At 38.2% G+C, this 72,089-nt stretch overlaps 2 protein-coding genes and 3 long non-coding RNA genes across 5 annotated transcripts; all 5 read left to right on the plus strand.

Annotated features, from left to right (window-relative positions):
• Positions 1-5,685: 5,685 nt before the first annotated feature.
• On the plus strand, positions 5,686-18,178 carry LOC128377604 (cysteine-rich protein 2-like). Its single transcript, XM_053337569.1, has 8 exons — positions 5,686-5,758; positions 13,415-13,509; positions 14,851-14,908; positions 15,000-15,131; positions 15,487-15,555; positions 15,687-15,781; positions 15,887-15,944; positions 17,909-18,178. Exons 1-8 carry the CDS (start codon positions 5,716-5,718, stop codon positions 17,971-17,973), a joined length of 615 nt encoding a protein of 204 aa, XP_053193544.1. The 5' UTR covers positions 5,686-5,715; the 3' UTR covers positions 17,974-18,178.
• A 2,350-nt stretch (positions 18,179-20,528) lies between these two features.
• pnrc1 (proline-rich nuclear receptor coactivator 1) lies at positions 20,529-25,919 on the plus strand. The gene is made up of 2 exons (XM_053337565.1): positions 20,529-21,116; positions 24,650-25,919. Exons 1-2 carry the CDS (start codon positions 20,823-20,825, stop codon positions 25,100-25,102), a joined length of 747 nt encoding a protein of 248 aa, XP_053193540.1. The 5' UTR covers positions 20,529-20,822; the 3' UTR covers positions 25,103-25,919.
• Positions 25,920-36,641: 10,722 nt separating this feature from the next.
• On the plus strand, positions 36,642-37,296 carry LOC128377612 (uncharacterized). The gene is made up of 4 exons (XR_008323324.1): positions 36,642-36,665; positions 36,751-36,782; positions 36,868-36,924; positions 37,178-37,296. It is a non-coding gene; the product is annotated as an uncharacterized LOC128377612 (long non-coding RNA).
• A 3,232-nt stretch (positions 37,297-40,528) lies between these two features.
• Positions 40,529-41,076, plus strand: LOC128377614 (uncharacterized). Its single transcript, XR_008323326.1, has 3 exons — positions 40,529-40,562; positions 40,648-40,704; positions 40,958-41,076. It is a non-coding gene; the product is annotated as an uncharacterized LOC128377614 (long non-coding RNA).
• An 11,627-nt stretch (positions 41,077-52,703) lies between these two features.
• On the plus strand, positions 52,704-53,170 carry LOC128377615 (uncharacterized). The gene is made up of 3 exons (XR_008323327.1): positions 52,704-52,717; positions 52,803-52,882; positions 53,059-53,170. It is a non-coding gene; the product is annotated as an uncharacterized LOC128377615 (long non-coding RNA).
• Positions 53,171-72,089: the final 18,919 nt, after the last annotated feature.

The raw sequence follows: 72,089 nt of genomic DNA on the forward strand, positions 1-72,089 counted from the left end.
ATTAACAGTTTGCAAAATAGGGTCAAGTCCAATTCATAGTAATATGCAGTAATATTTGTGAATTTGTGACGAATCAGCCGTTTGGTAAGGAAACCAGTTAAATTGGAAACTAGTTGGGACATAACATCGGGGCCAGGGCCAGTGAAAAAATTCCCGGTGGATTTCAAGACGTGTGTGTGTGTGTGTGTGTGTGTGTGTGTGTGTGTGTGTGTGTGTGTTCAGAGTAATGGAGGAACATGTCTCAGGGCTCACTGATGTGTTTTAATAGCTTTTGGACAACAATGGGGCCAATTGGTAGAAAGGAATAAAGTACATCAGGTTTTTAGACACACAGACCATATGTTAGTGACTCCATTATAACTTTCAAACATTCCTCTGATTTATTCATTTTGAGTTCTTGAGCACTTCCTGTAATCAGCTGGTCAAGACAGACAAATGTAAAAGACAAAAATGCTTTTAGGCAGATATGAGACAGAAGCTGTTTTGGGAGCGGACCCTCCCTACGCCCCTAACAACCAGTCACTGTTGGTGTGTGTGAGCCAGAATGACAGACAGACACAATCTGGAGGTGTTTATTTTAAGTTTAGTGCATTCCCAGGGCCCACATGGCTCTTGACCAAGTGCACTAACTGTGGAAAAAATTGCCACTGTTTCCATCTTTGCTGAATATGTTTACACGTGTTTATCTCATAGAAAGAATACAGCGTGTGGATGTTGGACTGAGAGACTTTATAGATATGAAGAAAGTTCCCCTGGCACAACATCCACTACTCAACGTCTCCATCCTACTACGAGCTGCTCACGTCTGGTTCACAACTGAGAATAAGAAGAGCGTGATATCTGTTAACCTTCCTGTCGTCCTCCCGTCTGTTTTGACTGTTCCTTCCTTCCTCCCTTCCTTCCTTTTTTTTTATTTTTGCCTTCCCTCTTCCTTGCTTCTTTCCTTCCTTCCTTCCTCTCTTCCTTCCTTCTCCCTGCCTTCCTTCCTTCTTCCTCCCTCCCTTCTTTCCTTCCTTCCTTCCTTCCTCCCTCCTTTCTTTCCTTCTCCCTGCCTCCCTTACTCTCTCCCTCCCTTCCTTCCTCTCTTCACTTCCTTCCCCCATTCCTTCCTTCCTCCCTCCTTTCCTTCCTTCCTCCCTTCCTTCCTTTTTCTTTATTTTTGCCTTCCCTCTTCCTTGCTTCTTTCCTTCCTTCCTTCCTTCCTCTCTTCCTTCCTTCTCCCTGCCTTCCTTCCTTCTTCCTTCCTCCCTTCTTTCCTTCCTTCCTTCCTTCCTTCCTTCCTTCCTCCCTCCCTCCCTTCCTCCCTCCTTTCCTTCCTTCTCCCTGCCTTCCTTCCTTCTTCCTCCCTTACTCTCCCTCCCTTCCTTCCTCTCTTCACTTCCTTCCCCATTCCTTCCTTCCTCCCTCCTTTCCTTCCTTCTCCCTTCCGTCCTTCTTCCTCCCTTCCTTCCTCCCTCCCTTCCTTCCTTTTTCCTCCCTCCCTTCCTTGACTCAAGGACAACAGGAGGGTTAACAACACCTCGACATTTGCATAGACTCTTTTTTTCCAGTGGGTTTTGTTTTTGCTGAAACTGTACAAAGAAACATTTTTTCCAGGTATTTATTTGGCATATTATCTTGGGTTTGGGAAATTCCATTTTTTAAAAATATTAATCTCTTTTGTCTTATAAAACTTTTTGCAGCATTTGTGGCTCTTTTGAAGCTTAAGTTAAGGATAAGAGAAGGGGAATTTTAACCCAGTGTCACATTTGCTGTCAGATTCTGTTCAATTTTTCGCTTCAAAAAAAGAAAAAAACACATTATATTCGCATTTTGACGTACTTTTCATTGTTAATTCCACTCAAAAGGCCATATAATGTCAGCTCCTCCTGTATCTCAGTGCCAAGTATGTACAGAGCAATGCTGTAAGGAGCTGCAGAGCATCACTTAACATTCCCTGTGAAGAGCTGTGCAGTCAAGCAGCGTAACCTAACAACCACAGAGGAAACAAACAGAGCTGAAGGGGTGACACTGATAAACACAGGAGAGCTGACATCGCTATGATTTAGGATTAATCACATTTCCAAAATAGAAACACCTGCAACGACACATACACACTGTATCTGGAGACGGGATTGCACTTGTCACATTTAAATTTAAACCGGCAAATGCAAATGTGCAGAAACGTCATCGCCGATGTGGGCCGTCTCTACTCCAGGAAGTCTGTAAGATGATGAATGGCATTCCTTTGGGGAGTGGAAAGGCGACAGGAAGTCCATTTCAGACCTAAAATAATGGGAGTTTTGTTTGAATTGTTAAAAAATATGTGCTTTTGTGGATTTCATGTAAATATTCTCCCAAGATTTAAACTTTTTGGAGGAGGGAAGTTTGATTTGATGGTGGAGTTAAATCAAAAGTTGGAGTTGCAAAGCATTTAGCAATTATTCTGTGAGGACAAAAAGTATTTATAACAGATTTTTATGATGTTTTGGCTTTAATATTGGCCTCATGACCAAAGACAGATGGGCAGATTATCATATCATGTCATTTCCAGGACAAAACAAGGACACACTTTTAAATAATGAACCTATCCTGTATAAAAAAGAAAGAAAATTGAAAGAAATGAAACATCATGGTGGGCTGGGTCACTTATATGCTGTATATCAGAGGTGTCAAACTCATTTTCATTCAAGGGCCACATACAGCCCAATTTGATCCCATGTGGGCCGGACCAATAAAAAGATGGAAGGAAGGAGGGAAGAAAAAAAGGAACGAATGAACGAACGAAAAGGAGAAAGGAAAGAAAGATGGAAGGAAGGAGGGAGGGAAGAAAGATATGATGGATGGACAGAGTGAAGGACAGAAGAAAGGAAGGAAAGATGGAAGGAAGGATAAAAGGAACGAAGGAACGAAAAGAAGACAGGAAGGAAAGAAAGGGAGGAAGGAAATATGGAAGGAAGGACAGAAGGAAGAAAGGACAGAAGGAAGAAAGGAGGGATGAAAGGAAGGAAGGAAGGAAGGAAGGAAGGAGGGAAGGTGGGCCGGATTGGACCCCTTGGCAGGCCGGTTCTGGCCCATGGGCCGCATGTTTGACATCCCTGCTGTATATTATTATAAATCCTTAAAGTTAATTAAATGTATAAAGCAGACCAGTGTGTAGGATTTAGTGGCATCTAGTGTCCAAGTTGCAGATTGCAACCAACTAAATATCCCTTAACCTCCCTTATAAGCATGTAGGAGGACATACGGTACGGTGGCTGCAAAATGTGAGTCCCTCTCTAGATCCAGGGTCTGGTTTGTCCGCTCTGGGCTACCGTAGGAACTGTGGAAGAGGACCCGCTCCCTCTGTAGATTTAAAGACTCATTCTAAGGTAACAAAAACACACAGATTCTTATTTTCATGGGACTATACACTAATTCAGAGGAGTCAAACTCATTTTCGTTCAAGGGCCACATACAGCCAAATTGTATCTCATGTGGGCTGGACCAATAAAAAGATGGAAGGGAGGAAGGAAACAAGGATGGAAAGAAGGGAAAAGTGATAGGACGGAAAGAAAGGAGGGAAAGAAAGACAAAAGGAAAGAAGGAAGGAAAAGGGATTAGGAAGGAAGGGAAGAAAGGAAAAGAAGACAAGAAAGGAAGGAAGGAAGGAAAGGAAGAAAGGAAAAGAAAATGAAGGAAAGATGGAAGGAAGGAAGGACGGAGGAAGGAAGGAAGGAAGGAAAAGGGATTAGGAAGCAAAGAAGGAAGGAAGAAAGGAAAAGAAGATGAAGGAAAGATGGAAGGAAGGAAGGACGGAGGGAAGGAAACAAAGCAGGAAAGAAGACAAGGAAGGAAGGAAGGAAGGAAGGAAAGGACGAAAGGAAAGATGGAAGGAAGGAAACAAAGAAGGAAAGAAGTAAGAAAGGGAGGAAGGAAAGAAGGACAGATGATAGGAGGGTAGGAAGGAAAGTGGGCCGGATTGGACGCCTTGGCGGGCCGGTTCTGGCCCACGGGCCGCATGTTTGACATCCCTGTACTAATTAAATCATTACTATGAATATTATATTATATATCTGCAGCGTTTGTTCTGTACACACTGCACCTTTAAAACTGCTGTGAGCAATAATTTGATCTTAGCAACGGATCAACTGATTATGTGTGTGGGAGTCAGTGAAGCATCTCTCGGCTCTACAAAGTGTTTTAACCTTTTCTTGGCTCAGTGGTTTTATTTTATGACCAATATATTAACTGCTGTGGTTCATTCTCATTTCTGTCATTTCATGAACCAAACAAGCAATTGATTAATAAAACAAACAAATGACAGATTAATTGATATTGAAAATGTGATGGTAGGCTATACCTCAGATGGACAAGGAGGACTGTTAGTGACAGTGAATAATAGACTAAGGGCCCATTTATGCTCAATGTATGTACGAAAATGTATCCGTCCTTTTCAAATGATGTTACCGTCACTGCTCTGATACTTCCATGTGTCCTTTACGTTGGCATGGATGTTAACCAATACATCCACCAGGGGGCAGCGCAGAGTCAATACATCCACCAGGGGGCAGCACAGAGTCAATACATCCACCAGGGGGCAGCACAGAGTCAATACATCCACCAGGGGGCAGCACCGAGTCAAACGTTTATGACGACCACAAACTCAAAAACAAACATGGCGACTGTGGAGGAGATATTGATAATGTTCCTCTTGCATAAAAGACAAAAACGATATGTTTAAAGTTTCTAACCAACTCGCAAAACCTTTCCTCAAAAAGTTCCTCCATTGTTATTTCTTCTTCGTGTCTCACTAGAGCTACGTATCGAGTAGTGACAGCAACACTGCCTCCCCGTGGTTTCCGGTGGTACTGCCCCGTTTGGTCCGTATCCGTCAGCTTTATGGAAACGTGCAGAAATACGGAGGAAATGAACGCAGAGCACGGACAGAAGGCTCCGTCTGTCTCCAGATCCATATTTAACATTGAGCATTAATGGGCCTTAATGAAAACAGGTAAGGTGTTTCTTTTTCGAAAGCTTTTGCAGGTTTTTAAAGTCAGAAATGAACAAACGATTTTTTCTTTACTGACATATAAAACTGTTCATTGACAAAATCATCATATATAAAACATCCAAATATTAGTTGTACAGGTTGCAGAAGAAAAGTAGAAAAAATGTATTGTGTAGTTATATAGTTATTCTTCATATAAGGACATATGAGGAAAATGGAGTTTAATTAGTGTACTGTTCGACCTCCTTTGTTAAAAACCAAGACTTTTAACCTTAAAATTTGTTTTAATGAAGATGAAATTCAGCCAATAAAATTAGATGATTTGTAGTTTAAAAGCTGATAATTCAATTTAGAGTTACTGCCTTTTATTCTGAAGTGCACATATTTCCAAAATAGAGCAACACTTGCATCAGTGTTGCTGTTCTTCCAAAAAGAAATCACCAAAATAAGTGAACAGCAGCCTCATAATCAATATCCACATTTTACCATTTCAGATCTACTGATGCATTACGTCACCATGGGGGCGGGGTTATGCAAATTGCAGTAGACGAAGCAAAGGGCGGATGTGAGCCTCCCATCATCCTCCCCACCTTCACCACCACCACCACCATAATCATCATCATCCTCTGAGGTGTGTCCGCAGACAGACAGTCACACACTCAGACAGCCGCCGGTGGGAACGACTGGACCCGATCTCTCTCCTCTCTCTCCTCTCTCTCTCTGTCTCAGTGCAGGATAAACAGATCATGGCGTCAAAATGTCCAAAATGTGACAAGACGGTGTATTTCGGTAAGCGCATGTTTTCTCTCTCTCTTTCTCTCTCTCTCTCTCTCTCTCTCTGTGTGTGTGTGTGTGTGTGTGTGTGTAACAGCAGCAGAGGCCGAGCAGCTTTATTATAAGGAGAAATAAGAAATATTAAGATTACAATGAAGGTTACTCATGAAATAATAGCCTGCTTGTTTTTTCTTTAATCCCTCATTACAGTTTAATTCCCAAGACGTTATTCAGTCTTTGTTTAATGACCATGCAGCTGAATTACAGAGTGTATGGAGGATCAGAGATGACTATTAATACAAATAAAAGGTTTTATAGTTTTATAAATGTAGTTATTTATAAGTCTCACAGACTTCATAGAAACACCTCTTTTTTGGGGGTAATTAGGACTGCAACTAATTAATCTGTTGATGATTTTCTCTTTTTATGAATTAGTTGTTTGGCTCAGAAAATGTAAGAAAATTGTGAGAAATGTCGATCACAGCCTGAGATGACGTCTTGAGATGTCTTCTTTTTTGTCCCGATGAACAACATGCCACAGCCCAGAGTTATTCAGTTTACTGTCATAGAGGGAAGAAAACTGAAAATATTGACATTATCTTTATAAAAAAAAGGCTCAAAATGCTTATCAAGACATTCAGGATTATTGGAATAGTTGGCTAGATGTGATTATGGCCTAATATATAATATAATATGAGACTATGAATGAAATATTTGTGCACATTTTAGGATTAATATAGTAACAATATATTAGGTCTTGGATCAGATTGCACTTAAAGGGTCGATATGAAATTATTATGAGAGATGCTTTTCTCAGTCTTACCTGTAAGAGTCTAATTTTGGCCAGTGATATGAAATATGAAACACCAATCACTGGGGCTAAATCATACTTAAATAAAATATATCTTTAGATAACCAGTCACATCAGATGTTTTACTTGTTTCCCAATGGTCTCGAATGCTTTTGTTCTGTAGTTAATAACTTGGGACTCGAAAGAAGGGCGGAGATCAGATCTGGTTTTGACAGTTTATAAAATTCCTTTCAAGTTTTCACTTCCCATCCTCAGTAAATCCCACTGAGGAACATTTAGAAACATCAAACCTGTCTGATATCCTCTAGTCAAGGAAGGAAGGAAGGGAGGAAGGAAGAAGGAAGGAAAGGAGGGAGGGAGGGAGGGAGGGAGGGAGGAAAGAAGGGAAGGGGGAGGGAGGGAGGGAGGAAGGAAGGAAAAGAGGGAGGGAGGAAGAATGAAGGAAAGAAAGGAGGGAGGAAGGAAAGAAGCAATGAAGGAAAGGAGGGAGGAAGGAAAGAAGGAAGGGAGGAAGAAAGACAGGAAAGAAGGAAGGAAGGAAGCAGGGAAGGAAAGGAGGGATGAAGCTGATTTGAAGCCCAGAGTTGCAGTTGATGGTCGCCTCCTTCTTGTCTGTTTTGGAGCCAGGACTTTCTAAATTAAGAGTGCGTCGTGTTGCTTTACACGCCCCGCTACATCGAAAGGACGGGGGTTAATATTAGCTACCTTCGCTATCTGGGCAGGTATTATAATCAAGTTGCCAGCTGCCAATCACAGCTGTCAATCAACTCCCACACAGCAGACATCAAAGCTACTATAAGTCTTTAAATCTTATTAATGGAGCAATTATTTCCAAAATGACCACCGGCTCACTTATTAGAGGGTCTGAATTTAGAGACTGACTCATTGAAAATAATGATTAACTAAGTATTTCTAAAGAGAAGTTGATGCTTTTTGAATGGGAGTCAATTGAAGCCAGTCAGTTTAAGGTCCTTTTGCATTGACTTTAGCCTCAAGTCATGTTAGTTGCTGCTTGATTTTACATTTAAAAACCTTTTTTATTCCTCTCATGGTCAAGTTTTTATTATTTAGACAATGTGACCTCTCTTTTACCTGCACATGCACAGTAACTAAGTCTGAATATACACTTATCTTTAAGCAATAATCAGGCATTAAATACATTATTCCATTGCCAACATTTAAATTATCATCTATATGTAATAATTGATACTTATGGTCAATTTTGGCTCTTACATCAACCACAAAGACGACACACCTGCAGCTTACAATACAAAAACATCAAGTCTCAGCAGGAATATTACAGTAATACTACAAACCATGAAGTCTAAACTCACTCCTGAATACCACAAACACACTGAATATTACAGTGTTGTTCCACCGGGGACAAAAACAGCTAATCTAATAACTCTCCTAACTGTAATTATCCTGAGTCTGGTCTGCGCCGTCTGTGTTTATCCTTTCCAACAAGATTACCAGCTTGGATGTGAAATGAATGTGACAGTTTTCTTTCCAAAAAAGTCCCCAAAAAACTGTCTCAGCTGGTGATTCCCAGACTGCCAGAGTTATGTATCACTCATCTCCTCACACTGTAATGGGTTTACTATCTTTGGATAAGATTACAGTGAACCATTAGCATACTTGATAGCTTGTGGTCATCAGCTGGAACTGGCTGCTTATGACAAATCAACACTTTAACTTTTACATGTTTTCAGATAAATGTTCGTCTTTAAATGTAGGTGGATGTGAGTCGATGTTGGTTTGTTGTTCCCTCTTTAACCCTCCTGTTGTCTTCGAGTCAAGGAAGGAAGTCAGGAAGAGAGGAAGAATGAAGGAAAGGAGGGAGGAAGAAGGAAGGAACAGAGGGAGGAAGGGAGGAAGAAGGAAGGAAAGGAGGGAGGGAGGGAAAGAAGGTAGGGGGGAGGAAGGAAGGAAGGAAAGGAGTAAGGAGGAAGGAAGGAAGGAAGGAAAGGAGGGAGGAAGAAGGAAGGAAGGAAGGAAGGAAGGAAGGAAGGAAGGAAGGAGGGAAAGAAGGAAGAAGGAAGGAAAGGAGGGAGGGAGGGAGGAAGGAGGGAGGGAAAGAAAGTAGGAGGGAGGGAGGAAAGAAGGAAGGAGGGAAGGAAGGAAGGAAGGAAGGAGGAAAGGAAAGAAGGACATAAGGAAGGAAGGAAGGAAGGAGGGAAGGAAGGAAGGAAGGAAGGAGGAAAGGAAAGAAGGACATAAGGAAGGAAGGAAGGAGGGAAGGAAAGAAGGAACAGTCAAAACAGACTTTAATCCTCATTTAGTTTACATGAGACACAAAAAAAGAAGATATTAAATGTCCAAGAAGCAAGTTTAGTGATCGTATATCATTTTAAAACTTAATTTAATTTTGGAGCCACACCTCAAGGCGCGGTGAATAATTTATTAATCACACATGCAGGATATGGATCGATGTTCTTTTTGTTCTTTCACTCCCTTCATTACTCTGGAGAGCAGCAGTAAACCCAACCACGCCCTGCAGGTCCATCCTGGCTGCTGCTGCTGCTGCAGCTGTACTTACTGTATAATGAATAAAGGAGGAAGTTGTAAGTTAAAATAAATCCTGCATGTTTCCTCCAGCCGAGCCGAGAAATGCATCAAACTGCTCAGAGATGGGTTTTTTAGGTATTTGGAGCTCCAAAGCTGTCGGTATCAATTTAGTCTTTCTTTGACCCTATTAAACATTTTTATGGGGTTTTCACATTTCATTTATAAAATAAATAAATATATATATATATATATATATATATGATATATATATACATACTGGATTTAAAGCAGAAAAAGGGCAAATAAGAAAAGACACAAACTGAAGCACAAAAGGGACAAAAAGCTAAGAAAAGGGGAAAAAATATAGAGATCATTGCAGCTCTAGATATGATTATGGCCTAATATTAACCCTCCTGTTGTCCTCGAGTCAAAGAAGGAAGGGAGGAAGAAGGAAGGAAAGGAGGGAGGAAGGAAGGAAGGAAAGGAGGGAGGGATGAAGGAAGAAGAAAGGAAAGAAGGGAGGAAGGAAGGAAGAAAGGGGGATGAAGGAAGGAAAGAAAGAGAGAAGGAAGGAAGGAAGGAAGGAAGGAAGGGAGGCAAGAAGGAACAGTCAAAACAGACGGGGTCAATTTGACCCGGGAGGACGACAGGAAGAAAATAGATGAATATATATATACATACTGGATTTAAAGCAGAAAAAGGACAAATAAGAAAAGACACAAACTGAAGCACAAAAGGGACAAAAAGCTAAGAAAATGCTAGGAAAATATATAGAGAGATATTATCAATTATTAAAATAGTTTTCGATTAACTTATACTGTAACTAATCAATCAACCAATCAATTGATTTATCATTGCAGCTCTAGATATGATTATGGCCTAATATTAACCCTCCTGTTATCCTCGAGTCAAAGAAGGAAGGAAAGGAGGGAGGAAAGGAGGGAGGAAGGAAGGAAGGAAAGGAGAGAAGGGAGGAAGGAAGGAAGAAAGGGGGATGGAGGAAGGAAAGAAGGAAGGAAAGAAAGAGAGAAGGAAGGAAGGAAGGGAGGAAAGAAAGAGAGAAGGAAGGAAGGAAGGGAGGCAAGAAGGAACAGTCAAAACAGACGGGGTCAATTTGACCCAGGAGGACGACAGGAAGTAATGTAATCTAAGAGCAGGAAACTTAGAACCTATGAGACTATAAATGAAACATTTTGGGAATATAATCGTATCAACGTAAGAAAGGAAGGAAAGGAGGGAGGAAGGAAGGAAGGAAAGGAGAGAGGGACGAAGGAAGAAGGAAGGAAAGGAGGGAGGGACGAAGGAAGAAGAAAGGAAAGAAGGGAGGGACGAAGGAAGAAGAACGGAAAGAAGGGAGGAAGGGAGGAAGAAAGGGGGATGGAGGAAGGAAGGAAGGGAGGAAAGAAAGAGAGAAGGAAGGAAGGTAGGGAGGAAAGAAAGAGAGAAGGAAGGAAGGTAGGGAGGAAAGAAAGAGAGAAGGAAGGAAGGAAGGGAGGAAAGAAGGAAGGAAGGAAAGGAGGGAGGGACGAAGGAAGAAGAACGGAAAGAAGGGAGGAAAGGAGGAAGAAAGGGGGATGGAGGAAGGAAGGAAGGGAGGAAAGAAGGAACAGTCAAAACAGACGGGGTCAATTTGACCCGGGAGGGCGGAGAAAGGTTAATGTAATCTAAGAGCAGGAAACTTAGAACCTGAACCTATGAGACTATAAATGAAACATTTTAGGAATATAATCGTATCAACGTAAGAAGTTTTGGATCAGATTGCACTTAAATAGTCGATATGCAACTTACACCATGCAGTCAAAAGGGAAGAAAGTAAAATAAATAAATAAAAACTTAAATCAGTAAAATACAGGATCATAACTAAAAAAAGGAAAAACCTCCAGACTCAAATGTTTGTCTTCAATAAAAACAAGTGAACTGAGATTTAATGTGATTTTCTGAGTAGATGTCTATAAATGATAAGCAAGGCGCTCGCTGGTTGCCAAGGTGACTCTTTGTCACATATCACAGTGACAGGCTGGCCACTGAGTCTAAGCAGGTAGTGTCACCATGTCCTATCAGGGCCCCAGTGTGTCTGCTGGGATATTCTGGGAGGAGGACAAACAGATAAATGACAGTTACAGTGAACCTCTCTCACCTTCTGTCCGTCCCTCTGTCCTCTCTGTCCTCTCTGTCCTCTCTGTCCTCTCTGTCCTCTCCGTCCTCTCTGTCCTCTCCGTCCTCAGACTGGGGGCCACAAACTTTTGAGTGGCTTGAATAACAACTTCATTACAAACTTTTAATTTTGGCCACCGCTGAGGATACTGATACTGTTGTCCTCCCTCCTTTCCTTCCTCCTTCCTTCCCTACTCCTTCCTTTCTTCCTTCCTCCCTCCCTCCTTACTCCTTTTCTTCCGCCTTTCCTTCTCTCCTTTCCTTCCTTCCTCCCTCCCTCCTTACTCATTTCCTTCCTTCCTTCCTTCCGTCCTTCCTTACTTCCTTCCTTTCTTCCTTCCTTCTTTCCTTCCTCCTTTACGCCCTTCCTCCCTCCCTCCTTACTCCTTTCCTTCCTTCCTTCCTTCCTTCCTTCCTTCCTTCCTTCCTTCCTTCTTTCCTTCCTTCCTTCCTCCCTCCTTTACGCCCTTCCTCCCTCCCTCCTTACTCCTTTCCTTCCTTCCTTCCTTCCTTCCTTCCTCCTTTACTCCCTTTACTCCCTTCCTCCCTCCCTCCTGACTCCTTTCCTTCCTTCCTTCCTTCCTTCCTTCCTTGACCTGAGGACAACAGGAGGGTTAAATAAATATGTTTTGTTTCTGCAACAGACTCGGGACCCAAAACTTTTGAGTGGCTTGAATAACAACTTTGGCACAATCTTTTAATTTTGGCCACCGCTCAGGATACTGATACTGTTGTCCAATGATGAATTTGCTTCCAGACATCCAACAACTACGCAGAGTTTCCTCCAAATGTCTGAGCAAACGAGAGGAGAGAAACTACAGTGAAAATAAATAACAGACAAACACAGAAAAGACTCTCACACTGAGCTCAAATAAAACGTGTGTACATAAACTAAGTAAATAACTTAAATAAATATATATTTTCTATTGGGAGGAGCTTGGGGGGGGGGGGCGGTGGGGGGTAGAATATGGATATTTTCTTACTTCCAAAGTGCACAGAGAAGCAAAACCAGTCTGAAAAGGTCAAAGCTTAATATCTATTTTTGGAGTCGCAGCAGAAAACATGAATAATCTACCCAGAAACAAACTTAAAATAACAAAATGTGTCTGTCAGTTTGTCTCCTCGTCCTCTGAGCAGGACTCGGTGGATGCAGGAGATGATGCAGCATCTCAAACTTGAGTAATTGAGATTCATAATACGTGGCTCCTCAAAGACATTTAGACTTTGGCAACATTCATAGACAACACTGGAGCCAAGCTTTTAACCTTCCTCACCTCCTTTCTGAATGTAACTCAATCTGAAATAAGTGACACTTACTTCTCAGACAGCAAGTCCACGTGGGCCCCATGAAGGTTAAATTTGGGCAGAAAATATGGATCCCAAGTGGGTTTATCCACAGTTTTCAGGGTGACCCCACCTGTGTTTGCCCATATGGGCTTCAAGTGGGTTCTGACCAGGCAGGGAGTTCCGGTCCTCTGAAATGAGGCCAACCAGGAAGTAACTTAGAGCTGCATTCTATCAAAAGGCCACCAGGGGGCGACCGTCTCTATACAAGTCAATGGAGAATTCACCAACTTCTCACTTGATTTCTAACCTCAGTAAACGTTTTCAAAATGTGTTTATGGTCTCAATCGCTAGTTTAAAGCCTTCTTCAATGCAGTATGATGTTCATTTGGGACATTTTGGCCTCCCTGATTTTATATGTGATGATAAAGCAGGGTATGCATTAGGGCGTGGCTACGTCCTGATTGACAGGTTGATTGACCAATGTCCTCGAGATCCAGCCTTCGCAACCATAGCAACCTCCCCACTCCACCCATGGCTCCGCCTCATGCCCATATAAGTAGAATCTGTGTTTTTATTTTTCCCAGCATGCACCTGAAATTTTCAAGATGGCGCTGCCCAGATTTGAAACTATTGGCTTCCGAGCAGCAGTCCACAAACCAATGGGTGACGTCACGGATGTTACGTCCATTTCTTTTATACAGTCTATGTGTTTAAAGCGCCACTGCATTGTTCATCAATTTGGTTGATTGGCAATTTTGTTCACACTTAGATTTTATTCATCTTTTGTGCTACCCCATTAAAGTCTGAACACATTAGACACACTTAAACTAGATGTAATGGCTCGATAACACTGTAGATTTATGACACAGTTTATTATAACGTCCTGATGTCTGTCTCCTCTTCCTCCACAGCGGAGAAGGTGTCGTCTTTAGGGAAAGACTGGCACAAGTTCTGTCTGAAATGTGAGCGCTGCAACAAGACGCTGAATCCTGGAGGCCACGCTGAGGTGAGAGGAAGCTCAACAATCTATCAAACGTTATTTATATAAAACCTTTCATACAGGGGAAGAGTCTGCCTGTTGAACTAGATCAAATTTCATTATAACCTTTGTGATTGATATTGTAAAAAGTTGAACTACTTGCTGTTACATGTGGTGTAAATTAACACTGAAACCAAAGCAGATAAATTACTTTTTTTTTGGCCTTCAACAAAAGAGAACTTAACCACAACAGGAAGTCAATGCAGTTTCCTCTTGGTCAAACTTATACAGTCATTATTCTGACTTTCTAACCACAAAGGAAGTCTGGAGGAAAGTGGCTAAAATGCAACAACATGAACTATACAAAGTTTCACTGCGAGGAAACTACACAAACTTCCTGTTGTGGTTACGTTCTCTGTTGTTAGAAAGTTTTTTATCATCCTGGTTTTAAATATCTGTTCAATACATGAGCGTCCGGAGCATTGATATCCACGAGCGTAGGTTTAAATTCACAAGTTTAGAGAAAACAATGCAACCTTCAATGTGTATTCAATGCTTTTATGTAATTCTAGCAAGTAAACTACGAAGGTTAATGGTAGAATTAGAAAAATGTTTATTCTCCATTATCAATGCTGTATGCAGAACTAAAACCATGCTTAGTCTTTTCTGATAGAAACCTGACACTTTATGATAGATAATCACCTTATATTGTATTCATACTATAAACAGATAAAAGAAAAGTCAGAGGGACATGAAATGACCCTTACAGACACCGATAACCCTTTTCATACATGAACTATGATAACCTCAGAGTTTTTATTTCTCTTTAGGAATGAAAAATATATTTGATATTTGAATTTTTTTTATCAAATTACATTATATTACATTAAATGGCAAAACTCAACTGATTTACAGCCAAACAGGGTATTTTGATTCTGTGTCTGAAAAGAGTTATACATGGAAAGTTGAATTAAGGATATCTCCCTGGAAAAGACATTTAAGTCTGTCATATTTTAAACAGCACACACCAAAGATGTTTGTGGTGCAGATTTTTGTGGGGAGCAGAGAATAATAAGATGAAGTGAGGAGTAAACAGACCACAGTGTTGGCTGATATTTAGCTGTTTTTGTCACGTATTATAAATTAGTGTGAACAGAGAAAATAAAAGAGAGCAGACATGTCGTATAAACTCCTTCAGCTCGTTAGTAATTGGCCTTTATGTGAATCCAAACAGGCTAAAAACAAAAATGTGTTAAACTAAACTTTTCCTTTCTGGTTCAGAAAAGAAAGAAACTGGAGCTGTAGTTTCAGTAGAGACTTTTAAAGGAAATGTATCTGCTTATCGTCCTTCCTTCTTGTTTTTTGCAGCATGATGGGAAGCCGTTCTGTCACAAGCCGTGTTACGCCGCCCTCTTTGGACCAAAAGGTGCCGATTCGTTTTGTCTCATTTAAAACTCAAACATAAGCCTGTCTGGTCATTTTCAGGCTTTTCAAAGCAACATTCGTGTGCGTTTCAGGGGTGAACATAGGCGGAGCTGGGTCCTACGTCTACGATACCCCCGTCAACGAAGCCCCTGCAGCCGTTTCCATGGAAACAGATGCCAAACCACAGGAGGAGAAAAGAGCCCCCGCACGGGGACCAGTGAAGGGTGAGAAATATGCGGAGCAAAAATAGAACAACTGTCATATGCGAGGAAGAGAAACTTCGGTGTCTGCTTGAATAGTGTAATCTTTCAGGGGAGGAGGTATAGTTTAAGTCACATAGATGCAGAAATGAATATGTTTTAAATATTTGAGGGCAGCTTTTAGTAAAGTGCAAAAAAGGAGAAACACACAGAAGGAAAGAATATGTCAAACTGAAAAGCAGAAATAAAACTGGATGACATGAGAGAAAGTGTGTGTTGCTAAAAGGTTATAAATCTGCATTTCATACTGATTATGTTCATGTATTGCTAATAAAGACAGAATTATCCTGCAGCAAATAATGAACGATTTCCTCTCCAGCTGCAAGCTTCTCATCGTTCTCCGGAGGACCCAACATCTGCCCCAGGTGCAACAAGACGGTGTATTTCGGTGAGCAGATTTGTGTCTTCATATCTCTCTCTGTTTGCAAGTAAACATGTACATACAGTATCATATTGCTGGAATGTGTCTAAGTGACTAATTCGCCTGGTTGCCATGGTTACTGTCTCCACGGTGTGCAGCTGAGAAGGTGTCGTCTCTGGGGAAGAACTGGCACCGGCCCTGTCTGCGCTGTGAGAGGTGCAGTAAGACTCTGGCTCCGGGCAGCCACGCTGAGGTGACAGATACGACTATACCACATTCACAGCTCTGATTTCATAATATTTCTGGTATATTTTAATACTTCTACATGTCCACACACTGTCTTTTCTCCCTGTTGCAGCATGATGGACAGCCGTACTGCCACAAACCGTGCTACGCTGTGCTGTTTGGACCTAAAGGTACGAAATCACAAACACTCCCAGTGCAGTATTGTGTGTGTATTGAAAGCCTGATATGTCTTATTCCACTGTTACTGTCCAAAAACTGTTAAAAACACATGAATTATGAAGAGTTGGGTCACGTTAGTTTGTCTAAAAATAGCTCCAAACACTTATAACAGTGATCACGTTTTCAGTCTCTGGAGAGTAGTTCTGTGTAAGGCTGCCACCACTGAGCATGTATACATATCACAACCTGTTGTACTACATTATACATTGCAAAGAAGTTTAGTATAAAGCCAACAGGTTGTGATGAATAGAAAAACATAGAAATATTGATAGACATATACTTTAAACAACAGAAATATCCCCAACAACATCGTGGAAAGAGGCGCCTGTACTTCAGCTGTAGATCTGTAGGCAGAGTGTGTGGGTGAAAGCAAATAATGTTTGTTTTTGTGGCCAAGAAGACTGAAGGTCAGTGAAAAAAAGACATCCACAGTTGTCCAAAAACACATCAGTGAGCCTCACCGCTGCACTGGGTGACATGTTGCGTCATTATGAAGAGTTTGGTCATGTTAGTTTGTCTAGAAATGGCTCCAAACACTAATAACAGTGATCATGTTTCTGGAGAGTAGTTCTGTGTAAAGCAGGTGCCACTGAGCATGCATACATATCACAACATGTTGTACTACTTTAGTATAAAGTCAACAGGTTGTGATAAATAGAAAAACATAGAAAAATCGATAGCCATATACTTTAAACAACAGAAATATCCCCAACAACATTGTGGAAAGAGGAGCCTGTACTTCATCGGAGGCAGAGTGTGTGGGTGAAAGCAAATAATGTCTGTTTTTGTGGCCAAGAAGACTGAAGGTCAGTCCAAAAACACATCAGTGAGCCTCACCGCTGCACTGGGTGACATGTTGCATCATTATGAAGAGTTTGGTCATGTTAGTTTGTCTAGAAATGGCTCAAAGACTAATAACAGTGATCATGTTGTCAGTCTCTGGAGAGTAGTTCTGTGTAAGGCAGGTGCCACTGAGCATGCATACATATCACAACAAAAAAAAGCAAAGAAATTCAACATAAAGCCAAGAGGTTATGATAAGTAGCACAACAGTCTAGCAGCTAGCAGATCAATTCATTGTCAGTTCTGCTCTGCACATGAGATTTGTTTACTGGAAGAGAAATATAGAAAATCGATAGACATATACTTTAAACAACAGAAATGTCCCAATTCTGACACTGTGGAAAGAGGAGCCTGTACTTCTCCAAATATTCATTGGAGACAGCGTAGGTGGGTGAAAGAAAATAATGTCTGTTTTTGTGGCCAAGAAGTGTCAAACTGAAGGTCAGTGAATAGCAGAAGTTGTTCTTGAAAATAAGCAGAAGCTGTTTTGGAAACTCTATTACTCAAACTGATACCATAACTGGAAGATTTTTTTTTTTTCAGTGTTTCCAATCAGCCCTTAAAGTAGAAAATTATCAGGCTTGCTTGTTGTTTTGCTTTGTTTTAAAAGTCGATACACCCAAATCAATCACAAAACTATTTAACTACTCCCTTATCTCTATCTGCAGGTTTTGAGGTATAACTCTCGAGATTTCTGGCTTTACTCTTTTTACAGCGAGGGTGAATAAAAGTTTGCTTCTCCAGGCAACGAAAAAAAACACAACCGTACTATGTCTTTAATAAAACCATGTCCCTGTTACCCTAGATAATCCCCAAAACAAACTGTCAACAATTTGGGGGATTAAAAAAAAAAGTAATTCCAATGAAAATGGATGTCTGTAGATTATCCAGAATACAGGATCGTGTTGCTGTAGAGTTTAAATTAATTTATATCTCAGATGAACCTTATTTGAAACCTTTCACAGACCTATCTACATCTAGAAACCACAAGGTCTTTTTTTATGTAGGGATTTTGTTATTTTGGGTGAACTGGCCCTTTAAAAGGTGATGCCTGTGCTCTGCCCCCTCTCAGGTGTAAACACCGGCGGTGTCGGCAGCTACATCTACGACGATCCTGAAGCCGAGGCACAGCCTTGAACCCTGACGCTGCCCAGAGAAAGAAGCACCTTCAGGACCCTCGATGTCTCTTTGATTTGCCTTCTACGGTCACGGTGACGAACGATATGTACTGCGCTCACAGGGAGGGATGTTTAGACCTTTATGTTGTATTTGTATATTGTTTATATATCTATTTTTTGTACTGAAACGAACCTTAAAGATGTCCTCCCATGTGACTTTCAGATTTGCCTTTAAAGGACCAGTGTGTGTGATTTAGTGCCATCTAGTGGTGAGATTGCAGATTGCAACCAAGAACATGAAAGATCCTCTCGAGAGCCAGCGTTTGGTTTGTCCATTCTGGGCTCCTGTAGAAGTATGGCGGTGTGGAAGAGGATCTGCTCCCTATCTCTTTAAATCCTTCACACTGGTCCTTTAAATTTCTTGGTTCTCTTTGCCAAATAATTAGCCTGTTACAGTATGTAGTGGATTAAAGCGCCTTTGTTTTTTCACTCATGATTAATACTTTTTCTGACTTTTGTGCACTTACAACTTGTACTGTATGAAAAAAAATGTACTAGCCCTGCAATTAACTGTCAGTGTTTCTTGGATGAGATAATCCAAGCTCTAGAAAGAAGAATGACTGTGTAGATGTAGCTCAGATATGCACAAAGACGTGGATTTTACTGAATGTTATGAAGGTGAGTTTGGGGGTCTGTTGTGAACAAAAAGTGGTCAACTGCTTGTCACGTTTTCTACAGTAAAAATGTGTGATACCAAAAACTGTCTTCAGTGTCTGTGACTTATTACAAAACAGCAACTAATAATTATAACTACACTAGGCACACCTCACTGTATTAAGTAACATATTTCACACACAAGGAAGTTTATATTTTATTCAATTCTCAGTTTTCATTGTTTAGTCTATAAAATGTTCCACTACATTCCCTCAGAGTCCAACATAATGTCTTCAAATTGTTTATTTTGTTCAATCAGTGATTTAAAACTGAGAAAGGCAGCACATTTAAGAAGCTTGAACTAGTAGAATTTTGGTATTTTTGCTTTATAAATTACCTAATCTATTAACAGACTATAAAAATTGTTGCAGAATAATTTTCTTTGGATTGATAAATCAATTAATATGACATTTTTACTGCTCTTTTTTCCCTCTTACATAACGCTAATTACACTGACCTGCAGTTTTAATTAAGTTTCTGTCTAAGTAATTGATTTAATGACTCATATTGTTTATTGTATTAATAAGCTCATATAGTTTCAGCACTGAACATGTTGGCATTAAAATACATTAAGGGGATATACTATAGCATAAAACACACTAATTATTCACATGGAGAGAGCATTGTAACAGAAATGGGTGTTTTGATCACACATCATCAGGCAGGATGTTTCAAAAAGAAGAAATCTAAAATCTAAAGCAGTTTCAGATTTAATTTGTCCTCTCGTCAGGAGGATTTGAATGTGTGGTGCAGAGATATGCAGACATCATGAGAACTCTTCTGTCTGCAGCAGCATGAACTGAAGCATCACAGTCCTCTGCACAGGCTGCAAATCTCTCCTTTATTATTGTTACATAAGAGCTTTGCACACAGCAGATTTATAGTATTTTTTTCTGCTGTTGTTGTGGTTGTGTGTGCGTGTCTTAGTTATGCTCCGCCTCAGAAAGGTAACACCAAATCAAAAGGTAAAACGTCACTGACAGGAAGCAATCAGAAACGCCTCTTACTGGAAACAGGGAAGCAGATATTTGTCAAGTTAGACAGAATAACAAAGAAGAACAGGAAGTGTGGAGCCTCTGGATAAAAAAACAAAAGAGTGGGACCTGCTAATAACAATACTGTATCCATGTGTTTTAGTAACAAGTGCTAGTAAGCAACTGAGTACCCCCCCCCCCCAACACACACACACACACACACACACACACACACACACAGGCATCATTCTCCTTCACAGTGAACTGCATGACACCAGCTTGTCCTCAGTCTGTACGAGTGAGGAATTTAGAGACTGACCTGTGAGTCTAATAATAGCTGTAAAATAGAGTGTGAGTGGAGCACCAAATACAGCCAGGTTTTTAAAAAGATATATATACAGGGAAGGCTTCATTTATTTTATTATTTTTATTTCATTTTTATTCTATTTCAAACACTTCCAAGTGATCAATAAGCAATACTCACACAGGAACTGATATGTACTTATATTTTATACTTTTATGTATTTTAGGAACTATTTTATGGAGTGAAATATGAAACTGTCAAACTAAGTTTATTTTATTTATTTATTTACTAGTTTATTTTTCTTCTCTTGTTTAATTTTAATTTTATATTATTTATCTTATTACTTATTTTAATCTAATTTAAATTTAATCTTATCTTGTGTTTAGTTTGATTATTTTATTTAATTTAATCTTATCTTGTGTTTCATTTGATTATTTTATTTTATTTTATCTTATCTTTTGTTTTATTTGATTATTTTATTTGATCTTTTATTTTGTGTAATGCATCCTACAAAGGGGCCGTCTTATTTTGAAAAACATCACACAGGAAGTCAACATTGCTGTTCTTCTTCGTTGGTGAACGACCTCTCCAGCTCCGAAGCGCCATCTCGATTTTCGACGTCCGACGATTCTTTTTTAAACAAACAAAAAAAACGGACACTTTTCCAACGCAATTTAACTTGTAACACGACGAACTAACGTTAAAAAATATCCGTTAAATTAATCTGAGCAAAAAGTGGATAAAAACGTTAAATATCTGCCCGTGTAGAAGCAACAGCAGTAGCAGCATCCGGTCTAACTGCTAACCTGTGACGTCGTTGAGCTCCGGAGGAATTTTAACCGTCTTTGTGTTTAATGTTTTCTCCGTTTCATCGACATGTTGGACGGATCAACGGTTCTCAACGGTGAGACAAACAACATCAACCACATCGGCAACGTGGAGAACAACAACCCGATCACCGATGGGTTGAACACGGCCATCAACAACAAGGCGAGGCAGAAGAAAGGAGGGAAGAAGAAGCTGCTCAAACCCCCGAGAAACAACCTCCGCGTCACCGACAACAACAACAACAGTGTGGCCGCTCCAGGAGCTCTTCAGCCCGGCTACGAGCTGCCCGCCGACCCGCTGCTCACCCTCCGGCAGCAGATCAGACAGGAAGCCAGGAGAGAGGTAAACAAGTTAGCTTATATTATATTATATTATATAAGGTGCATATAAGTTAGTTTACTGTTCTGGGTTAAAGGGGAAGTAAAAAAGAATAAAAGGAACTATGTTTAGAGGGTTATTCTTAGTTTTTTTTTCAATATTTACACTAATTTAAAAGTGTGAAAAGCAGATTTAACTCATTTTCACATTTAAAAAACATTATTTTGCACATAAAAATGCTATTTTATTGCTTTTCCCCTCCATCCTGGCCATGTTAGATCAGGATTAGATCAAGAAAAGGCACATGACTCATATTAGTAGATTTACTTTATACATATATTGTGTTTAAACATATTAGTATAACTCTTCTAATCTTTGTTTTCTCACCATTTACACTCATTTAAAGCTGTTTCAACTCATTATTTATCAGTAAAAACCTAATTTTGCTCATTAAAAATGCATCCTGACCATGTTATAGTCACACTTTCTATTCTAGTTGTGAAAACTAAAAATGACAGGAGGTAATTTCACTGATATTTCTCTATCCAGATATAAAGATAATTTGTTTAAACATATTAAAATAACTCCTCTCAGTCACCTCAGACAGGAAGTCAGAAACTTCCCAGGTTACACAACACTGAGCTGAGGTTTCTATTCATGATAAAAAAGGGAAGTTAAAAGGAACAAAAATAACAATGTTTAATGGCTTATTCATCATTTTCTCACCATTTATAACTAAAGCTTTGACACTGTTTTAACACACTTATACATTAGCTCATAAAAAATAAATAAAAAGGAGATTTCATTGCATCCTGATCACATTAGACCAGGTTTAGATCAAAAACTACTATACTAGTTTAAACAGGAAACTCATTAAAACACATTAAATCACACTTTTTATTCTAGTTTTGATAAAAGATTTCACTGATATTTCTCTATCCAGACCACATTACACAGATTAGTAGACTTACTTATGGCTTGTTTGTGGTTTAACACTCATGTTAAAGTGTGAAAAACAGATTTAAAGCTGTTCTAACACACTTTAACATTAGTGAAAACCTTATTTTGCTCATAATAAATGGATTACCTCCATCCTGACAACATTACATCAGCTCAGGATACTGGACTCAGCAGGAGACACACTGTCACACTTTTTCTGCAAACTGATATTTCTCAATCCATGTAAATATAGTGAGTTTTTTTATCTGCTCCTGGTCTCATGTTGTCTGAGTTTCTTTGTGTTATGGAACTTAAGTGGATTTTAATCATGATTAAATCCTCAGTTGTGCCCTCGGGAGTCTGAAATGACGCAGTTACTAATCTATGCTGCGAAGAATTGAAAGTAGACATGCAGCGAAACAAGTCTGACTTCCTCTGTCTTTGCGTGTGTGTGTGTGTGTGTGTGTGTGTGTGTGTGTGTGTGTGTGTGTGTGTGTGTGTGCTGCGGGCAGGAGAATGCAGGTCACAGCAGGTTTTGTTTGACAGGAAAGGAAAGAGAAGATGATGATGATGATGATGAAGGGAGGAGAGCAGCTTTCATGACACTATAAACAGAGAAACAGCTCAACACGTTCACATTATAACGCTTTATTGACGTAATAAAGTTATGTAAGCTGACAGTTATTATGAGGCACACACTGACAAACATCCAACTAGATATGAACAGATATTTAACAGAGGATAAAAGTATAAAAAGAGGAAGTGTTATGAAGGAAGTTTGCCCTCAAAAAACTGCTTATGCTGCTAAACCTGGTTACATAACCGCTCCACCTGTGTGTATGGTTTCTCTCTTCTCACTCACAATAACACACTCACTGTGTTTACATGCACTTAAAGGACAGTTTCACTACTTTTTCAAGTGCAGTCAGGAGCTTAAATGAACATTAAGTGTGTTTTTCCTTGCTGTAATCATTCCTCCTGTTCATACTGACCATTAGAAGATCCTTCATAATGCTCTTACAGTATATTCATGGGTTTTAAAAGTTAATCTGATGCTAATATGAAGCTTCAGCGTCCAAATGAGTCAAATCAAGTCTTCTGTGTTTCAATGTTACAGTGTTTTTAGTGCCAGTGTCCCTCTTAGTGTTTCCCTGTTGAGCTGAGGTGGAAGTATAGTAACAAAAAGAGGGACATTCGTACTAAAAGGTTGTAAAAATGAAACCTAGCTACATGATTTGACTCATTTGGATGGGTTAGGGTCAGGTAATAATAATAATTAAAGCTGCAACCAGCGATGAACAGACCCTCGCCACCCCATGCATGTCGGTTTACAGATACAATAGGGCTTCAGGCTGGTCAGCACTTGGGCCCTAATAATGATAATGAAGAGAAAAATCAATTTAAAAGTTTAACACATCTGAAACTATGTTATATTGACAGTCTGGAGTTTCTTTAGCAGCTTATTTGTAGTGTAATGTAGTGTCCTTAATCAATGATGAGAGAGAAAATCATGAGTCCAGTAAACAAATTTAAATCCCAAACTATCTTTTAATAAGTCTTAGTCGTACAGGATGAGTTCAGTATAGAGCAAACACAAGGTAATGTACAGAGAACTGACTGTCTGACTAAAAAACCCAAAGTTATAACCTCTGTCTGTCTCATCCCACACTGCTCTGAGAATCAGCTCATTATACTGAGACATAACAACAGGTGGTGTCTTATCAGAGCAGAGTGGAGCTCAGTCAGCAGCACGTTCACACACTATGAGAGAGATACGTTGTTTACATGAAGCCAGAGAGTACAAGTGGATATGAAATTACAATGAATATTATTTCTCTACTACACCCCCCCCCCCCCCGCTTTCCTTCCTTCCCTCCTTTCCTTTCTTCTTCCTCCCTTCCTTCCTTCTTCCTCCCTTCCTTCCTTCCTTTTTTTCCCTTCCTTCCTCCTATCCTTCCTTCTTCCTCTCTTCCTTCCTTTTTTCTCCCTTCCTTCCTCCTATCCTTCCTTCTTCCTCTCTGCCTTCCTTTTTTCTCCCTTCCTTCCTCCTATCCTTCCTTATTCCTCCCTTCCTTCCTTTTTTCTCCCTTCCTTACACCTATCCCCCCCCCCCCATTCATGTAATGTTCAAATACAATCAATATACAATAGTCAAACATTAAAGACATCAAATGCATCAATTTGTTTTGCAGTTTAAGATACATCATCTTTACAATGTTCTTATAAAGCTGTTCCGCTGTTTTTGTGTCATGTAAGCACAACAAAGAAGAGCAGGCAAGGTTTCCTCGAGACATAAACTCAAAAATTAGGAAAATAAACTTTTCAAATATTCCAATATTCCATTTTAATCATACGGGGCCCTGTAAGTTCTGCTTCATTACACATAAGTAACTAAATAACTCCAGCAGAGCTCAGGCATTATGTTTAATCATCAGCATCTATTGAACCTGCTGTTATTCTGAATAATTAACTATAAATATATTTATAAGACCTGATGGTGGTGGTCTGTGTATCAGTAGAAAGCTTTACGCTGATGAAGGCAGTGAGATGTAGCTGAAAGTCCTGGTGATATCTATTAAAACGACGTTGAGTTAAGTTTGTTTGTTTCTGTTTCACAGCTGCTGAAATCTAAAGGTGGCCGATCAGAGCGAGGGGCGACGCAGCCGGGCGGCCCCCCCAACCGCAACGACCAGCTCGGCCAAAATATGAACGTTCGGAGCCACCGGCCGGGTCAGAGCGCCGGGTCTCCTCACGCTATGAAGAGGACCGACCTCAGCAGCCCCAACAAGCCCCCCTCCCTCCTCCAGCCGGCCCTCCGAGAGCTCAAAAAACCGCTGCACGCGTCCAACAACCTCAAGACCTTCGCCGACGCCTCGCTGCAGCCCGAATACCTCAAAGACGGCGAGAAGGTTTACGCAGGAGCCAAGTTCAGCGAGCCGCCCTCACCCAGTGTCTTACCCAAACCGCCCAGCCACTGGGTCGGAGAGAACGAGCCTCGACGCAGCAACCAAAGCCGAGAGCAAATGACCGTTCACTTAAAGTCGCTGCTGAAGGTTCAAGACACGGCGTGACGGCGAGAGCGAGGGAAACTCAGGAGCCACCGGACGTCAACTGGAATAAAAAGAGAGTTTATTGGCCTTTAAACACATCGCAATACAAAGAAAGGGAGTTTTTATTAACTGTAGTACAATTTCCTGTAATAAGCCAGCATGCCGCCTGCTTTAGTGAACAGTTCTCGAACCTCCTCCTCCTCCTCGTCGTCGTCATGGAGATCAGACTGACATGCTATGTATGTCAGATATTTACTGCCTTCTCTTGGAGCAGGAGAAATAGAAAATAAGATGTTTTTTTTCTTGTTTGTGTGTGTGTGTGTGTGTGTGTGTGTGTGTGTGTGTGGTGGAGTTTATGAGAAAACCACAGTGAGGTTGAGGTCGTCTGAGGTCGTCTCCAGCAGCAACGCGATGATCGTCGTGTCTCAGAGCGATGAAGGCACTTTGTGAATCTTTTTTTTCTCCGATCGACTTTTTAAAGAGCTCGTTGTAAATGTACATAATATATTTGTGTATATTTTTTTTCCTCGTTATTTTAACTGAGATTCTAGTTTTGTTACTAAAGGGGTTTTTTTTGTTTTTTTCCAGAAAAAATTTAAATAAATATTAAAAAAAAAAAAAAAAAATAGGAAAAAGGAAAAAGTCCCCCTGCAAACTGAGGCACTTTGTTACAGCTCCTTCAGCGTCGAAGCACAGCGAGACAGAGACGACTCTTCTTACTGGTTTGCACTGAGAACTTAAATGGGGAAGGGGCGAAAACTTGATTGACTGGCCGCTTTTTTTCTTGATGAATTCACCCACCAGCCGGATTTTTTAAAAAGAAAAGCACAGGAGAGAGAGAGAGAGAGAGAGAGAGAGAGAGAGAGAGGACTTCCACATGTGAACTTTAAATATCCAGCGGTGAAGAGCTGAGAAAGAAAGCCAGCATCCAAACTGAGTGCTTTTTCTTTTTTCTTCTTCTTTTCTTTAAACTTCGTTGCACTGAGTCAAAGTTACGTCCACTTTAAGTCAGCTCTATGTCTTTTATGCCCCTCTCCCTCTCCCCCTCCCCCCACACTGCTCCTCACAGGCAGCAAAATGATCACATGACTGATTTTAAATGTCAGTACAGCTGTTGTCACTTCCCTGTTTTTTAATTTAAACTTTTTTGGAGAGTCAGAAAATGTCTAATTAGAGCTGAGATGATGAGTCGATTTCATTGTCGAATCATTGTTAAAGAAAAATACAAACGTGCAGTTTCCATCTTTTTAAATGTGACTATTTGCTGCTTTTATCTTGTTTTAAATCAAGAGTATTTTTTTGGATTTTAACGTATTCAGAAACAAAAATTTCAATTTCAACGTGTCGCTTTTTTAGGTTGTCAGAATTTACATTTTTCTAAGGACATTTTTATCATAGTTGGAAATAACTGATTTAACCTGCGACACAATCAGCTGATGAATCAATAATGAGTGCAAGTTGTAATCATAATCATCATCATCATCATTTTATATGGACATATGAGTCAAATTTAAGATTTTATACCGTTATCTGACAGTCAGGCAGATAAAAAATACAACATATGAAAAGATTATAAAGTATTTGATGACGTGGGAATGAAAACTCAACTTTGGATGCTTTTTTTTCTCCAGTGGTTTTAAAAATTGGGCGACTTCTTGTGGACGTAATCTCATTTTGTCTATATTATATACATACATACATATATACATATATATCTATATTTTTAGTTGTTTTGTAAAGGGGACTTTCTTTCATAAACTCCATTTCACATACCTCTTTACCTTTTTCCATGTCTCTGAGATACTTGTGATGTGATAGTTTTTTACCAGTAGAGCAGTAACGTGTTGGAGTGTGACGCAGACGATCTCATGACTAATGTACCACCACGATGTGTGTTTGGTTTCTTGTTTGTTTGTTTGTTTGTTTGTTTTTTTGTCTTATTTTTTTATTTCCACGGTTTCTGTGGATGCAGGCAGCTGCTGGATCTTGTTTCTTGACTTCTGTGACGTCACGTAAAAAGGAAAGTTGTATTACTGTAGTGACAAAAACTGCCCGTTTCACTGCAGTGTTTTAAAAAAAAGAAAAGTAAAGAAAGAAAGAGAAAAAAGATTAAAAGATTTCATTCCAATTATGAGAACATGCTTAATAAAAAAAAAGAAGAAAGACACTCCCCCTATTGATACGATCTGGAAAAAAAGAAGTTTCATATCTAAATTAAAAATTATATTAAAATATTGGATACCCCTATTTAATGCTGTGTGTGTGTTTATTAACTAACATGTTTATTTTAGAGCGGAGGTGTCAAACTCATTTTCATTCAATGGCCACATACAGATCTCATGTGGGCCGGATCATTAAAAAGATGGAAGGGATGGAGGTAGGAAGGAAGGACAAGGAAGAACGGGAGGAAGAAAGGAAAAAAGGAAGGAAGGGAGGGAGGTAGGAAGGAAGGACAAGGAAGAACGGGAGGAAGAAAGGAAAAAAGGAAGGTAGAGAGGGAGGTAGGAAGGAAGGACAAGGAAGAACGGGAGGAAGAAAGGAAAGGAGGGAGGGAGGGAGGTAGGAAGGAAGGACAAGGAAGAACGGGAGGAAGAAAGGAAAAAAGGAAGGGAGGGAGGGAGGTAGGAAGGAAGGACAAGGAAGAACGGGAGGAAGAAAGGAAAAAAGGAAAGGAGGGAGGGAGGTAGGAAGGAAGGACAAGGAAGAACGGGAGGAAGAAAGGGGAAAAAAGGAAGGGAGGGAGGGAGGTAGGAAGGAAGGACAAGGAAGAACGGGAGGAAGAAAGGAAAAAAGGAAAGGAGGGAGGGAGGTAGGAAGGTAGGACAAGGAAGAACGGGAGGAAGAAAGGAAAAAAGGAAGGGAGGGAGGGAGGTAGGAAGGAAGGACAAGGAAGAACGGGAGGAAGAAAGGAAAAAAGGAAGGGAGGGAGGGAGGTAGGAAGGAAGGACAAGGAAGAACGGGAGGAAGAAAGGAAAAAAAGGAAGGGAGGGAGGGAGGTAGGAAGGAAGGGGGAGGAAGAAAGGAAAAAAAGGAAGGGAGGGAGGGAGGTAGGAAGGAAGGACAAGGAAGAACGGGAGGAAGAAAGGAAAAAGGGAAGGGAGGGAGGGAGGTAGGAAGGAAGGACAAGGAAGAACGGGAGGAAGAAAGGAAAAAGGGAAGGGAGGTAGGAAGGAAGGACAAGGAAGAACGGGAGGAAGAAAGGAAGGGAGGGAGGGAGGTAGGAAGGAAGAACAAGGAAGAACGGGAGGAAGAAAGGAAAAAAGGAAAGGAGGGAGGGAGGTAGGAAGGAAGGACAAGGAAGAACGGGAGGAAGAAAGGAAAAAAGGAAAGGAGGGAGGGAGGTAGGAAGGAAGGACAAGGAAGAACGGGAGGAAGAAAGGAAAAAAGGAAAGGAGGGAGGGAGGGAGGGAGGGAGGGAGGTAGGAAGGAAGGACAAGGAAGAACGGGAGGAAGAAAGGAAAAAAGGAAGGGAGGGAGGGAGGTAGGAAGGAAGGCCAAGGAAGAACGGGAGGAAGAAAGGAAAAAAGGAAGGGAGGGAGGGAGGTAGGAAGGAAGGAAAAGGAAGAACGGGAGGAAGAAAGGAAAAAAGGAAGGGAGCGAGGGAGGTAGGAAGGAAGGACAAGGAAGAACGGGAGGAAGAAAGGAAAAAAGGAAGGGAGGGAGGGAGGTAGGAAGGAAGAATGGGAGGAAGAAAGGAAAAAAAGGAAGGGAGGGAGGGAGGTAGGAAGGAAGGACAAGGAAGAACGGGAGGAAGAAAGGAAAAAAAGGAAGGTAGGAAGGGAGGGAGGTAGGAAGGAAGGAAGGACAGAAGGAAGAAAGGAAGGAAGGAAGGACAGTTTGAAGGAAGGAAGAAAGGAAGGAAAGTGGGCCAGATTGGTCCCCTCAGTGGTTCTGGCCTGTGGGCCGCATGTTTGACACCCCTGTTTTAGATTATATTTATGGGCTAAAAAATACTAAATGAGTCAAATGATGTCATAAATGATGCTTAAAGAAGTATGAAGGGAACATGAAAGAGAAAATTAAAAAGCACAAAGTTAAATTGCAGCTTTGTGTTTGGATAAAAGAGACTAAACATGCATCTAAGAGTGTTTTAGTTTAATAGTTTAGACATCGTGTGTTCAGCCCTTTAAGCACAAAGTTGATCTCTCATCACATGTCTGAGTTAATATTTACACACTGATCTATAAACTACCTCATATTTTAGATGCAGGACGCCAGCACCACTACAACCTGCCTCCTTTTAGTTTGTCTCTTTATTATAATATCACTGCTTTTGGCTTTTATAATTCAGATCATATATAGATAAATCTGTTTATTAGGCAGAGTCAGATTTATTGTGTATAGCACATTTTAGCAAGAAGGCAACTCAAAGGACAAAAAAAGACATTTAAAGTCAATAAAAAGAATTGAATTGGGAATAAAATGAAGCTAAAATAAAAGAGAGATAAGAGATAAAAACAGGAGAATAAAAAGTTAAGAGTTGAGTATTATGGGAAACTTTCACTAACACAAATGGTGTTTAAAGAAATCTGTTTATTAGGTTAAGTCAGATTTATTGCGTATAGCACATTTTAGCAAGAAGGCAACTCAAAGGACATAAAAGACATGGCAGAGATTTAAAAAACATTTAAAGTCGATAAAAAGAATTGAATTGGAAATAAAATGAAGCTAAAATAGAATAAGAGAAACTTTCACTAACACAAATGGTGAAGATAAGTCATTGAAATCATCTGAATGCTGTTTTTTTTTTTAAATCATCCATCTCCACTAACACCTAAGACAGTTGGTAGTGGGTGTGTGGGTGTGTGTGTGTGTGGGGGGGGGGGGTTGTGGGCTAATTTAACGGATGTGTGTGAACCTGTTTTAGCGATCTGAAACCACAACGCCTCGCCTGCCTCTTGACCTTTGATTGATTGCAAAACATCCTGCACATGTTTCAACACTGATATTAAAGAACCAACAGCTCAGCAGTAACCGCTGACAGACACAGTTAGTTTCATCTCCTTAAAAAAACACAAAAAAAAACTTAACAAGCAGCTGGAAACAGTGTGTGATCAGATCATTGTTATCAGTGATAAATAAGGGTTGGCAAGATGAGTAAATTCAAAAATATGTTTAACCCTCCTATTGTGCTCAGGGCGAGGAAGGGAGGAAGGAAGGGAGGAAATGAGGAAGGAACGAAGGAAGGGAGGAAATGAGGAAGGAAGGGAGGAAAGAAGGGAGGAAGGAAGGAAGGGCGAAAATGAGGAAGGAACAAAGGAAGGGAGGAAATGAGGAAGGAACGATGGAAGGGAGGAAATGAGGAAGGAACAAAGGAAGGGAGGAAATGAGGAAGGAATGAAGGAAGGGAGGAGAGAGGAAGGAAGGAAGTGGGGCAAGAAGGAAATGAGGAAGGAACGAAGGAAGGGAGGAAAAGAGGGAGGAAGGAAGGAAGGAAGGAAGGAAGTAACGAAGGAAGGAAGGAGGAAAAGAGGAAGGAAGTAAGGAGAGGAAAGAAAGAATGAGGAAGGAAGGAAGGAGGAAAAGACAAAGGAAGTAAGGAGAGAAGGAAGGAAGTGAGGAACAGTCAAAAGAGATGGGGTCAATTTGACCCTGGAGCACAACAGGAGGGTTAAAAAATACTCTTAAAAGCAGCATCAGGTTCGTTGTTTTTATCCACCTACAGTGTATTTAAGTGCTGATTAAAATATAAATGTTTCCTGATCTCCATGGTTACCCAGATTAAATGTAATATTTAGAACAATTTTATTCCATTAGCTTTATTTAATATTAAAAGTTATAATGTAAGATCATGCCAAACTAGTTGATATGGTGTTTTATTGACTATTTACTGTTTTTAAGCAAGTTGAATTATTTGGTACAAAGTTTTTATGGTTACACCACTTAGACATTTTTACCATAATCCTCTAATATATTCTCTCTAAATGAATTAAAAGCAGAAATTTGATGCTGTATCCATAAAAAAAGAATGTGTGAAGTTATTCATACGTTTATTTACACATTTTAGCCCTTTAAATTTAAACTAAACCACATGAATAAAAACATAATTGACCCTTATAATATTGTCCATACAGCATAACATAAGGTAAGTTGAGTGAGTACATTTTTGAGCCCTTACTTTTTACCCGTAACAAGAAATTTAAACTTATATCCACTTGTTAAGGCCCAATTTTGACTTAAGTATCTTCAGCTTTCTTTGTGCATAATTCAAATAAACTTGACAGTGATTTGAACTGAGTGTGCTGCAAACAACAAGCTTTAACTGCACAAACTAATTTAAATGATAAGCAGTGTACTGTTCTCCCTGCGTGTACCTTATCACAGTTTAACACTTGAGCCAGGATCAGAGCGTCTTGTTCCCTTTATTTCCTTATTTTCTGTTGAAATACCACGAGTGAAACTGCAAATAAAAGACAATACAAAACCTTAGCGACACGCTGTAAAGAAAACTAATAAACAGTAATGATATTTAAAGTATAGCTAAAAAACTACACGGCACAAATGAGCCGTTTACCTTAACAGTAGGCTGATACACATCGTTGCTAAGCAACGCTCACTTTACCTCAGCTCTCAAATTACTTTTAACAGTTTTTGTATGCTTTCCTAGATAATAATCATCACACATTACAATACTAAACGTAACATTACATATTATATTAAATATTACATCAAATTAACTTACAGCCATTGCTTCTGTGAGTATGAGATAAGACGATTCAGAGTGACCAGCCGTCTTTCTTACTGCTGGTTGCTACGTTACTGCAAGTATAAACCGTTATGTGGCCTTCAAAATAAAATTCCAGATCACTGTACAACTATAACTGAGCGTGTGTGTGTGTGTGTGTGTGTGTGTGTGTGTGTGTGTGTGTTTCTTATGCAGAATTTCTTACCATAAATTTGATCTATGGGCCGGTCCTTTAAAAAGATAGAAGGAAGGAAGGAAAAACAGATGGAAGGAAGGAAGAGAAGCCAGGAAAGAAAGACATAACGTTAGTTTTCTCTCTGAGACTTTTGTTCCAGATGTTGTCGGGTTAGCTTGGTGATTAGCGTCAGGTCCGTCTCCCTTAGTAACCGTCTCCCTTAGTAACCGTCTCCCTTAGCAACCGTCTCAGCAGACAGCAGCTTTTTGTCCATGTGAAACCACGATAGCTCAACTCTGCTCCACATATTTCACTCCCGACAACATTATCCTTTACTTTCTGGAAGGTTTTACACGCTGGACTTTTGTGTGGCTTCGTCTGCTAGCAAGCTAATTTACTACCGAGTCAAAGTAGCTGAGTGCAGCAGTACAAATTCACTCTGTGTCAGACTCTACTGGAGGCGGTTTACAAAAACTTAGAGCTCCCCCTAGTGGCTGAAAGTGAGAATTGCTCTGTAGTAGTAGTTAATGAACCTTACACACTCTTGATTCAAGTTTTTCAATGAAAAAACAAACAAACGACCACAAAGGTCGACTTTAGATTTCGCTAACAACTATTAGATTAATCGGTTTTAATGACACGTCCCTAATTTTAAGAGGTCTTTTATCACAAGTGCAATTTTAAAACTAAAAAGCAGGTCTTGCTCCATGGTATTTTTTCATACCATGTTCTACTATATTGTGCTTAATTTTGGATAATTTTATTATCATTAATATTATTATGTGTTATTATGTCTATGTTATAGGTCTATGTCAGACTACTTCAAAATAAGGTGGAGGTGCTTTACGAAAACTTAGAGCTCCCCCTAGTGGCTGAAAGTGAGAACTGCTCTGTAGTAGTTGCAAATAAACCGTACACACTCAATTCTTGATTAAAGTTTTTCAATGAAAAAACATAAAACGACCACAGCACAAAGGTGGACTTTAGATCTCGCAAACTATTCGATTAATCGGTTTTAATGACACATCCTTATTTTATTTTTTATCTTTTAGTCTTTTATCACAAGTGCAATTTTAAAACTCAAAACTAGGTCTTGCTCCATGGTATTTTTTCATGCCATGTTCTACTATATTGTGCTTCATTTTGGATACTTTTATTATCATTAATATTATTATCCTGTGGCATGCTTGTTGCCACATTTGTTAGACATGACATGTTGCTTATTGTGTAGACTTTACTTCAAAATAAGGTGGAGTTAGTTTACAAAAAGTTAGAGTTCCCCCTAGTGGCCGAAAGTGAGAATTGCTCTGTAGTAGTTAATGAATCCTTCATATTTGACGACACAACTCAACTCTTGATTAAAGTTTTTCGATGACAACAAATCGACTACAGCACAAAGGTCGACTTTAGATCCCACAAACAACTATTCAATTGTTTGGTTTTAATGACACATCCCTAAATTCAACAAGATCAATTGGTCATAAATGAGTCATTTGTGGCAAAGAAAACATCTAATAACTGTCAAATATAATTCACTTGGCGTTAGAGGGTTAAAGTTGTTTGTATTTCTATCAGACGCAGTAACCACATTTAATATTTGTTAACTTTTGGATACAAGCTGCCTTATTGATCTTGCAGAGTTGGTCCTAATTTTAAATGGAGAGTAAATGAATGATACATACACGAGAGGTGCAGTACTCTTTTTACTGAGGGAACATAAAAGGGAAATAACACGTGATGGCGTAATTTCTACCAATTTTTCAACAGAATAAGGAAGTAACAGCTCAGCAACTATTGACGCATGAGTGATACATCTTACCACAGAAACATTATCTCCATTTATCAACTCTGAACAGACAGTTGTGTTTTTCCATTAAAGAAAAAAAAACAGTCAGAAAACCTCAGAGTAATAATACAGGGAGAAGAATTTGACATGGTGAATTAATTTAAAGTTTTGGGTTTAGTTTTGGACTCAAATTTGACTAAAGATATGAAAAACAATAAAACGGCACAGCTGTACATGCATGCAATGATCTTGGCTCATATGTCTTATTGTGTAAGTGTAGATTTAAACCATTTGACTGCAATTAAGCCTATAATATCTTTGTATAACCAAGCCTTAAAATAATGGATTAAAAAAAACCTTGAGAAGGCATCACTGCTACTTATTGAAGCCATATAATTAGCTTAATTATAAGTTTTGATATATTTTTTAACCCTCCTGATGTCTTCCTATCAGCTTTTGTCCTACCGGGTCATAAAGCATAAGGAATAATTTATCATCCAATTCTGTGCTAGACATTTTTAACCAACTTTATTCCAACTTGGTACCACACATATTTTTTCAAACTGGTTTTTAAGTGTCAACCAAATTTTGCACCACATGTTCAAGTAGTTTAAAGTTTCAAACGTTACATTTCAAATTTGTTATTTTATTCTATTTATTTATTATTTACTTATTTATCTATTTATACAGTTTTTAAAAAGTTCAGCAGAATTTTCATTGTATTTTATTTTCCTATTATTTGTCTTTTCCTACAAAACTGTAAATGGACAATATAACACAATCTCTTGTTATGAGAGGTGGGGATCTGACAGTAGTCACACTGCTTTGTGAAAACGTGAAATACTGTCAGAAAAAAATGTGACAGTTCTAGCTGTATTTGTGAGGACGGCAGCAGTATAAAATAAATATGAAAACAGCCTTTTAGTGTCGAACACATACGTCATTCTGTATTTCAACATGTCCTTTGCTGGAAAAATGCAGCAATCATGAGGAAGTGACAACAGCATTTATTCATCATACAGACGTCTTTTAATTTGAGGAAACATTAGTTTGTTTGACACTGACAGAGACAGAGAGCACAATGTCTGTTTTCAGATGGATTTCATTATATCTGATGCTGCTGCTGCTTCATCTGGCAGGTAAAACTGATTTAATAAACACTCATTAAACTCAGAAGATTGATTATTTTGTTTTGGGTGTGGTCAGTGATTTGTGAGTTATCATCAGTTTTTCTGCTCAACAGCAGTAACTGGACAAACTTCCCTTGACATCACTGTCAGAGATGGAGATGAAGTTACTTTGTCCTGTGAAAATGTGATGACCGATCAGCATAAATGTGACAGAACTACCTGGCTCTTCAGTGGTTCAAGAAACACAGCAGTAGTAGAGCTGATTAAATATGTACAGATTGGTGAAAATACGAAAGCTAAATCAGACAGACTGAGTGTTACAGCGGACTGTTCTCTGGTTATAAAGAAGGTCACAGTTGAGGATGTTGGTCAGTACACCTGCAGACAGAATGACAAATCAGGACAACAATATGAAGACTCTGAGGTTTATCTGTCTGTTGTTAACAGTGAGTATTTACATCATAATGTTTTCAGATCAAACTGTCTTGTTAGAACAATATACTGAAACATTACAATAATTATGATTACAGTGATGAAGTTAATTTTACTCTTGTTGTCTTTCTCTCACAATATCTCCATCTTCACCAGTGACTGAACACAAGGACGCTGATGAGGTGAAGTTAAGCTGCTCTATGTCGATATATGATGTGTGCAGACACACAGTGAAGTGGCTGTTTAACGGTGGAGACTTGGACAAAAATGCCACAGATGTAAAGATATCACAGCCTACCTGCTCAGCCACTGTGTTATTGTCAACTTTTCATTTTATTTACGAATCAAATTATAAGTATTTGCAGTGTAAAGTCACAGATCTCAACAATAATGAAGAGCAGCTGTATAACTTCAGTTCTCAGTTTTCAGGTAAGAAACCAGGTGAGAAGATGACGAGCTGTTTGAAATCACTTTATTCTGTTATGACAAATAAACTGTATCTGATGTATTGTAAGGGTTCATTTATTAAAATTAATTTCTTCTTTTTTCATTCCTCCAGGAAATGATGCAACAACAACACCAACGACACAAACGACTGAAGTGATGAAACCATCAACTTTAAACACAACAGAACAAACAGGTAAGAAACAAGTTCGAAAACTTTACAGATTGTCCGCAATAGAAGTGTAAGAAGATGACGAGCTGTTTAAAATCACTTTATTATAGTATAAAAATTAAACTAGATTTGAAGTATTTTGAGGTTTAATTTGAAAAAAGTAATCCTTATTTAGTCAATATGCCATTTCTTTATTCATTTCTTCTTTGTTCATTCCTCCAGGAAATGATGCAACAACAACACCAACGATGCAAACGACTGAAGTGATGAAAACATCAACTTTAAACACAACAGAACAAACAGGTAAGAAACAAGTTCAAATACTTTACAGATTGTCCATAACAGAAATAAAACAGAAAAAGAAATGTTTCATTTGTTGGTATGTGTAAAAGTTTAAAGTGGCTTTATTTATTTATATTTATTATCTCTGAATGAACATTAACTCATCAACAGGAGTTGTGAATGTAAATTATACACCTGTATAAGTAGATTTGACAGCTGCTGTGTTTGTTAGTGTCATTTGTTAAATCCTGTAATTTCATGGGCTCTGTTTCCACAGCTCACATGAACCTGCTTCTTAAATATGACAACCTGCCAAAATATTTCACATTTATAAACTTCCTTTACTTTCATGTTGTTTATGCAGGTTGTTCTTTTCTGATCTACACAATGTTGGTGATGCGTGTGGTTGAATTCGTCCTCATCACTGTTGTTGCTCTTCTCATCACTGTTGTTGCTGTTCGTCACTTCAGAGCTGGAGGTGATAAAATGTTCACCAACCTTTGTTCAGTCTGATTAACACAAACTGTAAGTTTCGAGCTGAAATGTTCCTCTGATTTGTTTAGCAGGGAACCAGAGACCACCTGATGACCACACTGTGAGTTGATGCATAAAATCAACTAATAACGTCCATGTTACTGTAATGCAGGACTGTGAATGTCTCACTGTTTGTGTTTGTGCAGGTTTCTTACTCAGTAAGAAGCAGAACAGCGAGGCGTTCAGGTGCAGCAGCCAGTCAGGTAAATATCTGATGGTGCGTTCAGGGTCTGCTGACTCCACTGTGACCTGTGTTCAGTTTTAAAACTTCAACAGTCAGCTGGGAGGAAAATCTGGTAGTTTGAGACTCTTTCAAATTCATTTATTTGTATATGTGAGATGATTTCTGATTGTGTTGAATGTAGAAACCTAAAGGTGAAAGAAGTGGGGTTGTGTTTTGTTAGTTTTCAGTGTGAGTGTGTCAGACTTTGTGTTTCTTTGTGTTGTTTTTCACAGGAGATGAATGATGAAGATGATGGTGCGGTGAACTATGAAAACTGATCAACCACTTCCACACCAACATCAGCTCACCAGAGAAACGACTCCCTGACTGTTATATCATTAATATCCTCTCAGTTTTAACATGAGTAGGTGAATTATTTACATAAAGAAAGAATCATAACATCACTTTGAGATTTTGACTGTTTTTATGATGATTTTCAGGATTTATTGTTGTAAGAGCTTTATTTGTCCAGCAGGGGGTGTAGTGACTTAACTAGTAGCACCGTGTTCACAGGAGGCTGTCTGGAGTGTAAATAAGAAATGTTCATATGTTTTGTGTCCTGAGACACTTTTTAGTTTGACAAGAATATTAATATCTGGATTTTATCTCTAGTCATTAAGATTTTCACCACTTAATTTTACTGTTTTGTAATTAATGCATTAATGCATGTACACTTTTCTGACTGATAATGAAAGAGGGATATTTTTTGCTATTTGATCACACTTCTAAATCATCTTTCAATCTTTAAAATGTGTCTAAATACAAATAGAAATACAGTCAAAGTTACCTGACAGTTCACAGAAATGAAATAACTCAATATACATTCAGCAGTGTTAAAGCATGTGACGATGCATCGTGATCACAGGGTGCATATAAAGGTGGATGTATCGAGGTGTGACGTCACCCATCAGTTTGTACTGGAGCCAGTTTGAAGCATCAGACTGTGGTAGTTGCAGTTTGATTGTAATGAGTGAAAAATACATTTCATGCAGCTTCAATGACCAAAGTCACCTCTGTAATGTGCATACAGCATGAAAAACCTCCAAATCAACCTGGACTGAAGCTCAGCTAAATTAATTTAACCTCAGTATGTATGATCGTGCAGGAAACCAGATATTAAAGTAGATTTCAGCAGAATTTGATGAACACATCTTTGCGTTGGCGTCTGTTCCTGTGAACTTCTTGTGTTTCTGATTCTTATCTGGTCATCATTAGACTTGCAGAGCTCTGCTGCTGTTGTTTCCACGTTCTCACCAAAACACTTCACCCATCTTTCATTTATCAAATAAATAAATGGGATAAAATCAGCAACTAAAAGACTCAGACCAATAAAAAAAGGTTATTTTATTTTATTTTTTCCCCAGCAGCTATGCTAACACCATAAGTGCAGAGAGTTGCATAATTACAAACATTTATCTTAGATAACAATCTTCATACATTCAACTTCCTCAGTTCTCGTCTTCTTCCTTTCAGAAGGTAAAACATTGACAGTAGTGCATCATGAGACTGTAGTGTGCACAGTATGAGTCTTAATATGACAAAACATATGAGCCTGAAAACTGTTCTGCCATTCTGAAAAAAAGAACAACACTTCACTAATGAGTAATTATAGGCCCATATCAAACATTCAATTTTAAAGTTAAATCATGAACAAAGCAGTTTTCCAACAGCTGAACAACTTCTTGGCACTAAACAACTTCCTTATGAACCTTCAAATATAAATATAAGGAATGCTAATATACTCCACCTAAAAAAGTTACAAGTTTGATAACTTTCAAGAGAGAAAGATGGGAGGAGACACTTTGCTCATTACAGGAAGTAGATAGTGTGTTTCTGCATTTTGAGAGCTGAGAGCGTGAGAAGACGACAGAGAGAAAGACAGAAGCACGATGGTTGAACTCAGATGGATTAAAATGTTTTTATTTCTGATTCTGTTGCTTCAGTTTACAGGTAAGATACAAAAATCTTATTAAATAATTTAATGACAGTCAAATATACTGTTTGTATTTTAACAGATGTCATATTATTATTTCAGTTCATTTATCACATTTCTCACTTAAATTCTCAACAGCAGTAACTGGACAAACTGTCCTCCACATCACTGTCAGAGATGGAGATGAAGCCACTTTGTCCTGTAAAAATGTGATGACTGATCAGGATAAATGTAACAGTACTGCCTGGGTCTTCCGTCGTACAAAAAACCATGGACAAGAGCTGATTCAATCAGGACAGACAAAAGGTGCAAAAATTGCATCCGGCAGACTGAGTGTTACAGCAAACTGTTCTCTGGTTATAAAGAATGTCTCAGTTGAGGATGCTGGTCGTTACTTCTGCCAACAGTACAACAGATCAGGACGACAACAAGGTCCAGACTCTCAGGTTGATCTGTCTGTTGTTAGCAGTGAGTATTTACATCATCATGTTTTCAGATCAAACTGTCTTGTTAGAACAATATACTGAAACATTACAATAATTATGATTACAGTGATGAAGTTAATTTTACTCTTGTTGTCTTTCTCTAACAATATCTCCATCTTCACCAGTGACTGAACATAAGGACGCTGATAAGGTGAAGTTAAGCTGCTATGTGTCACCATATGGATGGTGCACATACACAGTGAAGTGGGTGTATGAAGGAAGAGACTGGGACATGAATGCCACAGACATAAAGATATCACAGCCTACCTGCTCAACCACTGTGTTGTTGTTGACTTCTAATTTTATTTACACATCAATTTATAAGTCTTTGCAGTGTAAAGTCACAGATCTCATCAGGAGAGAAGATCAGCTGTATAACTTCAGCTCTCAGTTATCAGGTAAGAAACCAGGTGAGAAGATGACGAGCTGCTTAAAATCTCTTTATTATTGTATAAAAATTCAACTATATTTGAAGTATTTTGAGGTTTAAATTTTCAAAAAATCATCCTTGTTTAGCCAATATGAGGTTTCTTTATTAATTTCTTCTTTTTTCATTCCTCCAGGAAATGATACAACATCAACACCAACGACGCAAACGACTGAAGTGATGAAAACATCAACTTTAAACACAACAGAACAAACAGGTAAGAAACAAGTTCAAATACTTTACAGATTGTCCATAAGAGAAATAAAACAGGAAAAAAATAGTTTTATTTGTTAGTATGTGTAAATGTTTAAATGGCTTTATTTATTTGTATTTATTAACACTGTGAATGTAAATTATACACCTGTATAAGTAGATTTGTTCAAAAATAATTATTCAAGTGACAGCCGCTGTGTTTGTTAGTGTCATTTGTTAACTCTTTTATTTCCATGGGCTCTGTTTCCACAGCTCACATGAACCTGCTTCTTAAATATGACAACCTGCCAGAATATTTCACATTTATAAACTTCCTTTACTTTCATGTTTTTTCTCCACAGCTTGTGCAGATTGTTCCGCTCTAAGCTACATAATGTTGGTGATGCGTGTGGCTGAACTCATCCTCATCACTGTTGTTACTGTTCTTCTCTTCAGAGCTGGAGGTGATAAAATGTTCACCAACCTTTGTTCAGTCTGATTAACACAAACTGTAAGTTTCGAGCTGAAATGTTCCTCTGATTTGTTTAGCAGGGAACCAGAGACCACCTGATGACCACACTGTGAGTCGATGTATAAAATCAACTAATAACGTCCATGTTACTGTAATGCAGGACTGTGAATGTCTCACTGTTTGTGTTTGTGCAGGTTTCTTACTCAGTAAGAAGCAGAACAGCGAGGCGTTCAGGTGCAGCAGCCAGTCAGGTAAATATCTGATGGTGCGTTCAGGGTCTGCTGACTCCACTGTGACCTGTGTTCAGTTTTAAAACTTCAACAGTCAGCTGGGAGGAAAATCTGGGACTTTGAGACTCTTTCAAATTCATTTATTTGTATATGTGAGATGATTTCTGATTGTGTTGAATGTAGAAACCTAAAGGTGAAAGAAGTGGGGTTGTGATTTGTTAGTTTTCAGTGTGAGTGTGTCAGACTTTGTGTTTCTTTGTGTTGTTTTTCACAGGAGATGAATGATGAAGATGATGGTGCGGTGAACTATGAAAACTGATCAACCACTTCCACACCAACATCAGCTCACCAGAGAAACGACTCCCTGACTGTTATATCATTAATATCCTCTCAGTTTTAACATGAGTAGGTGAATTATTTACATAAAGAAAGAATCATAACATCACTTTGAGATTTTGACTGTTTTTATGATGATTTTCAGGATTTATGGTTGTAATAGCTTTATTTGTCCAGCAGGGGGTGTAGTGACTTAACTAGTAGCACCGTGTTCACAGGAGGCTGTCTGGAGTGTAAATAAGAAATGTTCATATGTTTTGTGTCCTGAGACACTTTTTAGTTTGACAAGAATATTAATATCTGGATTTTATCTCTAGTCATTAAGATTTTCACCACTTAATTTTACTGTTTTGTAATTAATGCATTAATGCATGTACACTTTTCTGACTGATAATGAAAGAGGGATATTTTTTGCTATTTGATCACACTTCTAAATCATCTTTCAATCTTTAAAATGTGTCTAAATACAAATAGAAATACAGTCAAAGTTACCTGACAGTTCACAGAAATGAAATAACTCAATATACATTCAGCAGTGTTAAAGCATGTGACGATGCATCGTGATCACAGGGTGCATATAAAGGTGGATGTATCGAGGTGTGACGTCACCCATCAGTTTGTACTGGAGCCAGTTTGAAGCATCAGACTGTGGTAGTTGCAGTTTGATTGTAATGAGTGAAAAATACATTTCATGCAGCTTCAATGACCAAAGTCACCTCTGTAATGTGCATACAGCATGAAAAACCTCCAAATCAACCTGGACTGAAGCTCAGCTAAATTAATTTAACCTCAGTATGTATGATCGTGCAGGAAACCAGATATTAAAGTAGATTTCAGCAGAATTTGATGAACACATCTTTGCGTTGGCGTCTGTTCCTGTGAACTTCTTGTGTTTCTGATTCTTATCTGGTCATCATTAGACTTGCAGAGCTCTGCTGCTGTTGTTTCCACGTTCTCACCAAAACACTTCACCCATCTTTTATTCATCAGATAAATAAATGAGATAAAGTCAGCAACTAAAAGACTCAGACCAATAAAAAAAGGTTATTTTATTTTATTTTTTCCCAGCAGCTATGCTAACACCATAAGTGCAGAGAGTTGCATAATTACAAACATTTATCTTAGATAACAATCTTCATACATTCAACTTCCTCAGTTCTCGTCTTCTTCCTTTCAGAAGGTCAAACATTGACAGTAGTGCATCATGAGACTGTAGTGTGCACAGTATGAGTCTTAATATGACAAAACATATGAGCCTGAAAACTGTTCTGCCATTCTGAAAAAAAGAACAACACTTCACTAATGAGTAATTATAGGCCCATATCAAACATTCAATTTTAAAGTTAAATCATGAACAAAGCAGTTTTCCAACAGCTGAACAACTTCTTGGCACTAAACAACTTCCTTATGAACCTTCAAATATAAATATAAGGAATGCTAATATACTCCACCTAAAAAAGTTACAAGTTTGATAACTTTCAAGAGAGAAAGATGGGAGGAGACACTTTGCTCATTACAGGAAGTAGATAGTGTGTTTCTGCATTTTGAGAGCTGAGAGCGTGAGAAGACGACAGAGAGAAAGACAGAAGCACGATGGTTGAATTCAGAAGGATTAAAAAGTTTTTATTTCTGATTCTGGGGCTTCAGTTTACAGGTAAGATACAAAAATCTTGCTGAATAACCTTCATTTTACTGATACAGTCTAATAAGCTGTTTGTATTTTAACAGATGTCATATTATTATTTCAGTTCATTTATCACATTTCTCACTTAAATTCTCAACAGCAGTAACTGGACAAATTCCCCCATACATCACTGTCAGAGATGGAGATGAAGTTACTTTGACCTGTGAAAATGTGATGACTGATCAGGATAAATGTAACAGTACTGCCTGGCTCTTCAGTCGCACAAAAAACCATGGACAAGAGCTGATTCAATCAGGACAGACAAAAGGTGCAAAAATTGCATCCGGCAGACTGAGTGTTACAGCAAACTGTTCTCTGGTTATAAAGAATGTCTCAGTTGAGGATGTTGGTCTTTACCGCTGCCAACAGTTCGACAGATCAAGACGACATCAAGGTCAAGACTCTCTGGTTCATCTGTCTGTTGTTAGCAGTGAGTATTTACACCATAATGTTTTCAGATCAAACTGTTTTGTTAGAACAATATACTGAAACATTACAATAATTATGATTACAGTGATGAAGTTAATTTTACTCTTGTTGTCTTTCTCTCACAATATCTCCATCTTCACCAGTGACTGAACATAAGGACGCTGATAAGGTGACGTTAAGCTGCTCTGTGTCGACAGATGGGCGGTGCTCACACACAGTGAAGTGGGTGTATGAAGGAAGAGACTGGGACATAAATAGCAGAGGAGCATGGACATTGGCTCCTACCTGCTCAGCCAATGCGCTGCTGTTGACTTCTAATTTTATTTACACATCAATTTATAAGTCTTTGCAGTGTAAAGTCAGAGATCTCAACTGGAGAGAAGATAAGCTGTATAACTTCAGCTCTCAGTTATCAGGTAAGAAACCAGGTGAGAAGATGACGAGCTGTTTAAAATCACTTTATTATTGTATAAAAATTCAACTATATTTGAAGTATTTTGAGGTTTAAATTTTCAAAAAATCATCCTTGTTTAGCCAATATGAGGTTTCTTTATTAATTTCTTCTTTTTTCATTCCTCCAGGAAATGATACAACACCAACACCAACGACGCAAACGACTGAAGTGATGAAAACATCAACTTTAAACACAACAGAACAAACAGGTAAGAAACAAGTTCAAATACTTTACAGATTGTCCCGAACAGAAATATAACAGTAAAAAAATAGTTTTATTTGTTAGTATGTGTAAATGTTTAAAGTGGCTTTATTTATTTATATTTATTAACACTGTGAATGTAAATTATACACCTGTATAAGTAGATTTGACAGCTGCTGTGTTTGTTAGTGTCATTTGTTAAATCTTTTAATTCCATGGCCTCTGTTTCCACAGCTCACATGAACCTGCTTCTTAAATATGACAACCTGCCAAAATATTTCATATGTAGAAAAATTAATTTACTTTCATCTTTTTTCTCCACAGCTTGTGCAGATTGTTCTGCTCTGAGCTACATAATGTTGGTGATGCGTGTGGCTGAACTCATCCTCATCACTGTTGTTACTGTTCTTCTCTTCAGAGCTCGAGGTGAGAAAATGTTCACCAACCTTTGTTCAGTCTGATTAACACAAACTGTAAGTTTAGAGCTGAAATGTTCCTCTGATTTGTTTAGCAGGGAACCAGAGACCACCTGATGACCACACTGTGAGTTGATGTATAAAATCAACTAATAACGTCCATGTTACTGTAATGCAGGACTGTGAATGTCTCACTGTTTGTGTTTGTGCAGGTTTCTCAGTAAGAAGCAGAACAGCGAGGCGTTCAGGTGCAGCAGCCAGTCAGGTAAATATCTGATGATGTGTTCAGAGTCTGCTGACTCCACTGTGACCTGTATTCAGTTTTAAAACTTCAACAGTCAGCTGGGAGAGAAAGAGAGACTCTTTCAAATTCATTTATTTGTATATGTGAGATTATTTCTGATGGTGTTGAATGTAGCAACCTAAAGGTGAAAGAAGTGGGGTTGTGATTTGTTAGTTTTCAGTGTGAGTGTGTCAGACTTTGTGTTTCTTTGTGTTGTTTTTCACAGGAGATGAATGATGAAGATGATGGTGCGGTGAACTATGAAAACTGATCAACCACTTCCACACCAACATCAGCTCACCAGAGAAACGACTCCCTGACTGTTATATCATTAACATCCTCTCAGTTTTAACATGAGTAGCTGAATTATTTACATAAAGAAAGAATCATAACATCACTTTGAGATTTTGACTGTTTTTATGATGATTTTCAGGATTTATTGTTGTAATAGCTTTATTTGTCCAGCAGGGGGTGTAGTGAGTTAACTAGTAGCACCGTGTTCAAAGGAGGCTGTCTGGAGTGTAAATAAGAAATGTTCATATGTTTTGTGTCCTGAGACACTTTTTAGTTTGACAAGAATATTAACATCTGGATTTTATCTCTAGTTAAGAAGCACAGTGTGAGTTTTATTAAATGTGTTTTGCTGCATTATGTCTTTAACTTTTCTCATGTTTTCACTCATTTAACTCCCTTAAATCTGCTTCAAGTGGAAGAATTTAGACTTTAATTTAGACTTTTAAGACTTTCTTGGCTACTTGCAGCAGCTGCAGCTCAGTTTCATGTTTAATTATACAGAATAAATCATTTTAACTTTCATTTATCATTGTTGTTAACATGTTTATCAGGAGTCCATCATGTGTTTGGTTTGAATGAGTCTTCCTGCAGTCAGTAACAGTCTTCTCTTTGTTACATCTGTTAATAATATAAAATGCAAATAAAGAAATGTTTAGCATTTAATTTACTGTGTTTTGTGATTATTTCATACAAACAGTGTCATGCTGCTGTTGTTTCCACATTCTCACCAAAACACTTCACACATCTCTCATTTCTCAGAACATTTAACTGCAAAGATAAAATGAGGAACTAAAAGGTGTCAGATCAACAAAACATCATCTCATCTGTTCTTTCCAGCAGCTTCAGCATCACCATGTTGCATCAAAGTTTGACTCTTCATCAGTCTGTTCATGTGTGTCAAACATCACCATGAATCCTGACTGTTTTCTAATAAACACTATATACAGAAAAGAAGAGTTGCATCATTACAAACATTTATCTTAAATAACAATCTTCACATGTTCAACTTCCTCAGTTCTCGTCTTCTTCCTTTCAGGAGGTCAAACATTAACAGAAATGCATCATGGGACTGGAGTGTGCACAGTATGAGTCTTAATATTCAGTTGTTTGCTTGTTACAGCATTAGATTGATTCAGTTTGTGTTTTAAAGGCAGAAACATATTGCTGACACATAATCAGGTCTCCATCCTACATGTTCAGTGTGTTCAGTCTTTGTCAGGCTGCTGTGACCTCTGACCTCTGACTGTCTGTAGCTTCTGTTATTGCTGATCAAAAAGTTTTTTGACTGTTTGGATGAAAATGGGATGAACTCTGTCAACTTACAGTGAATTCAACACCTGACAGAAAACAGAATAAAACAGTCTGTTTGATTGGTGGGAAAGGCTGCCTTACGCCTCATACACACCCCGCATCAAAATTCCCATTCACGCGTTTCTTTCTTCACAACGTTGTGCCCTTGTTTGGATGTTAACGTGTCAGATGAAGAAGCTCTAATACTGAGAGGAGCTTTCTGTGCAGACTGCTGCGTCCCAGAGTTCAGCACTGTGCAGCGCGGAGCCCTCACCATCTACAGATGATGTGTGTTTCACTAAGTTTCTTATATTCAGTTAGATATGAAAATCTGAATAAATGTACTCTATCAGACTGAGTAGGCTGTTGAAATCACCAGTGCCCGTCTTCAACACCTTCCCTGGCCACGCCCTCTAAGTCATTCATTCATTCACAAAGAGAGAGAGACACAGACAGAGACAGAGACAGAGACAGACAGAGACACAGATAGAGACAGAGACAGAGAGAGACAGAGACACAGATAGAGCCACCGTATGGATCAAATTATATGACTCTTATATAACTTATATGTACCTGCCTGAACTACTGTAAGTCTCTACTCAGTTTATATTAAAGTTCAATTAAGAGAGTGACCCCGAAAATGTAGCCATGAGTTCAAAGAGCAACTGTTTCTGTTATGTGTTCATAAAGTGTTTGTTTCCAGGAGCTTTATGATGCAAACTTGATCATCATTAGAGGATAAAACCTCCACAGTTCAGCTGATGTTGTAACCACATGTAGGTGTAAACACTTCTGTCTTAGTTCTTTAGAAAAGCATTTTTAGCTGAAATAAGGAACCACTAAAATATTACTACATCATTTTGTTCTCAGTAACTTTAAGTTGCACCACATCAGATTCTGGTAGGAGTTTAACTGGCTTCTGTGTTCATGTGTGGCGTCAAACAGGATTTAATTAGCTGTATTTTAGTGTCTTCAAAAGAATAATATAAATATAGCTTCTGATTATAGGAAGTACCTTGACACTTAAACACCACAGCAGAGAGGAGGAGTGTTGTGGTTGTGGTTTGTAGGTTAGCAGAGACATTCACTGTCAACTGCATCAACCCTCTTGTATTTAACATTGAGTTTATTTACATTTACATTTATGAATGTCTCATATTTGCAAAAACACAACATAAACTAGTTTATGCTCATCAGATGTTGCAGTCATGTCTTGTGCACAATGTTTTCACATTTTAAAAGTATTACATGAAATACTTTGATATGCAGCAGTGGAAAGGAAGTGTGTTGTGGTCTTAGTGGTGAGTCTCTGGAAACATTGACCCTGAACTCCTCTGATATCTAATCCTGTATGTATATAGATATTATATTGATATATAAGATTATACAAGATATCACAGATGCTTGCTTGTAAAATGCAAAAAACTGTGAATATAAATAAAAGGGAAGCTAATATGCTCCACCTACAAAAAGTTACAAGTTTGATAACTTAAGAAATATGGGAGGAGACACTTTGCTCTTTAGAGGAAGTAGATAGTGTATTTCTGCATTTTGAGAGCTGAGAGCGTGAGAAGAAGACAGAAAGAAAGACAGAGAAGCACGATGATTGAACTCAGATGGATTAAAATGTTTGTATTTCTGATTCTGGGGCTTCAGTTTACAGGTAAGATACAAAAATCTTATTAAATAACCTTCATTTTACTGATACAGTAAAATAACCTGTTTGTTTTTTTTTAATCACATTTGTATAAAGTGGAGAGGTTGTGATATGTAGCTCAACAAGCTAACAACGTCCTGTCAACACAACTGCATTTCTGCACATGCTCAGTGGCCTCACACACAACTACTGTCCAAAGACTAGAGACAAGGTCTAAGTAACCACTAAGTAGGTTATTAGTGATGACTGATTCATGTACACACTTCTGGGACAAACACAGAGCAGCAAGCACACCAGTTATCATCAGAAACATACTGCTGGGGTCTCACTGGTGATTTTCAGAGATGAAAGTATTCTCTTTGTCTGGTGCCTTGATAAAGTTTGGCCTGTCTGTGACTGTGAGCCTCGTGTGGTTGTAGTGTTCATGTCGTCATATCAGAGCTCTGCTGCTGTTGTACCCACATTCTCACCAAAACACTTCCCCTCAGTTCTCAGAAACTGACTTCAAAGATACAATGAGGAACTAACAGGTCAAACCCATAGTCACCATCTTTCTTTCCAGCTGCTGCAGTAGTTCCTTTTTCATAATCAATAATCTTCACACATTCAACGCCCTCCAGCAGACCTCTGCTGCTGTTGTTTCCACATTCTCATTGAAACACTTCCACCTCAGTTCTTAGAAACTGACTTCAAAGATACAATGAGGAACTAACAGGTCTCAGACCTCTGATACACCATCTTATCTGTTTGACTCTTCATCTGTCTGTTCATGTGTGTCAAACATCACCATGAATCCCGTCACTACTGAATCCTAATTCTGTTTCAACACATATTTTATACTTTTTACTTATTGGACATTTCAGTTATGTGTCTTCACCAATATCAGGGCTCTACAGAAAAAGTAATTTTTAAAGGGGAATCATTTGTCTTACTGGTCATACTGGTCCTGTGCACAGAGAAGTGTCACATGATGAGGTCATGGTTATAAACATGAAGTACTTTGAAATGCAGCAGTGGAAAGGAAGTGTGTTGTGGTTTCAGTGGTGAGTGGACGGACACATTCAACATTAACGTCTACATTCCTTTATGCATTTACTCTTGGCTGATTATAATATAATATCTTATATAGATATGAGATACTGCATGCCACAAAGAGGAGGAGACACTTTGCTCATAATAGGAAGTAGATAGTGTATTTCTGCATTTTGAGAGCTGAGAGTGAAATGCATCATGGGACTGGAGTGTGCACAGTATGAGTCTTAATATTCAGTTGTTTGCTTGTTACAGCATTAGATTGACTCAGTTTGTGTTTTAAAGGCAGAAACATGTTGCTGACACATAATCAGGTCTCCATCCTACATGTTCAGTGTGTTCAGTCTTTGTCAGGCTGCTGTGACCTCTGACCTCTGACTGTCTGTAGCTTCTGTTATTGCTGATCAAAAAGTTTTTGACTGTTTGGATGAAAATGGGATGAACTCTGTCAACTTACAGTGAATTCAACACCTGACAGAAAACAGAATAAAACAGACTAAATGTCTCTACAACATCTTGTAGAGACATTTAGTTTGTTTGATTGGTGGGAAAGGCTGCTTTACGCCTCATATACGCCCCGCATCAAAATTCCCATTCACGTGTTTCTTTCTTCACAACGTCGTGCCCTTGTTTGGATGTTAACGTGTTAGATGAAGAAGCTCTAATACTGAGAGGAGCTTTCTGTGCAGACTGCTGGGTCCCAAAGTTCAGCACTGTGCAGCGCGGAGCCCTCACCATCTACAGGTGATGTGTTTCATTTCGTTTCTTATATTCAGTTAGATATGCTGAAAATCTGAATAAATGTACTCTATCAGACTGAGTAGGCTGTTGAAATCACCGGTTCCCGTCTTCAACACTTTCCCTGGCCGCGCCCTCTAAGTCATTCATTCATTCACAAAGAGAGAGAGACACAGATAGAGACAGAGTTAGAGACATAAATAATGATAGAGCCACCGTATGGATCAAATTATATGACTCTTATATAACTCATATGTACCTGCCTGACCTACTGTAAGTCTCTACTCAGTTTATATTACGATCAATTAAGAGAGTGACCCCCAAAAATGTAGCCATGAGTTCAAAGAGCCACTGTTTCTCTTATGTGTTCATAAAGTGTTTGTTTCCAGGAGCTTTATGATGCAAACTTGATCATCATTAGAGGATAAAACCTCCACAGTTCAGCTGATGTTGTAACCACATGTAGGTGTAAACACTTCTGTCTTAGTTCTTTAGAAAAGCATTTTTAGCTGAAATAAGGAACTACTAAAATATTACTACATCATTTTGTTCTCAGTAACTTTATGTTGCACCACATCAGATTCTGGTAGGAGGAGTTTAACTCACTTCTGTGTTCATGTGTGGACATGAAACAGGATTTAATTAGCTGTATTTTAGTGTCTTCAAAAGAATAATATAAATATGGCTTCTGACTATAGGAAGTACCTTGACACTTAAACACCACAGCAGAGAGGAGGAGTGTTGTGGTTTTGGTTTGTAGGTTAGCAGTCTAGTCTAGTCTTATATTTGCAAAAACACAACATAAACTAGTTTATGCTCATCAGATGTTGCAGTCATGTCTTGTGCACAATGTTTTCACATTTTAAAAGTATTACATGAAATACTTTGATATGCAGCAGTGGAAAGGAAGTGTGTTGTGGTCTTAGTGGTGAGTCTGTGGAAACATTGATCCTGAACTCCTCTGATATCTAATCCTGTATGTATATAGATATTATATTGATATATAAGATTATACAAGATATCACAGATGCTTGCTTGTAAAATGCAAAAAAATGTGAATATAAATAAAAGGGAAGCTAATATGCTCCACCTACAAAAAGTTACAAGTTTGATAACTTAAGAAATATGGGAGGAGACACTTTGCTCATTACAGGAAGTAGATAGTGTATTTTTGCATTTTGAGAGCTGAGAGCGTGAGAAGAAGACAGAGAGAAAGACAGAGAAGCATGATGGTTGAACTCAGATGGATTAAAATGTTTTTATTTCTGATTCTGGGGCTTCAGTTTACAGGTAAGATACAAAAATATTATTAAATAACATGATTTTACTGAGACAGTGAAATAAGATGTTTGTTTGTAACATCCACACTACAGTCATATTCTTATTTCAGTTCATTTATCACATTTCTCTCTCAAATTCTCAACAGCAGTAACTGGACAACCTGTCCTCTACATCTCTGTCAGAGATGGAGATGAAGCCACTTTGTCCTGTAAAAATGTGATGACTGATCAGGATATATGTGCCAGAACTGACTGGCTCTTTGATGGTTCAACAAACACACCAGTAGTAGCGCTGATTGAACTTGGACAGATTGGTGAAAATGCCAAAGCTAAATCAGACAGACTGAGTGTTACAGCGAACTGTTCTCTGGTTATAAAGAAGGTCACAGTTGAGGATGTTGGTCTTTACACCTGCAGACAGAACGACAGATCAGGACGACAACAAGGTCTAGACTCTCCGGTTGTTCTGTCTGTTGTTAGCAGTGAGTATTTACATCATAATGTTTTCAGATCAAACTGTCTTGTTAGAACAATATACTGAAACATTACAATAATTATGATTACCGTGATGAAGTTAATTTGACTCTTGTTGTCTTTCTCTCACAATATCTCCATCTTCACCAGTGACTGAACATAAGGACACTGATGAGGTGACGTTAAGCTGCTCTGTGTCGATATATGATGGGTGCAGACACACAGTGAAGTGGCTGTATAACGGAGTAGACTGGGACATAAATACCAGAAACACAAAGATATCACACTCTACCTGCTCAGTCACTGCGTTGTTGTTGACTTCTCACTTTGTTTACCAATCAAATTATAAGTATTTGCAGTGTGAAGTCACAAATGGTAACAATAGAGAAGTGCAGCTGTATAACTTCAGTCCTCAGTTGTCAAGTAAGAAACTAGGTGAGAAGACGACGCGCTGTTTAAAATCACTTTATTCTGATAAGAAATATAATAATCTACATTTCTTTATTTGATGTGTTTTAAGTTTTTGAACAATGTAATTTTTTTCTTATTAAGTCACAGTAGTTGGTTTTAATCTAATCTCTCAGGTGAAGCTGCAACAACAACAAGAGAACCTGAAACAACAGCAGCAGGAAAAGGTGAGCAGCAAGCGAGCTGTTTAAAATCACTCATCAGTGTTCATTCTTTGGTTGCTGCAGATGATAAACGTGAAACATGCTCTTACTGAAACACTTTGTGATATTGTTTAGGTCCAGATGGGAAAGGAAAAGCACCAACAACTACGTCACCAACAGAGAAACCAGGTGAGAAACCAGGTGTCTAAACTTAGCTTCATGGCACTTACTAGTTATTCTCTCTTGACTGGATCTCTGCTTGTGTTGTATCAGATCTCAGATGTACGTCATTTTGGATAAAAGAGTCTGTTAAATTAAATTGATGAATTGTGATGAACTGAAAACCGAAGATGAGACGTATTTAGAAAGTTCTGATGTATCTTAAATGATCCTCACACTGACTATTAACGCAACCATCATATTTATATAACAGCCATGTTTTTCAAAAATATAAGAAAATATTATATATTAAAGGATTCTTTTTCATTTAGACTCTGACTCAATTCTTTACAAGAAAGTTTTTTTTCCAACTGTGAAAATATGTGAAAATACATTTTTCGCAGGTGAAAATTATTTGTGTGTGTGTCAGAATTTTTTTCAAGTGTTTGTTGTTGTAATTCTCATTTTGATCATTAGAGTGAATAAGTGTGCCACTGCCACATGTTTTAAATAGGTAAATAACAGTAATGTGTCATAACTTGCTAACACGTATGTGCCTAAAACAAAAAAATATAACCTCACTTACCTTTTTAGGGTCTTCGTTCTCTCCAGTCTGGTTGTCATTAATCGTTGTGGCTTCAGCAGCACTCATAGTAGCTGCTGTTGTGGTCGTCATCAGACGGAAGAAAGCTACAGGTGAGAAAATCCACAGATGAAACTTTTTGAAAAACCTGAATTTTCAGTGTTGAATCTAAAGTCGACTCTCTCTTTTGTCTTTCAGGGAACAACACACAGATGAGTCAGGGACTGAGTTTAAACCCTGCAGTGACTCAGTCTGGTTTAGAAACCAGTCAGGACACGGTGAGATCACAAACTTCACCCAGTACAACATTACACTTACTTATATTAGTTCCCCAAAATGTGTCAGCATGACAGAAACTCTTGAGTCTAACTGAACTGAACTGAAGAGGTGGAAGATTGAGTCCATATAAATCCAGATGTTACTGAGCAGCCATCATGTTGTCTTCACTGTGTAGGTTGATCCTGAAGAAGGTGTTTCCTACGCCTCCATCAGCTACACCAAGAAGACCAACAGTAAAGCCCGGGTAAGAAGTCTGATTATTTACACTGGTGATGTTGGTGAACAAAGAAAAACTATTTAAAGATTAAAGTTCTGAGACACAAATGTGATTTCAGTTTTTGGACTTTTTCTCTAATCTTTGATTTTTGCTGAAATATTGGATCATTTGAACTTTTATTGAAATGAAACCATGTGAGAAGTTTAGAGGGTAAAATCACTATTTGGTGGAGCTGTTAACAACTCATAGACATCTGAAATGTGAGCCGACTACACACTGATTTTTGTAAGACGTCAAAAGACAAAAAGGTTGGAAACCACTGGCATGTCATGATGTGTAATTTATGTGTGTTGTCTTCCAGGTTCATGGTGATGATGATGATGATGCAGTGACCTACAGCACTGTGAAAGCTTCCTCCTCTTCTGCTGGAGCCTCCACTGATCCCAGCAACCTCTACACTACTGTCAACTACCCCAAAAAATAAGAGACCACAGTATAGTTACAGCTCCTCTCATGACTGTTTGTTTTTATGATGATTTTCAGGGTTCATTATTGTTGTAAGCGCTTCATTTGTCCAGCAGGGGGAGTAGTAAGTTAACTAGTAGCACTGTGTGTAAAGGATGCTGCCTGGAGTGTAAATGAGCAAAATACATTATATGATACATGTTGGTTGATAAACTTGCTGTCAGGCACTTTAATGTGTTAGTGTTGTAGTTAAAGATGTTTTAGTTTGAACTTTTTGCTTGTTTTTGTATCATTTGTTAAAGTATTACATGTTATTGTTTTATATGCAGTATTTTTTTTACATCTATATCTGTATATCTATTAAAGCAAACTTAGAAGTGGAACAATCCTTATTCTTGTGAGTTAAGTTAAACCTCTGAATGAGAAGAAACTGTGGAAACTCAACAGCTGTTAAAATATGATCCTTTTAACTCCAGATACATCAGGTCAGAGTGAACTTCATGTCAGCCATAAACAACATAGAAACATAAAAGATGCCATCGCCTTAATAGAGAAAAGCAACAAATGACATAAGACATAAAGAAGGGATAAAAGTCACCATGAGGAAGTGACACCTTACTAATTACAGCAAGTAGATACCACATATCTCTTTAATTCTTTATATCTTTAATATAACTGTAGCAGAATGAAGATAGTATATTCCTCTCTGGTTTATTTATGTCTGTGTTGCTGCGTGTCTTTAATGATTTGTCCATCATTTCAAACATTATAAAAGCAGAAAGGCGTTTAAGGGCTCTCCCTTGTTCCTGCTCACCTGACTTCCATGAATGTAGTAGTTTAATTTATTCTGATTTATGCTCCTTTAAATCCTCCATTCTCTGCTCCACCTCCACTCTCTCAGATGCTCTCCTCTTGCAGATTATTACAGTATGTTTATTCTTTCCCTTGAACGTAATTGTGTTACACTGCACTGGTAAATGCTGGTAGTACCCTCATGAGGCCCACATATGCTCTCTCTCTCCCCCTGGTGGCAAAACACGTCACTCCAGTTTAACTCTGACTTGCTGTACTTGTGTTGCTGTATTTTGGTTTGTTTTCCTGATGCCTGCAGCCAATGTTGCCCCCCTAACTTGATGGGAGTTAGGACGAGTGGCTGGAAACCCGGCTGCCGCTGAAGCTATGGCGGTCGCTGTATATATTAACACAGAGGCAGACAACATTAGCTTCCTTTCCACTCAGCTGCAGGATTTATTCTGCTTCACAAAAGTATAGTGAACAAATATACAACTTTACAATGCATAACTACTTATTTCTTAACTATTCATTACACAAATGCATACTCTTTAGGGGAATATTAACCCACCTGTATATATTAACACAGAGGCAGACAACATTAGCTTCCTTTCCACTCGGCTGCAGGATTTATTCTGCAGCACTGCCTCTATGTGGGTTTTAGGTCCTCATCCTGACCGCTATGCGCCCTCTGCTGACATCTTTTAGTATTACACAAACCCAGCCGGGCGAGTTAAGTATTTTAAACCTGTTTGTTTGTGTCTCGTGTATTAATTTATATAGGCCTAATTGTATATTTAGTTTGCTATTTGTGTGTCTTGTGTGTTCTCTCGTTTAGAGGAAATAGAGGGAGGGGGGGGGGTCAATCTGGCCCGGGAGTGAGGGATGCTCTACTGCCCATAATTTGTAGTGTTAACCCTGGTGTGGAGCCTGTGTGGGCCTTAGTGTGAGTGTATTCGCACCTAACTGGTGTGTACCCTTTTATGTGTGTGTATTTTTATATTGCCGTACATATAGACCGTGTGCGTGTCCTGAAGGTTGGGAGCAGTCCCCTCCGAGTCGAAGAGATAACAATGTTGATATCCTCCTCCAATCTTAGATTGTGTAAATGAATTAATAAAGTGCCATTCTTTGTAACTGTCTGGTTGTTATCTGGCCTCCGACAAGACCCGCTTGGGCAGGTTTATTACAGTATGATGATTTTCAGGATTTATTGTTGTAAGAGCTTCATTTGTCCAGCAGGGGGTGTAGTGAGTTAACTAGTAGCACCGTGTTCAAAGGAGGCTGTCTGGAGTGTAAATAAGAAATGTTCATATGTTTTGTGTCCTGAGACACTTTTTAGTTTGACAAGAATATTAACATGTGGATTTTATCTCTAGTTAAGAAGCACAGTGTGAGTTTTATTAAAATGTGTTTTGCTGCATTATGTCTGTAACTTTTCTCATGTTTTCACTCATTTAACTCCCTTAAATCTGCTTCAAGTGGAAGAATTTAGACTTTAATTTAGACTTTTAAGACTTTCTTGGCTACTTGCAGCAGCTGCAGCTCAGTTTCATGTTTAATTAGACAGAAGAAATCATTTTAACTTCATTTATCATTGTTAAAATTTTTATCAGGAGTCCATCATGTGTTTGGGTTGAATGAGTCTTCCTGCAGTCAGTAACAGTCTTCTCTTTGTTACATCTGTTAATAATATAATATGCAAATAAAGAAATGTTTACCATTTAATTTACTGTGTTTTGTGATTATTTCATGTACCAACAGTGTCATGCTGCTGTTGTTTCCACATTCTCACCAAAACACTTCACACATCTCTTATTTCTCAGAACATTTAACTGTAAAGATAAAATGAGGAACTAAAAGGTGTCAGATCAACAAAACATCATCTCATCTGTTCTTTCCAGCAGCTTCAGCATCACCATGTTGCATCAAAGTTTGACTCTTCATCAGTCTGTTCATGTGTGCTGTCAAACATCACCATGAATCCTGACTGTTTTCTAATAAACACTATATACAGAAAAGAAGAGTTGCATCATTACAAACATTTATCTTAAATAACAATCTTCACACATTCAACTTCCTCAGTTCTCGTCTTGTTCCTTTCAGGAGGTCAAACATTGACAGAAATGCATCATGGGACTGGAGTGTGCACAGTATGAGTCTTAATATTCAGTTGTTTGCTTGTTACAGCATTAGATTGACTCAGTTTGTGTTTAAAGACAGAAACATATTGCTGAGACATAATCAGGTCTCCATCCTACATGTTCAGTGTGTTCAGTCTTTGTCAGGCTGCTGTGACCTCTGACCTCTGACTGTCTGTAGCTTCTGTTATTGCTGATCAAAAAGTTTTTGACAGTTTGGATGAAAATGGGATGAACTCTGTCAACTTACAGTGAATTCAACAACTGACAGAAAACAGAATAAAATAGAGTAAATGTCTCTACAACACAAACTACTGTACAGACTCTGATAGTTGAGAGCATCGATCTTCACACGTTCGACTTCCTCTTCTTATTTTTAGGACATCAAACACGTCATTGTGACAAACACACCCTGGTACCAAACACAGTGTGCACTTGTTGAATCTTAATATGGTTTAATATGGCTGCTCTGAATGCAGAAACATATTTCTTTAGCTTGTGATCCATGATTACATCCCAGTTTCACAGGATCTATAAATCTATATACATATATTGGGTTGCAACAGTAAATATCCTCTTACTTAGAAGGAAATCATGAAATATAAATAACGTCCTGTGCACAGGATGTGAGCAGTAGAAAGGATGTGTGTTGTGGTTTCGGTGGTGAGTAGGTGGACACATTCACCTTTAACTTCAACAATGTCTAATCCTTTATGCATTTATTATTGGCTGATTATAATATAAGATCTTATATAGATATGAGATACTGCAGATGTGAGTGCTAGCTTTCTCATAAGATACAAAAATGTGCAAATTTAGAGTCAATATGCTTCATCTGAAAAAGTTAACTTACAAGTGAGGGAAATAGTCTGAAGCCACAAAGAGGAGGAGACACTTTACTCATTAGAGGAAGTAGATAGTGTAGTTCTGCATTTTGAGAGCTAAGAGTGTGAGAAGAAGACAGAGAGAAAGACAGAGAAGCACGATGGTTGAACTCAGATGGATTAAAATGTTTTTATTTCTGATTCTGGGGCTTCAGTTTACAGGTAAGATACAAACATTTTATTAAATAAGCTTTATTGTACTGAGACAGTCAAATAAGCTCTTTGTTTTTTATCACATTTGTAAAAAGTGGAGAGGTTGTGATATGTAGCTCAACAAGCTAACAACGTCCTGTCAACACAACTGCATTTCTGCACATGCTCAGTGGCCTCACACACAACTACTGTCCAAAGACTAGAGACAAGGTCTAAGTAACCACTAAGTAGGTTATTAGTGATGACTGATTCATGTACACACTTGTGGGACAAACACAGAGCAGCAAGCACACCAGTTATCATCAGAAACATACTGCTGGGGTCTCACTGGTGATTTTCAGAGATGAAAGTATTCTCTTTGTCTGGTGCCTTGATAAAGTTTGGCCTGTGTGTGACTGTGAGCCTCGTGTGGTTGTAGTGTTCATGTCGTCATATCAGAGCTCTGCTGCTGTTGTACCCACATTCTCACCAAAACACTTCCCCTCAGTTCTCAGAATAACTGACCTTAAAGGTATAAAGAGAAACTAACAGGTCTCAGACCACTAATACACCATCTGATCTGTGTTCTTTCCAGCTGCTGCAGTATCACCATGCTGCACCACTAGAGTCCAATTCTGTCTGTTTTCTACTCCATGCTATCTTTAAAAAAAAGACTAGTTCCTTTTTCATAATCAATTATCTTAACACATTCAACGCCCTCAGTCCTTTTCTGTGACTGTGAGCCTCGTGTGGTTTTGGTGTTTATTAGGCCATCGTTAGAGGTTAAAACTAGCAGACCTCTGCTGCTGTTGTTTCCATGTTGTCATCGAAACACTTCCACCTCAGTTCTTAGAAACTGACTTCAAAGATACAATGAGGAACTAACAGGTCTTAGACCTCTGATACACCATCTTATCTGATTGACTCTTCATCTGTCTGTTCATGTGTGTCAAACATCACCATGAATCCTGTCACTACTGAATCCTAATTCTGTTTCAACACATATTTTATACTTTTTACTAATCAGACATTACAGTGGGAAACACAGAAAATGTAATTTTTAAAAGGGGAATCATTTGTCTTACTGGTCATACTGGTCCTGTGCACAGAGAAGTGTCACATGATGAGGTCATGGTTATAAACATGAAGTACTTTGAAATGCAGTCGTGGAAAGGAAGTGTGTTGTGGTCTTGGTGGTGAGTGGATGGACACGTTCACACTTAACTACTACAATATCTAATCCTTTATGTATTTACTCTTAGCTGATTATAAGATCTTATATAAATATGTGAGATTATATAAAGATACTGCAGATGTGAGTGCTAGCTTTCTCATAAAATACAAAAATGTGCACATTTAGAGTCAATATGCACCATCTAAAAAAGTTAATTTACAAGTGCGGAAAATAGACTGAAGCCACAAAGAGGAGGAGACACTTTGCTCATTACAGGAAGTAGATAGTGTACTTCCGCATTGTGAGAGCTGAGAGCGTGAGAAGAAGACAGAGAGAAAGACAGAGAAGCACAATGGTTGAACTCAGATGGATTAAAATGTTTTTATCTGATACTGGGGCTTCAGTTTACAGGTAAAAATATGCTGTTTGTATTTCAACAGATGACAGTCATATTCTCATTTCAGTTCATTTATCACATTTCTCTCTCAAATTCTCAACAGCAGTAACTGGACAAACTTTCCTCTTCATCGCTGTCAGAGATGGAGATGAAGCCACTTTGTCCTGTGAAAATGTGATGACTGATCAGGATAAATGTGACGGTACTTCATGGCTCTTTCAACGTTCAAGAAACATACCACTAGTAGAGCTGATTAAATGTGGGCATATTGTTGAAAATGCCAAAGCTAAATCAGACACATTGAGTGTTACAGCGAACTCTTCTCTGGTTATAAAGAAGGTCACAGTTGAGGATGCTGGTCAGTACACCTGCAGACAGTTCGACAGATCAGGACGACAACAAGGTCCAGACTCTGTGGTTGTTCTGTCTGTTGTTAACAGTGAGTATTTACATCATAATGTTTTCAGCTCAAACTGTCTTGTTAGAACAATATACTGAAACATTACAATAATTATGATTACAGTGATGAAGTTAATTTGACTCTTGTTGTCTTTCTCTCACAATATCGCCATCTTCACCAGTGACTGAACATAAGGACACTGATAAGGTGAAGTTAAACTGCTCTGTGTCGACATATGGTGTGTGCAGATACACAGTGAAGTGGCTGTATCAAGGAAGAGACTGGGACATAAATACCAGAAACACACAGACATCACAATCTACCTGCTCAGTCACTGCAGAATTGCCAACTTCTCATTTTATTTACACATCAAATTATCAGTATTTGCAGTGTAAAGTCACAGACCTCAACAATAATGAAGATCAGCTGTATAACTTCAGTTCTCAGTTATCAGGAAAGAAACCAGGTGAGAAGATGACGAGCTGTTTAAAATCACTTTATTCTAATAAGAAATATAACAAACTACATTTGTTTATTTGATGTATTTTAAATTTTAAAATGGAGTCTTTAGTCACAGCAGTTAGTAAACTGTATTTTTCCTTCAAGTTTGTTGATTTTAATTTCATCTGTCAGGTGAAGCTGCAACAACAGGACCTGAAACAACGAAATCAACGGCAGCAGAAGAAGGTGAGCAGCAAGCGAGCTGTTTAAAATCACTTTATTCTAATATGAAAAAATGACAAACTGCATTTGTTTATTTGAGGCATTTTAACTTTAAATATTTCAGTATTCATTCTTTGGTTGCTGCAGATGCTAAACATGATGCATGCTTTTACTAAAACAGTTGTGTTGTTTAGGTCCAGATGGGAAAGGAAAAGCACCAACAACTACGTCACCAACAGAGATAACAAATGATAAAAAGACTGAAGGTAGGACAAGGCCTGACACACATGATGATTCAGTTGGTATAAAAACGTTAAAAAGATGCCACAAATGAGCTGTTTAAAATCACTTTATTCTAATAAGAAATATAACAAACTACATTTGTTTATTTGATGTATTTTAAATGTAGAACAATGTGTTTTTATTTAATTATTTTAAAGTTTGTTGGTTTTAATTTAATGTGTCTCGTGTGGTTGCAACAACATCAAAACCTGAAACAACACGATCAACAGAAACATCAGAAGGTAAGCAGTAAAGTCATTTATATGTATTCAACATTTGATTTAATGTATTTAACCACTGCTGGCCTCAAAACATGTGTAAACAGCTGTGTTTCTATCCCTCCACTGCTGACCAGCTGCTGCTCACATCACATTCAGATTCCTGACACTTACTTACAGAAACTCAAACAGCTTGATGGACTGAAACAAAACAAACTTCCTCTAAACTCTCTATTCATTGTGTTTATGTCTGTTGGTACCAACGTCCTACTGGACTCAAACTTAGCTTTATGGCACTTACTAGTTGTTCTCTCTTGACTAGATCTCTGCTTGTGTTGTATCAGATCTCAGATGTACGTCACTTTGGATAAAAGAGTTTGCTAAATTAAATTGATGAATTGTGATGAACTGAAAACCGAAGATGAGACGCATTTAGAAAGTTCTGATGTATCTTAAATGATCCTCACACTGACTATTAACACGACCATCATATTTATATAACAGCCATGTTTTTCAAAAATATAAGAAAATATTATATAGAAAATTATTCTTTTTCATTTAGACTCTAATTCAATTCTTTATAAGAATTTTTTTTTCCATCCGTTAAAAATATGTAAAAATACATTTTTCGCGGGTGAAAATTATTTGTGTGTGTCAGGATTTTTTTCAAGTGTTTGTTGTTGTAATTCTCATTTTGGTCATTAGAGTGCATAAGTGTGCCACTGCCACATGTTTTAAATAGGACTGAAAGCAACTAAAATACATTTAATTTCAAGCAAAAAAAAAAAGACGTAACAGTAATGTGTCATAACTTGCTAACACGTATGTGCCTAGAACAAAAAATATAACCTCACTTACCTTTTTAGGGTCTTCGTTCCCTCTCTGGTTGTCATTAATCGTTGTGGCTTCAGCAGCACTCATAGTAGCTGCTGTTGTGGTCGCCATCAGATGGAAGAAAGCTTCAGGTGAGAAAATCCACAGATTAAACTTTTTGAAAGACCTGAATTTTCAGTATTGAATCTAAAGTCGACTCTCTCTTTTGTCTTTCAGGGAACACACAGATGAGTCAGGGACTGAGTTTAAACCCTGCAGTGACTCAGTCTGGTTTAGAAACCAGTCAGGACACGGTGAGATCACAAACTTCACCCAGTACAACATTACACTTACTTATATTAGTTCCCCAAAATGTGTCAGCATGACAGAAACTCTTGAGTCTAACTGAACTGAATTGAAGAGGTGGAAGATTGAGTCCATATAAATCCAGATGTTACTGAGCAGCCATCTTGTTGTCTTCACTGTGTAGGTTGATCCTGAAGAAGGTGTTTCCTACGCCTCCATCAGCTACACCAAGAAGACCAACAGTAAAGCCCGGGTAAGAAGTCTGATTATTTACACTGGTGATGTTGGTGAACAAAGAAAAACTATTAAAAGATTAAAGTTCTGAGACACAAATGTGTTTTCAGTTTTTGGACTTTCTCTCTAATCTTTGATTTTTGCTGAAATATTGGATCATTTGAACTTTTATTGAAATGAAAGCATGTGAGAAGTTTAGAGGGTAAAATCAGTATTTGTTGGAGCTGTTAACAACTCATAGACATCTGAAATGTGAGCCGACTACACACTGCTTTTTATAAAATGTCAAAAGACAAAAAGGTTGGAAACCACTGGCATGTCATGATGTGTAATGTATGTGTATTGTTTTCCAGGTTCATGATGATGATGATGATGATGCAGTGACCTACAGCACTGTGAAAGCTTCCTCCTCTTCTGCTGGAGCCTCCACTGATCTCAGCAACCTCTACGCTACTGTCAACTAACCTAAAAAATAAGAGACCACAGTATAGTTACAGCTCCTCTCATGACTGTTTGTGTCTATGAGGATTTTCAAGGTTTATTATTGTTGTAAGTGCTTTATTTGTCCAGCAGGGGGAGTAGTAAGTTAACTAGTAGCACTGTGTATAAAGGATGCTGCCTGGAGTGTAAATGAGCCAAATACATTATATGATACATGTTGGTTGATAAACTTGCTGTCAGGCACTTTAATGTGTTAGTGTTGTAGTTAAAGATGTTTTAGTTTGAACTTTTTGCTTGTTTTTGTATCATTTGTTAAAGTATTACATGTTATTGTTTTATATGCAGTATTTTTTTTTTACATCTATATCTGTATATCTATTAAAGCAAACTTAGAAGTGGAACAATCCTTATTCTTGTGAGTTAAGTTAAACCTCTGAATGAGAAGAAACTGTGGAAACTCAACAGCTGTTAAAATGTGATCCTTTTAACTCCTGATACATCAGGTCAGAGTGAACTTCATGCCAGCCATAAACAACATAGGAATATAAAAAATGCCATCTCCTGCATAGATAAAAGCAACAAATGACATAAGACATAAAGAAGGGCTAAAAGTCACCATGAGGAAGTGACACCTTACTAATTACAGCAAATAGATACCACATATATCTCTTTAATTCTTTATATCTTTAATATAACTGTAGCAGAATGAAGATAGTATATTCCTCTCTGGTTTATTTATGTCTGTGTTGCTGCGTGTCTTTAATGATTTGTCCATCATTTCAAACATTATAAAAGCAGAAAGGCGTTTCAGGGCTCTCCCTTGTTCCTGCTCACCTGACTTCCATGAATGTAGTAGTTTAATTTATTCTGATTTATGCTCCTTTAAATCCTCCATTCTCTGCTCCACCTCCACTCTCTCAGATGCTCTCCTCTTGCAGATTATTACAGTATGTTTATTCTTTCCCTTGAAAGTAATTGTGTTACACTGCACTGGTAAATGCTGGTAGTAGCCTCATGAGGCCCACATAGGCTCTCTCTCTCTCTCTCCCCCTGGTGGCGAAAAGACGTCACTCCAGTTTAACTCTGAGTTGCTGTACTTGTGTTGCTGTAGTTTGGTTTGTTTTCCTGATGCCTGCAGCCAATGTTGCCCCCCTAACTTGATGGGAGTTAGGAGGAGTAGCTGGAAACCTGAACCTGCCGCTGAAGCTATGGCGGTCGCTGTATGTATTAACACAGAGGCAGACAACATTAGCTTCCTTTCCACTCGGCTGCAGGCTTTATACTGCTTCACAAAAGTATAGTGAACAAGTATACAATTTTACAGTGCATAAATACTTATTTCTTAACTATTCATTACACAAATGCATACTCTTTAGGGGAATATTAACCCACCTGTATATATTAACACAGAGGCAGACAACATTAGCTTCCTTTCCGCTCGGCTGCAGGATTTATTCTGCAGCACTGCCTCTATGTGGGTTTTAGGTTCCTCCTGACCGCTATGCGCCCTCTGTTGACATCTTTTAGTATTACACAAACACTGTAACGAGTAAAGTACACTGTAATTGGGGCTTTAGGACACAATTAAAATCAATTATTATTTTTTAACAATCAACTGTAACATAGTCCCTTAATGAACTGATTTTTTTTAACATCTTTGAAATTTCCTTTATATCGCCTTTCAAATACATATGCTGCATTTTTTCATCCTTTACACCAACTGCCTTTGATTGACAGTTGTTGAACCAGTATAATATTTATATTGCATTCTCAAAATCATCTCAATGTGTGTTTGTGATACTGTACAGTAAACAGGGATTTAGTTCTTTTAGGTCTATGACTGGTTAATTCTTTGTCCAAATGTGCAAAAACATTTCAAAACAAAGAAAAGGGAAGCTAATATGCTCCACCTACAAAAAGTTACAAGTTTAATAACTTACAAGTTAAAATGTTTTTATTTCTGATTCTGGGGCTTCAGTTTACAAGTAAGATACAAAAATCTTATTAAATAACTTTCATTTAAGTGAGATAGTCGAGGTGTAAGTACATGTCTTGTGCACAGGATGTGAGGAAACATGAAGTATTTTGAAACGCAGTGGGTGGACACATTCATCCTTAACTTCTACAATGTCTAATCCTTTATGTATTTAGTCTTGGCTGATTATAAGATCTTTTATAAATATGTGAGATGATATAAGGTACTGTAGATGTGAGTGCTAGCTTTCTCATAAAATACAAAAATGTTCAAATTTAAAACAAATAAGCTCCACCTAAAAAAGTTAGAGAAAAATAGACTGAAGCCACAAAGAGGAGGAGACACTTTGTTCATTACAGGAAGTAGATAGTGTAGTTCTGCATTTTGAGAGCTGAGAGCGTGAGAAGAAGACAGAGAGAAAGACAGAAAAGCACGATGGTTGAACTCAGATGGATTAAAATGTTTTTATTTCTGATTCTGGGGCTTCAGTTTACAGGTAAGATACAAAAATCTGATTGAATAACCTTAATTTTACCAAGAAAGCCAAATAAACTGTTTCTTTATAACATTCACACTACAGTAATATTCATTTTATAGTTCATTTATCACATTTCTCTCTCAAATTAACAGCAGTAACAGGACAAGAATCCTACATCACCGTCAGAGATGGAGATGACGTCACTTTGTCTTGTAGAAATGTGATAAATGGTCAGGACAAATGTGACAGTACTACCTGGATATACATTAAAATAGAAAACTCACCAGTAGAAGAGCTGATTAAACTTGGGCAGATTGGTGAAAAAGCCAAATCAGACAGACTGAGTGTTACAGCGAACTGTTCTCTGGTTATAAAGAAGGTCACATTTGAGGATGTTGGTCGTTACACCTGCAGACAGACAGGCAGATCAGGACAATATGAAGACTCTCAGACTGAACTGTCCGTTGTTAGCTGTGAGTATTTTTGAAACATTACAATAATTATGATTACAGTTATATTGTTGTCTTTCTCTCTAACAATATTTCTCCAGTTTATGAACAGAAGGATGCTGATGATACGGTGACATTATCCTGCCATGTGTTGAAATATGGACGATGTCAACACACAGTGGAGTGGCTGTATGAGGGTATTACAGATAAACTGAAGGAAACAAAACGTTTCTGCTTAGCCACTGTGACATTTAACACTTCCAGTGTTGATCAGAAGTTGTTTAAGTGTAAAGTGACTGAACATAAAGGCGAGACATGGATGTTTAACTTCACCTCTCAGTCCTCAAGTAAGAAACAGGGTAAGGTTTTTTTTTTTTGGTGGATTTAAATCAATAACATGAAATGATTGTTTCTCTGTTACTGCAAATGGTATAAAATGAGATATTATATCATCTTTTGTGTGTTTTTTTAATTCAATTTCATGTTCAACGAAATCAACAGGTAACAGGACACGAGTGGAAAACAAAACATCTGATGGCCCAACAAATCCACCTGGTAGATACTCAATGAGGAATATTATTTTTTATGACAAGAATTTTAATTTTTACATATTTTTTTATTTTTACTGCATTTTACCGCACACTCAAATTTGACAAAAGCTCTTAAATGTTTATTTGAAATGGGAAAAGAGGTTTAAACTAATTTCTTCAAAAACTCAAACTTTATTCACTGACACATTTCTATACTCCACGGTTCATGCAGATTGTTCTGCTCTGATCTACACAATGTTGGTGATGCGTGTGGTTGAATTCGTCCTCATCACTGTTGTTACTGTTCTCATCACTGTTGTTGCTGTTCGTCACTTCAGAGCTGGAGGTGAGAAAATGTTCACCAACCTTTGTTCAGTCTGATTAACACAAACTGTAAGTTTAGAGCTGAAATGTTCCTCTGATTTGTTTAGCAGGGAACCAGAGACCACCTGATGACCTCACTGTGAGTAGATGTATAAAATAAACTAATAACGTCCATGTTACTGTAATGCAGGACTGTGAATGTCTCACTGTTTGTGTTTGTGCAGGTTTCTTACTCAGTAAGAAGCAGAACAGCGAGGCGTTCAGGTGCAGCAGCCAGTCAGGTAAATATCTTATGGTGCGTTCAGGGTCTGCTGAGTCCACTGTGACCTGTGTTCAGTTTTAAAACTTCAACAGTCAGCTGGGAGGAAAATCTGGTAGTGTGGGGTGATATAATAAAATGTAAGGGACTGCTCAGCATCTCAATTTTATTTTATTTTTCTGTTTTTCACAGATGCATCATGGTGAAGATGACAATGTTACAGTGAACTATGAAAACCTCAGAGAAAATTAGGCTTCTGTCTGACTCCACAACTAAAAACAAACAGCTTCCACACCAACATCACCTAACTAAAGTAAATACAGACTGTAATTACAGATTATTCCATCACAAAGCTAATTGTCTAGAATCATAACATCATTTTGAGTCTTTTTAGGTGTTGAAAAGCTTAAAATTAGCTTCCAGTTTAACAATTTAGAGTCCATTTCAATATCTGACTCATTGCTTTTGTAGTTGTAGCTTTGCCTGAGTTTCTTATTTTTATTTTATCTCTTTGCAAACATAAGAAATATTTAGTTTCATTTATAGTATTGCTGTAAACATGTTTGTTTGTAGTCTAATATATTCTTATAGACTTTGTAATGTTTGGTTGAATGAGCTTTAAGCCTTAACAGAGTCTATTTTCCTTAACTGAGAATCATATAATGTGAAAATAAGAACTTCTTGATAATCACCTGAACTATATGTTATATTTTGTAACAGTATTATGGCTTTACTGTAAAATGTGAATTTTCAATAAATATTGATATAAAATTTAGAAGAAACATTTTCTCTTGTATTCCTTCTGATGTTGTTGTAATTCATTCAGTTTGGTTCAAATTATATGACTCTTATATAACTCATATGTACCTGCCTGAACTACTGTAAGTCTCTACTCAGTTTATATTAACGTTCAATTAAGAGAGTGACCCAAAAAAAAACTTGATCATCATTAGAGGATAAAACCTCCGCAGTTCAGCTGATGTTGTAACCACATGTAGGTGTAAACACTTCTGTCTTAGTTCTTAGGAAACTATATTTAGCTGGAATAAGGAACTACTAAAATATTACTACATCATTTTGTTCTCAGTAACTTTAAGTTGCCCCACATCAGATTCTGGTAGGAGGAGTTTAACTGGCTTCTGTGTTCATGTGTGGCGTCAAATAGGATTTAACCAGCTGTAATTTAGTGTCTTAACAGTTCAAACTTCCTCAGTCCTCCTCCAACCAAACCAAGTCTGAAATGATGAAACCTGTAACAGACTTTCTTAAATCTACTGACTTCTTTCTTCTTCTACTTCTTTAGCAGTAAAATAACTGCTAAAACTTTGCATCAGCTCACATCAGTGGTTTTAATGTGTTAAACTGCAAAGTAAGAAGGAAAGTCGTGATAATGTAACAGAAGTGTTTACTGTAATGCAGTGGCGTGCACAGATAGACACTAGGTGGTGCTATTTCACCTGCCCTTTGCCCTTTGGACTAAGGAAGTGCCCTTTTGAAAGGTCTTTTTTGTAGTTTTTTTTAACAGTGTGGCCCATCTATAAATCATCTATAAATACCAAATACTCGACGATTAACGTCGTGTGCTCTCTTCCTTTGTCAACGTGAACGCGCAGAGCGGACACAAACGGAGGCGCGTTGCAGCAGCAGTGCACATCTGCAGCCCCCACACACCTCCTCCCAAGCCCCACCAGCCAGGTAACACATACATGGATCGAGTCGAGTGTATTATTTGCCCCCTAAGCCTCAGTTGCCATGCTCTAGCGACACTAGCCCAAATCAATAATAGATATCACGTGATGACCACCACACAACTAATGTCTAATGTAGAGTTTGCATTAGTACAGCATGTGAATCTATCAGTATACTTAAGCTGAATATTTAGTATTGTGTAGGTTTACATTAGGCTGCATAATTAATATTTGCAGTAATTTATTTGCTAAATGACAAACAGGCAATTCCCAATTGCCTGCAGAAAAAGTAGCCTCCTGCCTTGTTGTAATGTCACCAAGCAGTCTTATTCATACTTTTGGTCTCTTTTTATTTACTAATTGCAGCATAATGCCTAGAAAGGAGAGGGTAAGAAAGGAAAAAGAAAGGGAGCTACAGCAGGCAGCCCAGGAAAGCAGCTCTCTGCTCTCCTGGATAAAAGCATCCACCAGCAGCAAGGAGGAAGAGGAAGATGAAGATGAAAGGTCAGGGTCATGACCAGAGTCATGTTAACTGTTTAGGGCCTTTTAAAGCTCAGATTTTAAAGTGAAACTGTGCAGTTCCACATGCCGCACAAAGAGCCCTTATTTTTCACTGAGCACCTGCCCCCCAAAATGTCTGTGCACACCACTGCTGTAATGAAATAGAAGTGAGACCACATTAATCTACATGTTACTCATCAGTATGTTGTCTTCACTGTGTAGGTTGATGCTGAAGATGGGGTTTCCTACGCCTCCATCAGCTACACCAAGAAGACCAACTGTTTTTTCACCACTATATTAAACCTTATTCGTGCAGGGACTGGACTCAAACCCTGCAGTCAGGACACGGTGAGATCACACATGACACTTCTGGTTCTTCTCTGAGTTGCATAAGTATCTAGAGGCGGTTTTTTCACAGGCTTGAGAGTGTGCAATAAACATAACAAAGAGAAGTTAGATGATGCAACTGGACTCCACCAAAAAGGGAGATGAGTGTTAAGCAGTAGGCTGTTAAACCAGAATGCTTTGAGACATCACATGACCTCATCTGCAACTTTACTGCATGTTTTAATACACTGAAATGCATTCCACACACTTGCTTCTCATGCTGTTGCAGTGCGTTGTACTGTTGTTGTGTTTTCCACGGCAGGGTGCCATGATGCTTCCTGTAATCTCTCAACATGTGCCAATGTATTACTGGGTATTACACACAGCCATATCCCGTTGTGTAATTTATGTTGTGCTGTTTCTCAGGTTACGAGGAAAGATGAAGGTGATGCAGTGACCTACAGCACTGTGAAAGCTTCCTCCTCTTCTACCGGAGCCTCCACTGATCCCAGCAACCTCTACGCTACTGTCAACTACCCCAAAAAATAAGAGACCACAGTATAGTTACAGCTCCTCTCATGACTGTTTGTTTTTCTGATGATTTTCAGGATTCATTATTGTTGTAAGTGCTTTATTTGTCCAGCAGGGGGAGTAGTAAGTTAACTAGTAGCACTGTGTGTAAAGGATGCTGCCTGGAGTGTAAATGAGCAAAATACATTATATGATACATGTTGGTTGATAAACTTGCTGTCAGGCACTTTAATGTGTTAGTGTTGTAGTTAAAGATGTTTTAGTTTGAACTTTTTACTTTTTATATAATTTTTAAAGTATTACATGTTATTGTTTTATATGCAGTATTTTTTAAACATGTATATATCTGTAGTTTATTTTAATGTTCCAATATGAAAGTAATTAAAGCAAACTTAGAAGTGGAGCAATCCTTATTCTTGTGAGTTAAGTTAAACCTCTGAATGAGAACAAACTGCAATGTCAACAGTTGTACAAAAAAAATCATTTTAACTCCAGATACATCAGGTCAGAGTGAACTTCATGCCAGCCATAAACAACATAAAAGAGGACACCATCTGTATAAGGAATAGCAACCGCTGCCATAAGACAGAGAGGAGGAGTAAAAGTCATTATGAGGAAGTGACACCTTACTAATGACAGGAAGTAGAAGCGACACTTGTCTACAAGAAACACTCTTTTAGAGACTTAGAAGAAAGAAGAAGTCAGAGGAGAGAAACGGGGGATCATGATCGTTCACTTGAGATGGAATAAAATGCTTTTATTTCTGACACTGCTGCTTCAGTTTACTGGTAAGAGATGTGTTACATGTACAGAAAGATGAATTCTTAACATCTGTAATGCTACTTTATCACTTTATTATCAACACAGTCAAATAGTTTTCTAGCAAGATGAATGTTGAGTTTAATGAAGTCTTTCAAGCTAAATATGAAGCACATTTGTAAAAGTTTGTTTTATCTAAAATTATGTTCACACTGACATCATTAGTTATATTTTTCACCTCTTTTAATTTGTCTTATTTCTCTCTCATCTCCTCCACAGCAGTAACCAAAGGGCAGGTCCTCTTCATCACTGTCAGAGAGGGAGATGAAGTTACTGTTCCTTGTGAAAATTTGGTAGCAGATCAGGATAAATGTGACAGAACTACCTGGCTCTTCAGTCCTTCATTAAACACAAGAGCAGATGTGTTGGTTAGACGGGGACAGATTGGTGAAAGTGCCAAAGCTAAATCAGACAGACTGAGTGTTACAGCGGACTGTTCTCTGGTTATAAAGAACGTCACAGTTGAGGATGTTGGTACTTACACCTGCAGACAGTACGGCAGATCAGGACGACAACAGTATAGAGACTCCGTGGTTCATCTGTCTGTTGTTCGCAGTGAGTATTTACATCATAATGTTTTCAGATCAAACTGTGTTGTTAGAACAATATACTGAAACATTACAATAACTATGATTACAGTGATGAAGTTAATTTTACTCTTGTTGTCTTTCTCTCACAATATCTCCATCTTCACCAGTGACTGAACATAAGGACACTGATAAGGTGACGTTAAGCTGCTCTGTGTCGACATATGATGTCTGCACATACACGGTGAAGTGGCTGTATGAAGGAAAAGACTGGGACATAAATACCAGAGACGTAAAGATATCACACCCTACCTGCTCAGTCACTGCAGTCTTACCAACTTCTAATTTTATTTATGAATCAAATTATAAGTCTTTGCAGTGTAATGTCACAGATAACTACAGTAATGAAGATCAGCTGTATAACTTCAGTTCTCAGTTATCAGGTAAGAAACCAGGTGAGAAGATGACGAGCTGTTTAAAATCACTTTATTCTAATAAGAAATATAACAAACTACATTTGTTTATTTGATGTATTTTAAATGTAGAACGATGTGTTTTTATTTAATTATTTTAAAGTTTGTTGGTTTTAATTTAATGTGTCTCGTGTGGTTGCAACAACATCAAAACCTGAAACAACACGATCAACAGAAACATCAGAAGGTAAGCAGTAAAGTCATTTATATGTATTCAACATTTGATGTAATGTATTTAACCACTGCTGGCCTCAAAACATGTGTAAACAGCTGTGTTTCTATCCCTCCACTGCTGACCAGCTGCTGCTCACATCACATTCAGATTCCTGACACTTACTTACAGAAACTCAAACAGCTTGATGGACTGAAACAAAACAAACTTCCTCAAAACTCTCTATTCATTGTGTTTATGTCTGTTGGTACCAACGTCCTACTGGACTCAAACTTAGCTTCATGGCACTTACTAGTTCTTCTCTCTTGACTAGATCTCTGCTTGTGTTGTATCAGATCTCAGATGTACGTCACTTTGGATAAAAGAGTCTGCTAAATCAAATTGATGAATTGTGATGAACTGAAAACCGAAGATGAGACGCATTTAGAAAGCTCTGATGTATCTTAAATTATCCTCACACTGACTATTAACACGACCATCGTATTAAGATAACAGCCATGTTTTTCAAAAATATAAGAACATATTACATATGAAAGGATTCTTTTTCATTTAGACTCTAACTCAATTCTTTATAAGAAAATATGTGAAAATACA

This window comes from Scomber japonicus, chromosome 17 (genome assembly GCF_027409825.1).
Source record: "Scomber japonicus isolate fScoJap1 chromosome 17, fScoJap1.pri, whole genome shotgun sequence".
Classification (NCBI taxonomy): Eukaryota; Metazoa; Chordata; class Actinopteri; order Scombriformes; family Scombridae; genus Scomber; species Scomber japonicus.

Coding starts and splice junctions, on each gene's coding strand:
- LOC128377604 (XM_053337569.1), top strand. CDS start 5,716: ATGGCGTCAAAATGTCCAAAATGTGACAAGACGGTGTATTTCG. Junction 15,556..15,686: donor CAACAAGACGGTGTATTTCG/GTGAGCAGATTT, acceptor CACGGTGTGCAG/CTGAGAAGGTGTCGTCTCTG. Junction 15,782..15,886: donor CTCCGGGCAGCCACGCTGAG/GTGACAGATACG, acceptor TCCCTGTTGCAG/CATGATGGACAGCCGTACTG.
- pnrc1 (XM_053337565.1), top strand. CDS start 20,823: ATGTTGGACGGATCAACGGTTCTCAACGGTGAGACAAACAACATCAAC. Junction 21,117..24,649: donor GACAGGAAGCCAGGAGAGAG/GTAAACAAGTTA, acceptor TCTGTTTCACAG/CTGCTGAAATCTAAAGGTGG.